Raw genomic sequence first — 72,089 nt, forward strand, 5'->3', positions numbered from 1 at the left:
CAGAAATATCCCAGGCATATCTTGGTTAGTCATATCTAATCTGTGATAGGAAGCGAGTGATGTATCCACAACGTGGTCTGACGACGTTACCCGTGGCCACAATGACTATGCTATACTGTGTGGAGGCTGCATGTGTCCAATAATGATTCTTCATATAATAATAATCATGATAACACATAAGAGCAGGGTTCAGGGCGGAGTCAAGAGAGGGGATCCAAAAACATACGGTTTGTCTGTTTATTATTTAACGTCGCATCGATCAATCCAGTGGTCAGCAGCATGAGCGTCAATCTACGCAATTGGGACACGATGACATGTGTTAACCAAGTCAGCAAGCCTGAGCCCCCGATCACGTTTAGTCGCCTCTGACGCATGGGTTGCTGAAAACCAGTTCTAACCCGGATCTTCACCGGTAGTAATTATCAGACTAATAACACCCACCCCACCATCCACCCCCAAAAAAAAGAAAGAAAGAAAAAGATGCAGGCAAGCAGGGTGATCATGGAAGCGTAGTTCCAACGATCCACCCAGTATCGAGGTATGATTCACAATGACCCATTTTTTTCAATAAGACCTCTGACGTCACTATGTGCGGCAAGTTTTGGCATCAATTAAAGTCACGAGTGTTGTATGTTTTGAATTAAACACAATACGTCGAATGGAACTGGGATCATCAAAACATCGGCGCCTCATTTACCGGTTGCCTCCCTTGGGTGCGCTAGGAAACGATGATGTTTGATTTATATTCTTGATTCGCCCTGATTATGTTTCTAGGTTTGGCAGCACCGAAGTCCATCACGCAAAATACCGGGGTGTCTGTGTGCAAGGGGAATATGACCGCACCCAGTGAGTGAGTGAGTGAGTGAGTGGGTGAGTGAGTGAGTGAGTGAGTGAGTGAGTGAGTGAGTGAGTGAGTGAGTGAGTGAGTGAGTGAGTGAGTGAGTGAGTGAGTGAGTGAGTGAGTGAGTGAGTGAGTGTCTAACGCCACATCATCCGAGCTTATACCGAAATGAGACCCTTTAAAGGCCCAAAATATTGAAAATTTATGTTTAAAACTATGGCTCCTGCTTAGAGTTGTGTCAGTCGTAACGGGATCGAATTGCACGTAATAAAATTGCGAAAGAAATATGAAAGGATGTACCATGGAAAGTATTTTATCGATATGGATGCGGCGACTCCCTCCTACACAGCAGTCGGAGATGTCCCTGTCTGGCATAATCAGCGTGACTCATCATTGCTCCGGATCTAAAGGTCAGTTTCATCTGACATAGTCAGAAATAGAAGACACCTCCGTGAACGGTGTACAGCTACATCACCGGACACCGGACCAGCAACGTGGATAAACAGGATCATCAGTTATGACATTCTCAGCATGGACCGCGAAGCGACATTGACAACGTCGGCCTGCACGTGCTACCCACCTGACATGCCGTGTATCTGACGTCCTTTTGACCCAATGTCTTTGACTGATCTGTTACCAGGCCCGCTTCATCACCTTCGCTAGCAGCAGCAATGGCGTTTTATGACAAGGAGTTTCCGATGTGCAGGATCCTTCAGTGACGATCGATACTGCAATTACATAAGCTGAGTGGGTTATAGCCCAATGGTGACGCGTTCGCTCGTCGCACATGTAATCATTGTTCGATTCCTGGGTTCAGTAGTGTTCATGTCTTCAGAGCGGCTTAAACTCTACTAATTCATTCTACGTCAAAGGGGGAAGATAAATTTCTTGCTGTCTTGCTGACATGATGTGACATTGTACATTGGCAACGTGTGACACGCAACACTTTAACTCACTCATTGTAACGGGACGGTGGGATAGCTTAGTAGTTAAAGCGTTCGCTCGTCACGCCGAAGACCCGGGTTCGATTCCCTACATGGGTACAATGTGTGAGGCTCATTTCTGGTGTCCCCCGCCGTGATATTGCCGGAATATTGCTAAAAAACTGCGTAAAACCAAACTCAATCTAAGTCTAAAACCAAGTCAATACATATTTAGAACAGTGTGCCTAATTTTTCTACTGCGAACACAACATATCATATAACTGTTATTTCTTGTTTGAAAGTTGTTTATCATTGCATTTACCAATATTCCAGCTATGTGACAGCGGTATGTAAATATTCGAGTATGTGAGGTGAGGTGAGGTGAGGTGAGGTGAGGTGAGGTGAGGTGAGGTGAAATTGGGTTTAACGTCGCGCTGGAGAATATTTCGCTCATATGACGACGTGCAATGACATGCATGGGTACAATGACATGCATCAGCCAAGTCAGCAAGGCTGACCACCCGATCCATCTGGACCCACCTGGACCATCGCCTAATGCTGCTTAACTGTTTGGTGGTACTGGTGACTGACTGACAGAACGCTCTGGACCCCCTCAGTCGAGCTCTGTAGGAGTGAGTGAGTAAGAGAGTTTGGTTTTACGCCGCTTTCAGCAATACCAGACACCAGAAATAGGCTTTGCACATAGTACCCATGTTGGGAATCGAACCCGTGGTCTTCGTCGAATGTTTTAACCACTAGGCTACCCCACCGCCCCAGCCCCAATGGGATTCATATTGGGTCTTCTGTGGGAGTTTGCTGGCCTCTTCAGGGAGAGCATGTTCGTCAAGCAACTTTGTTCGGCATTGTTGCCTTAACCATGCAGGGGGGCGGTGGGGGTAGCCTAGTGGCTAAAGCGTTGACTCGTACGCCGAAGACCCGGGTTCGATTTCCCACATGGGTACAATGTGTGAAGCCCTTTTCTGGAGTCCCCCGCCGTGACATTGGTGGGATATTGCTAAAAGCGGCGTACAACTAAACTCACTTACTCACTTAACCATGCAGTGCCTTTGGTACACCCGATCGACGTGTAATTATCAATCTAATGAAGCCGGTTAATGATGACTGTATGCGACCATTCCACGTGCAGGGCCACGTCAAGGTGACCCTATGCATTAAAAAGGTGTGCTTCAATAACAAATTGAAGCCACGTATGAATTCACTTTACAATTTTTTGCGTAGAGCATTCTTCAGGTGACGCGTCAGTAGGGAATGGTAGTATTATAAACTGATGTGCAAAAGAAAGTACACAGGTTGTGTTTCATCCAATAAGATAAAAACAACAAAATCTTTTGATGAAATGGAAAATGTATGTTGAAGCACACTGCAATACACGTGTTTTATCAGCAAAATGACATTGTAACAATAAACAGCGATGTAGTGATGACCACTGCAGACGGTTCCTACAATGCTGGAAGGTCAAGGCCATTCCACGCAGCGGTCGGTAGGCCCATACATACCAGCAGGACGAAGTCGTCTTGTCACTGTGAATCGGCTTACGCGATGACCCAATGATGTGGCTGCTGATGACGTCACCGTCAACATCCAGTTGCGTTGGTGAATAACCCGCAGATAGCGATCCTCTTGGGGTGTTGTGACTCTGGAACGTCCACTTCTGGGTCGATCACATGTCTGGCCTGTCGTACTGAAGCGGTTAAACAGCCGAATTATGGTTTGTCTTGTGCAACCCAATGTCCTTGCAATATCGCTGTTGAAAGCACCCATTTGTGTCATTCCTTTGGCCCATTCTCGTTGCGCCGACGTCAATCTTGGCATTTCCTCGTGAGATTTCTGCCAAGTGATTGTTCAGTCTTCACAACAAATAGGTTTTATACTCTCTGTCAGAAAAGTGCTGGTGCATGGGACAATAATCACAATTTTGCAAAAATTCGAGCAAAACACGTACAACTGTTTTTTGGTTGCATTTTGGCATATGAAACATGATGGTTGCGTTCTATACAATCAATGTTTTTCAATAATTTTATTAGTTAGAACGCATATTTGGGATTGCAACAACAATTACACCTGTGTACTTTCATTTGCTCGTCAGTTTATACTGACTGTCTGACTGAGTTTGGTTTTACGCCGCTTTTAGCAATATTCCAACAACATCACGGCGGGGAACACCAGAAATGGGCTTCACACATTGTACCCATGTGGGGATTCGAACCCGGGTCTTCGACGTGACGAGCTAACGCTTTAACTACTAAGCTACCCCACCGCCCTCGTCAGTTTATAAATTATACACTTCAAGAAGTAGTACTCGAAAATAACAGACGGTTACAATGTGGTATCATGTACTGTATCATAGACTACTGCTTAACCTCTGAATGCATATAACTTTGAACAAACATTTCCACTTGAACAGGAAAGGGGCCCAAGTGAGATGAACCTGGGGGGAATCTAGACTTGCTTTAGCACTGCGGGAGGGAAAATAATTCGGTTCTGGGACTGTGATACAGACTAAGTGTAACAGGACAATCAACAGTCAGATCAATAAAGACGTGACTGTCACGTATCATGTCAGGCCAACCTCCAAAATGTCACGTTGCCTTACGCTGTCGTTCGCTGGGCCCTATCCAGACTCCGAAGTGAGGGATACACATGAACTCATCTCAAAACTATACAGGAGACTATTGGCGATTCCATCGGTCTTCATGTTGTGGCTAGAATTTGTCGGTTGGTTCACAGCGTTCATAGTCTGCCTACAAGAATCCAGATACAATAATATACAGGAATCTAAACACAACACATGTTATATTTGGGATTACACTTTCTCAGTTAAGTACAGATTCTAGTACCTTTGTTGGGCTGAGTTCCATCCGGGATTCGAACCCACACCCTCAGAATCAGGCACCAAATCCCCAGCACAGTTAGTCGCCTAACCCACTCGGCCACCGCGGGTTCCACAGATCCAAGTATAGTCTATAATGACTGGGCAAGACTACATTATCTGATATTGTTTGGGGTCCTTTTGGATCTTAGTATGATTTTGATCTGACATATATTTTAAGATAACTATTTCTGGGACTAATTGTCGGTCAAGACGGTACTAAAGCGGCTCGGAGAGGATTTATTATTTCTAACTTGAACTTTGGTGGTCTGGTGAAAGTACACAGCGATCAGATTGGCTGTTTGGACTTGATTTCTTAAAGCATGGTTTCTGATTAATCGACCACACTTGTGTTGTTGACCTACGACGCCCTGCACGGGGACCATCATAAATATTTTGTGTCTGTTCCAAAGACAGACTTGAGACACGCTGAACATGTGTTGTTCAGTCCAACCATTTAGAAGCAGATCTGCAACCTTGAAACGGTAATAACATTGTAGATGGTGCTTTTCCAATCTGATCCCAAATACTGTATTAAGGCAAGAATAGACAGCTTACGTGTCGTGGCGGAACTGAGAAATCAGCAGCCCTTGCTACACAGCAGTTTGACGATCTTTCACTGAATTGTCAAAAGTCTAAAATGCCCCCCTTACCCTACACTGTTTCACAGTCCCTGAACCACATTATTTATCAATCCACCAACAAAGCGTGAGTCTCCCTTTATCCCCTTTTTCAAAGATAATCTGGTGGGGTAGCCCCGTTGTTAAAGCGTTCGCTCGTCACGCCGAAGGCCCGTGTTCGATTCCCCACATGGGTACAATGTGTGAAGCCCATTGCTGGTGTCCTAGATATTTCTGGAATATTGATTAAATATATATATGACATTTAGTGATGGAAAATCTTAGACCTTCAATAGATGCAAGTAACGCTACCTTAACTAAAGGCACTGAAATGAATCAATATGACTTCGACATTAGGAATACATTTAGCTAATTGGGTAATACATCTTGAAGAGAAAGTAGTTTAGCTTTAGTCTGATATCGAACGAAGTATTGTGACATTATAAGTTTATGTGAATAATAAGGTATTGCCATGGCAACACATGAAATTCCTCTTCTGAGACCTCATTAGACTCGCAAAGCCTGTGAAAGGTCATCAGAAATATGACGACCGAATGTAAATCTAAACTATTTAGATTTTGTGCAAATGATGCCAGCATAATTATTCAGAAAGCGTCTTCCTGTTGCCGGTTAGCTACTATTACCGCTGACGTGCCGACAAAACGGCATTATCTGGAGGGTTGGACAAACAAAGGTATGTTTGTTCGTTGTGTTGCGCCCGTCGTCTGTACACAGCCCATTGTGTGTCACGTTGACACGGTGACATCACTTGGGCCGCTCGGCAAGCCACAAGATGGCTGGACGAAGGGAGGTAACTCTAACTTTTCACATGTATTGCACAATCATGTGTTCCTGTAATAATTATCACTGGTATTTTAGCCGCATTTAAAACTATTCCAATAATAAGGCAGGTGTCGAGCGCTAGAGGTGTGTTTCACACATACGGTCAATGTGGGGACTCAAACTCGGGTCTTCGACCAGTGTAGCAAACACTCTAGACACAAGACTACCCCTGTACAAACCTACTTCCTCTCGTAGTTTTGATATTTTTGGCGCCCCAGCCATTCCTTTAATGCCATTTTCCCAGCCCCTCCCCCATACCTTTTCCCTAAAATCGACAAAAATCTCAATAAGTCTATTTATAACAGCCGTATTACCTTATCTAACAGAACCTGTGAGTTATTATGATACATATCACTGGGAAACGTTTCGTTATCCCAAGTTATTCCTGAATCCTTTAGGCAGATCTGTCTTGGGGCACAGAAGATCAATAGTTATCAATAATTATGTGAACACTTAAATTGATATGACCCTTTACTGAAATACGGGGGTGGGTGGGGGGTGGGGTGGGGCGCTGGCGGAGTAGGCTAATGGTTTAAGCGTCCGTTCGTCACGCTGAAGACCCGCGTTCGATTCCGCACAAGCGTTCAATGTATGAAGCCCATATCTGGTGTCCCCCGCCGTGATATTGTTGGAATATTGCTAAGAGCGACGTAAAACTAAACTCACTCACTCACTCACCACTGAACATACTGCAATCATGAAGTAATCAAACACGGATGTCAGTCGTATTGCTATGATCACAGAGGATGTGTATACTCCTCAGTGTTACTCCTCTACGGAAGATACGTCTTCATTGTTTCACACGAGCGTGATGCAGAAAGAATATGGATGACCATTCTAACCAATCTGCATTTTCTTACAACAATTATTACACTGTAAACAAAACAAAATATATGTTATTAAAACTCCCAATAGGCTCCTCAAGTGTTAGTTTTCGGAATATGAACTGATACCATGATTTAAGTGTATTGGTTGTCAGTGGGTGGGCATAACGCATGAAGACTACTACTACTACTACTACTACTACTACTACAACGACGACGACGATAATGGATATGTGTGTTTTGTTCGTAATTTAAGGCCGCATTCAGCCATATTCCAGCAATATCACCGCGGGGGACACCAGAAATGGGCTTCACACATTGTACCCATGCGGGGAATCGAACCCGGGTCTTCAGCGTGACGAGCGAACGCTTTAACCATTAGTGTTAACCATTATATGGTGGCGGTCAGTAAATTCTGGACCACACAATCCAGTGACCAACAGCATGAGTTGTGACGAGCGCACCTTTAAATGATTTTGTAAAGTTTTATGAGTGAGTGAGTTTAGTTTTACGCCGCATCCAGCAATATTCCATCTATATGCCGGCGGTCTGTAAATAATCGAGTCTGGACAAGACAATCCAGTGATCAACAGCATGAGCATCGATCTAAGCAATTGGGATTCGATGACATGTAGCAACCAAGCCAGCGAGCCTGACCACCCGATCCCGTTAGTCGCTTCTTACGACAAGCATGGGATGCTGAAGATCAATTCTAACCCGGATCTTCACGGGTGAAGATGGATATGATGCTATTTTCTTTCATCAAGTAAAACATCGATTATGTAAGTGCTAGCAGCAAAGATTACAATATAATGTATTCAGGAGGGCCCGTCGTCATGGCAAATGGATATTTCTGTTTGTAGTGTGAACGCGGGTCAAACTATCCCATGTGGATAAAATGACGTAATTATAAAATGGCTCGCCAAATAGACAGTCATGATAACGTGATGCCAAGTGCCGGATGTTTGATAAGTGTGCTTTTCCCTATTAATTGTGTCGTAACTATGCTTGGTTAATATGTAGAACGCGTTGTCTGTTGTTTTTATAAATATTGTTTGCCAATTACTCGACAACGTATTTGCAACCAGCAACATACATCTAAAGAGACTTTTTATTCGATTTCTCGAAGAAAACAAATATATTTTTCACTTTTCTATTTGACTGCGTTTTTGCTGCGGATGAGGAAAATATTGACATGCTGTCCGGGCGCCCGACTTGGTTTTCTATTTTGGTTGCTTAGAAACGGATGACGTTAACACCAGAAACGGTTTCGCGCGACTCTTAGCCACGTGACAAATCGATCCCGCAACGAGAATCAAGTCAGCAGAGGTCTACTCTAATACAAACAATAAATCTACAATTATGAAAGCTTGCTGTCATATATATTCCTGGTCATGGTGTTTCATCAATACACCCCTCAGTATCAGAGCGCCCTATATCGGCCTACTGGGCGAGAACCGCGGGAGCCGTTGCATCGTTACCATTCCGCAAAGAAATATTCATTTGAAGATTGTATGGAGCATATTTTAGACCAGTATTGATTTAATGAAACCGATCATTTATTAACCTGAATTATTAATCTGAAGATAGCATACACGTTGTAAAGCCGAAACAAGGGAAACATGATGTTTTAGTCCACAGGGGCGTGTCACGCTTAGAAACAGCGTTAGAAAGACATATAGGTATATAGACCCTACCCTAGTATTTATATAGTACTAGGGTAGGGTCTATATACATATATGTCTTTCTAACGTTGTTTCTAAGCGTGACACGCCCCTGTGGCTTAGTCAGTATGAAATAGTCGCAGACTATAGGAATCTTTATCAGTAGGACGAACCATTCTCTAGGAGTGCCAGATGTTGTTTGTTTTTGTTTGGTTACTTGTTGCTGACTAAGCAATATTCCCGCTACACTGTAAATCATGACTTAAACACACAGGTTTAGATCAGACGATTCTACTTCTCCGTTACCTTGAACACGAATTCTTAGATTATAAACGCGTAAATCAAAGTCCTTTTAGCTCTCAATACATTTAGGCTGAAGGCGGCGTAAAACTAAACTCACTCACTCACAAACCTTTTAAAATCATTTTAAAGGTGCGCTCGTCACAAACGTATGTCAACGACAATGTGCACTGTTGCTCCCCTTTGTAAACACACGCAATACAATTCAGCTATATGGCGCGCTTTGCTGTTTTGTTTGTATATGGCCGCGCTCTGTAAATAATCGATTCTGAATCAGATAATCCAGTGATCAACAGCATGAGCATCGATCTACGCGCTATTAGGATATGATGACATGTGGCAACCAAGTCAGCGAGCCTGACCACCCGATCCCGGTAGTCGCCTCTTACGAAAAGCGTGGATTGCTGAAGACCAATTTTAACCCGGATCTTCACGGGTATCTTCACAAGTCAAGGGGAGGGGGTAGCCTAATGGTTTAAGCGTCCGCTCGTCACGCTGAAGACCCGGGTTTGATTCCCCACGTGGGTACAATATATGAAGCCCATTTCTTGTGTCCTCACCGCACCAAGCGCGTACCCTTTTGGAAACATTATTATAACGTTTACAAAACACGTCTTCCATTAATGTCATCAGGCATCATGATCAAAAATATTCAAAAGAAACAAATTAAATTATCTTAAAAATATATGTGTACCTACAAAATACGTTTTACATTTTACCCGAAAGAAGCCCAGAACAGTTTCAGCTGGGGCTTAGACAATGTAGACTTGGGCTTTCTTTCTTGATTTATTGTTTTTCTTCTCTGGGATTTGGACGACAGAGTAATAATGCTGTTTAGTACAGGAAGCAGTCGTAGGTGCTGAGAGTGGCCAGCTATAGCCAGATTGATCAATCTTCTGGTCGTAGAAAGGCAAATCAATGGGTGATAATCAAAGTCAATGTAGCCACCATTGTATGCCCCAGTGACGCCAAACTTAGGTTTGTTTACTTGAAGAACCTGAACTTATACGTGTTGAGGACGAGACTGATTCCCTAGCTACCCACAAAGCACAATCGACAGTTGGTTTACGTGCTTCTTCAGCAGAATTTAGCGTTCGTGACCATTTGGGCTCATCTGACTACAGAATGAGTGGTCAGAAATTCATCTGCTTGCACCTTTGTATGTCAAATAAGGCAAGTGCGGGTTTAATGACTTACAGCGGGTCTTTTGCTTAATCAAAATATTATTTTATTCCGTACAGCGATACTAGTATATAGTTCCATGATACTATATTTTTGTGTGTGATTTTTCAGCCTAGTTTCAATCAAAAACGCCAGAGGAAATATTATGAAAGATGACAGAATAAATGTCGCTAGAGACTCATCCAGTTAATAGTTGATATCGTAAGGGTGTTAACAGTTGAAATTGGTAGGGCGTTAGCAGTTGAAATTGTGAGGAGTTAGCATGTTGCAGTTGAAATTGTGAAGGCGTTAGCAGTTGAAATTGTGAGGGCGTTAGCAGTTGAAATTGTGAGAGCGTTAGCAGTTGAAATTGTGAGGGCGTTAGCGGTTGAAATTGTGAGGACGTTAAAAGATGAAATTGTGAGGGGCAACGAAAAGGGACTATATAATATATAAGACGAGTCCATATATATCATCTTGTCAAAACTCTTTATCTGCACAAGATCTTTCGCCGTTCAACGGCTCTTCGGGTGAACAATGAACAGCGTTCCCACATTTTTGTGAAAAACAATTCCATGATTTTTCAAGACAAATATTGCTTGTTCCAGACACAACACTATGTGTTCTAGGACATTTTGATACCTTTAAACAAATAAAACTGTGTCTGAAATAAAACAATATCTTAAATACGCCCTTATATTGCCCATTCCCACCTCTTTATGATAAGATGACATAATAAACACGAAACATCAAGTCTAGCAATGTTTCTTTTCTTCTTTAACTATCTGTACTGCCACATAACCAATATGTTGATGGCTGTCATGTCCATTGTAGCACTGTTAAGATATACAGTTTTGTTAGATAAAAACACCAAGATTATTCCATGATTTCATCCACTTATTTTAAATTCCATGATGTTTCCAAAACTAGGAAATGGGGTGTGAAATTTCCAGTTTTCCAGGTCTTGAAGGAACTCTAATGAAAACTAAGCGTAGTCACAGGCGACGCATAACGGTATATATATTAGTGATTAGGCGTAACGGTATATATATTAGTAATTTATACCCGTGAAGGTCCGGGTTAGAATGAACCTTCAGTAACCCATGCTTGTCGTAAGAAGCGACTAACGGGATCGGATGGTCAGGCTCGCTGACTTGGTTGACACATGTCATCGGTTCCCAATTGCGCATATCGATGCTCATGCTGTTGATCACTGGATTGTCTGGTCCAGACTCGATTGTATACAGACCGCCGCCATATAACTGGAATATTGCTGAGTGCGGCGTAAAACTAAACTCACTCACTCATATTAAGGCATACGTATGACCCTCCTGTCCTCGTATCCTGGTATCCCCTTTCACGCCCAAATGTAGTACCGCTGGCCTCGCTACAGGAAGCAAGCTTCTTAAAATTATTTCCTTATTTCCGGTTTCTTTCGTGAACAAGCTGAAGCGTCAGTGCATCAGTTTCTGAAAAGCTGCTCTCGGCTTCTAGCCAGTCTGCAGATCTCACTATACTCTTACAAAGATTATCTAAATTAATGCATATTTCCCAAAGTTTCAAGCTTCGTTTGTATCCTACAATGACAACTAATTGAGCTGTCAGAAAAACATTAGTTGGCATTTAGACTGAAGTTCTCAAAACCTCAAAGGTTAGTGATTGCACCACACACACTGTGTGCAGAATATGTATGACTGAAATGATACTGATGTCATAAGTTTGAAATGTGTTCATAGAAGTTAATCAATTCGAAGACTTAGTAACAATAATCTGGAACGTAACGTTAAGCACCCTAGTTCATCTCACCTCATGTTTCTGTTCTTCGTTGACAACTTGTTACAATTCCTGAAATAGTTGTGGAAAATATATGACAGACTGGGTTTGAGAAAGGTTTGCGTTTCGTCGCCTTTTTAAACGTTGATTTTGAATCTGCACGCTTGCAATACTCATTCAACACAAGGCAGATTAATTAATATTAAATACATTGTGTTTGTATTCGTTTAACAATTTGAAACAAATCCACATATTGGCGTGGTAATACAGTCGGAAGCAGAATAAGCCCCTTTAGCAGAAGACTAGCCTTGCTCCAAAGCTAGAATGAATTCTGAACCCATGGATGTACAGTAATTCTATCCTTCGAAGAGGCAAGTCTAGATAGGCTGACAGTACAAAGGACCACAGTCTGTTACATATTACTATTTAGAAATTATCATTTAAACTACTAAGTTTTACCTTATTGGCATTTGCAAATCTAACAGAAGACTTGCCTAAGTATTTAAGGCAATATTTACCAGCTCAATTCATCTTTCCCTGATGAAAAAATGTAATAAGAACAGGTTATTCCAGAAAAGACTGGCTTCCTTAGATGCACTGTCCGCATTTCTATACTTGCATATTATACCTTTTTAGATATAATTACTACACATCAATAGACTTAGAGCTTAAAGCAATGCTAGTGCAAAAAACACATTACGAGGTAATGTTGTAGGGACGTCCCGCTTCGCAAAATTATTATCTGTCCCGTTCTGTATATTACAGTGTACTAATTGTATAGCCTATCTGGGTAAACTGCATGGAGTCTGCCCTCTTTGCAATTCCCCTTGGTGAGGCTAAGTGGAAAAGCCAGACCACTCATCTCAGCATCTCGTTTGAGTAAACGACACACCATGCTTCCCTGCACGTATGCAAGGCGAACGGAGGTCAGTATAAGGGAGGCTACTCTCCCATGAACATGTACGCGAGTCGTTAATAAAATACCTCACAAACGTTCCGGTGATCGTTCATTGATTTAAAGTCTTTTATAGACGTTTAGAAACTTTTGCAACATTAAACGGTAATATTTTATGGAATTATTTTTTTATTGTGTATAACGACGTTTACCCGATGAAAGTGTAACAAGTGAAACGGTGGCCCATAAAATAGATCAATAAAAAAGTTCTCATCCATAAAACTACGTCCTCATAAATATATTCATAACTTGGCGAATGAAAGGTTGAAACAAAACTGTACATATAATAAAGTGAAATATTTGTCCCCTTTTGACGTTCCACAGCTGGGCTAAAACCATGAAAATACAATATACATATCAATGAATTTGCATTTTAAGTGCAGTAAAGAGGATTCCATGCGTTATTTGGTAACAAGTATCATAATTGTATACTGTGTCATCTCTTGGAATCGATACCCATACTGTTGAGCACTGGATTGTCTGGTCCAGGCTCGATTATTTACAGACCGCCGCCATATATCTAGAATATTGCTGAGTGCGGCGTTAAACAACCAACCAACCATCTCTTGGATTGTTGAAAAAGTTCACTTACTCTTGTGTGGTAAGACACGGACACAGCAAGTATGGCTATCAGCCTATGACTATCTTAGACAAACGCTCACACCCTGAATATATATGATATTGATAGTAACAAATAAACCATTTAAATTGAAAAGGAGCCCCAGTGAGTTGGGAGATTCCCTGAACCTGGGGAAAATCTAGACTTGCTAAGGGTTTAACATTGCAGGGAGGCTAGGTAGTAGGGAAAATAATGTGGTTCAGGGACTATGAGGCAAACTATGACCATCTTTGCGTGATATACATTTCGTCAAGTCACACAAGTTCGATCGTCATGTAACTTCGATCGCCCATTGTGAATGGTAATTGTCGCAATACGTAGCGATAACTTACGATATCTGCAGCTTTGATCTTCTGGTGACACCACTTTCATTCGTTTGGACCGGAAAATGTTTCGTGTCAAGTTACCAAATGTAAGTTATAGCTCATTTTCAGCAAACAACTACTTTTTAACCCTAGATCAATAATGTAACTTTATCAGCTCAAATTTCACACGTTGTAAATTGACAGCACCCCTGTCTTCTGTTTGTTTACGATGCTGGTCTAATTGTTACATGTCCAGACACGTGATATCCTTGTCAAAATTTAAAACTTTGGAAACAAGTAAGGGCCATTTCTTATAGAAAACTTAATGCTTTTTGAGAATTTCCGTGAATTTGTACCTGATGAAGTTCGAGCTATTGCCTCATTGATAAATACAACCTTGGCACAATGTACCCACCCTACATGTCAGCACAGAACACATTTACGTTTCTGTAAGCCAGTTCGTGGTGTTTGTGTACATTCTGAGGTTTGATGCCCGTCAAGACGAGCCTGAAGAATAATTCCCTGCATAATACTTGTATATAAGCTGAATATTTGTGACTTTTCATCGTTTTTAGAAACATTGAAACATAAAATGAACGTTTCATGGACATAAATACCATAAAATTACTTGGGACTGCTCTAGCTCTGAATTTGACACAAGACATCGTCCATACAAGTCATCCTGTTTACGCGACAAGCCAGCCAATCATATGATCGAACTTATGTGACGTAGCTTTCTGGGTCACTTGTGTTGACAGTGAGAGGGCGGCCATGCCGCGATTGTGAAAAGCAGTAAAAATACCTGGATTTTGGAAATGTTTGACATAAATAAACAAGTTTAGAGGTAGGAGATTTGAAAATAAGATTATATGAATATAACTTTGAAAATTCAGCGACAGTTCTTAAGTCATCGAACTTACATGACACAAGGATATATCACATATGTAACATTATCTGATATCATTATTAAATAACCACTATGTGTTTTGCAACCATGGGCCTTTTAGATAAAAAGAAGAAGAATACTGTATATATGTTATGAAGGAAGTTATTTACTTGAATTAGCCCTTTGAAGGCTTCAAGAATAAACATAGCATATAAGGTATACATATATGGACTACGTGGAACAAGAAGATGATGCGGTTTGGAAATATACTCGAATCCTAACCAATCGCCCTCAACAGTCATTCGAGAACAAAAAATTAACTCCAATCATTCTGGCGACAGGGCGACTGGTGAGAGAAATGTCGTTCAATCGCTCTCCGGCTTGTCCCGGAATAACGAGCTGGTGACGAATGGAATAATCCGGGACATGACTGTCGTTTACCGGAAGAGGATCAAAGCTCCACTTCACCACATGCAACCGTACAGCGTAAAGCCAAGTTATCTGTTGTGGATATTATCCCTGCATGGAGCTTAAGACAATGGCTTCGCAATCTGCTTGCAACGAAATAACAAGAGCTGTAGATATGCTGAATAATTGACTTTCTTTGTGTAAATTGTTATTGTATTATTTGATAATACAATTCGAGTGATACGTACGCACAATCAGTCAAATTACTATATTCAAATATATAAATTTCCCCGAATACCATCAGATCCTCGGTAGTATAGTGGTCAGTATCCCCGCCTGTCACGCGGGAGACCCGGGTTCAATTCCCGGCCGGGGAGAATATTTTTTTTTAATTTTTTTTTCTATCTTGTTTTCTACATTTTTTAGTTGAGTTGCTTTTTGCGTCACATCGGCATTATTCCAGCCTTATAGTGACGAGAACAAGTTTGCATTAATAAACATTGTAAGTACATACTCGGAATGAGTTTTATTTCAAAAACATATATTCATTACATTGTCATTTAAAAGCAGAAAAAGTCATAGCACCAAATTTAAAGGCAGACAATTTGTTAGTCACATTTCACAGTTACAATTTATGATACAATTCAACTTCCCTCAGGTAGTTCACTATCAGATGAGCGCTCACGCGGGAGAACAGATCTTTCAGGTTTCTTGCATCATAATGTGAGTCCCTTGCAGACGATAAGTCCACGCATTCGAGCAGAATATGCTTGATGGTGAAAACCTCATCGCAAGAGACACACATGGGGGGTCCATCCCCATCCTGTGGCCAATACGACATCGTCGTAAAATTACCTCATCACGTCTTTACTGACAACCCAAGTAGGTATAACCAATTGTTGGTTTCAATTCATACAGTCTATTTCTTCCTACTGGAGTGTCCCATCGTTTTTGCATGAGGTCGTCGAGTATAGCTTTTGTTCTACATTTTTTAACGGAATATGATACATATAATTGTTCGTGTTTATATATTTGTTTATTGATCTCTGGGCTATTCGACCTCTATAGCTACGTTAGTTAGTTGCTGATTACGAAAGAAAACTCTTATTTTTAGAAGCGTCTTTTGTTAATAAATATTTAAACAATTCACTGACCCAAACTGCTTTTCTCAAGATATGTAGAATAAGACGATGCAAGCATAAAATAACATCTTGGGTCACCGGCGTGCTCAAAGTTAGATTCTTTCTTGAAATTAAAAGAATGTATATTCTTGCATTGTTTTACAAAGTCATGTAGAGTCTCGATTTTTGTTTTTACGCTAGATCGATCTCTAATAAATATGTGCAATGGACAAATCCACTAAAGATGGCGAAATTATTTAATTCAAGAAGAACTAATACATTGCGCAACCTCGCAAAATATATTGATATTATATCAAAACGATTAAAATGTAATTCTGTTTAAAATGTTACCCCCAATTTTTTATGTAATATCTATATTTCTTCATATATTTTCCAGGTGATTGTGTGCTGACTTTATGAATCAATGTAAATTCCCCTATCTCGGTATTTCAGCATATTTATTGATGTAAGTTTGATATTGTCTCATGTACCACCGCTGGTGGTTTCGAGAATAAACTATGTTTATGTCTGTGTTTGAACTGTGTCTGTGGCTGAACTCTGTTTGAACCAGCCAAAATTCCTGCTGGTGCAAGTATAAGAAAAGACTAACAACTAGTCTCTGAAATGAACATATTTTACTGAAAAAAAGTTCATCAGAAGCTGAGGAAGTAAAAAAAAATATAATGAAAAGGAAGTCAAACCCTGAGACTTTCTTCATTTTCAGAAGCTGAGGAAATCTAGACTTGCCACATTTTTCTAGGCTTTCTTGGATATATTTGCTTCAGGGTCTTTGCTTCAGACTAGTATAAGAAGGAATAAGTTAGATGTGAACTATTTGAGTATGTCGGATACTTTACATAATATATGTTCAAAGTTTTCTCTTCTCTGTAAATTTGACATTTACATGGGGTCCAAAAGGTCCCTTGCTCTACCCCGTCCTTTGCACAGCATCATATTATAAAGAATACAAGACACTTGATATGGATGTGCAACTTCTTTATTATTTACACAGGACGTTTCTGGTCTAATACTTGCCCCATTCACCTGTGTAAATAATAAAGAAGCTGCACATCCATATCAAGTGTCTTGTATTCTCTACCAACTTCTAAATGCCTACCAAACCACCTGATCATATATAGAGATCAAAGTACACATTATAGTTCAAACAGGTTACACACACTAGTGGTGTTGGATTAATTGAAATAATCGAAGATTGATCGCAGTGACCAAACGACCAAGCAATCGATCACATTTTCTCATAATCGAACATAAACGATTTTGGAACTACTGTTTTAGTCTTTGAAATACTTGACAATGGAACATATCTTAGACGTTGTCAGGGCATGAAAACGTGTTTACTAACTGAAAAGCCATGACTGAATATTTCTTGAAGACTCCAGGAAGTTTATGTTCATGATATATTAGTCATCACTTTAAAGTAGCAAGTTGCATCATGTTATAAATATCTGCAATAACAACCTGGATAGGAAAATCTGAAAAATACGCTAACAATTTTTTTCGATGATTGCTCGTTGGTAATGAAACAATCATCAATTGTGAGATTTCAACCAATTCCCAACACTTACACACACTAATGTCATCTAACATGTTGGAAGCATTGTTATCTTGAGTCATCTTTGTTATGGCTGAAGATGACTCACTTAAAAAACCCAATATCCCCTCTTGACATAACCTAGACTGTGTGGTGAAGAAATATATACATGTTTGATACTTCTATGCTTGAACAACAGCGTCGTTCAGCCGTTACTACAGAATTAGAACGAGCGAATTTTAGAGTTCAGTAACCAGTGTTTGGGGCCTGTGGAACGATATTAAATACGTCACACGTGGTAAGCAGTAGGTGGTAAAACAGTGGGTCTGGTTCAAAAGGTGGGGTGTCGCTATTTAGCGATTCCGGCTTTTACTCTTACCGCGGCTAGAGAAATTCGTTTGTTTTATTATCTATTTGAGTAAATTAATTTCCACCAAAATTACCACGCGCGTGTAGGTACGCTTTAAACATGACTCCCTCTCAGGTAAATGAAGAATTAGATGTGATCGTTAACAATAACAAGTTCTACTTTTGCCTTCCGCCCCATTAACGTGTTGTCCCAGGTGAGACAGATCCCCCAATCACGGCCCCTCCACATCTGTCCCCACAGCTGACTGTCAATCACAGCTCGTCACAGTGAAGTGAGCGCGTGGACTCCCTACGTCGACAGTCAGGCCAAACAATGCACGAAGGCAGCAGGAGTTATGTCCCTTTAGTCACACATCTGTCCACTGAAAGCGAGTGGAGGTTTGTTATCGATAGGTCGTCTCCTGTGAGAGTGTCATTGCCCGGGGCACGGCTATCGGAGACTTGACTGATCAGTGAAGGTGATAGCCAGCAGTGATTAAACCACAACTATGTCTGGTAAAATCAGGCAACCGGCTGGAAACGTAATGTTTGGGTTTGATGATCTGTGGACGCAGGCTTGTGTCGGCTGCACGGACTCATCAACACTGCACGTGGTTTACAATACAAAACCCCAAACATTTCGTGCTCTGACCGTTTTAGAAAGATTTTTTTACAACTCATGGGAACAACGTACATCTTTACACAATAAATTATGCTGGCAATAAGTTACATTAATATTTGCTGTAGGATGATCCATTGAAATTAGGGACCGTTCATAATTTATGTCTAGGGGTGGGGGGGGGTGGTTTGATGATTTTGGGGTGTCACCCATTTTGTTCTGTGGAGCTAGTGGGGGTCAGCAATTTTGTACACACGTACTAGGGGGTCAGCAATTTTGTACATAAAAATGTGTTTAAAATTATGGTTAGAAATTATGGGGAAGGGGATTTGATTTGATTTTGTACATGACATGCAGGGGTCACTTATTTTGTACATACATTTAGGGGGGGGGGTGTCATTCCATTGTACATGCTTCTCCACAAAAATCATCATCACCCCCCCTAGCCATAAATTATTAACAGTCCCTTAGAATATTTTTCCCACGGTAGTTTGAGAGGGTTTTCCTTATTTTGAATCAAAGCGATTACAAGATGAAGTGTTTAAGTTCATTGCACTACAAAACGCATAAAAGGAATTGTTTCCATCAAATTGTATATGTATATATATTCAGACACTAAGCTTTAGACTATTAGATACCATGCCATTGTTAAACATTTATAAACACCCCCCCGGACCGGTGTGACAGGATGAAAGGAGGATAAGAGATCTAGAGATACCTGATCCTTGAACTGATACATTCTTGAGTGAAATTATTCTGGGATGAAAGCACTCCCCTCTCAGGATCAAAACACTCCTATAGGGATAAAATCCCGTACACCCCTCACCCCCAACCCCCACACACCTTAGGATCAAATCAGTCCCCTGGAACAAATGCAAAATATATCAAAAGAAAAGGAATATGTTTTTGAAATAGTATAACTCAGCTCCAAAGTGGTATATAATGCCACAGAAAATATCTGCTGGGGGTTACTATTGATTTGTGTGTGAGTGATATGGATGTGAGTGATGTTCACATATTGACGAATGATATTTTGTCTCATATTAAATGCGTTGTATTTAATTTTATAAGTTTATATCTCCAGAGACACCGCGGATAATTGGCATAGTGCCCAATAGGAAATATATATTCAAGTCCAATTTTAGGTGCCCTGAAGGAAGAATGGGGTGGAATAAAGTTGACATTGCACCCTTGATATGGAGCATGCCATCGACGAATCCGGGATTGTCTTGAGTATAAGGCCGATTCACGCGATATTTATGAGTTTGACTTTTCAGGGTAAATAACGTGATGAACAGGGACAAATTACTACAAAGTAAATACAATGGCAATACACTTTATAGTGCCAGTGGAAAACCTTATGGCAGTACTAAATGCTAAAACTGTGGTAAACGCAAGTCATTGTTAATAATATTCTCCTGGAAGCAACAGTGACCTAAGGTATGCAGTCCTGGACAATGACGATCATCTCAGACAGCATCAGTGAACTAAGCTATGCAGTCCCGGGCAATAACGATCATCTCAGACAGCAACAGTGATCTGAGGTATGCAGCATTGGGCAATAACCATCATCTCAGACAGCAACAGCGATCTAAGGTATGCAACATTGGGCAATAACCATCATCTCAGACAGCAACAGGGATCTAAGTTATGCAGTCCTGGACAATAACGATCATCTCAGACAGCAACAGTGACTTAAGCTATGCAGTCCTGGGCAATAACGATCATCTCAGACAGCAACAGTGATCTAAACTATGCAGTCCTGGGCAATAACAATCATCTCAGACAGCAGTACTAAATGCTCAAACTGTGGTAAACGCAAGTCATTGATAATAATATTCTCCTGGAAGCAATAGTGACCTTAGGTATGCAGTCCTGGGCAATGACGATCATCTCAGACAGCAACAGTGATCTAAGCTATGCAGCATTGGGTAATAACCATCATCTCAGACAGCAGCAGTGATCTAAGGTATGCAGCATTGGGCAATAACCATCATCTCAGACAGCAACAGCGATCTAAGGTATGCAGTCCTGGACAATAACGATCATCTCAGACAGCAACAGTGACCTAAGCTATGCAGTCCTGGGCAATAACGATCATCTCAGACAGCAACAGTGATCTAAGCTATGCAGTCCTGGGCAATAACGATCATCTCAGACAGCAACAGTGATCTAAACTATGCAGTCCTGGGCAATAACGATCATCTCAGACAGCAACAGTGATCTAAACTATGCAGCATTGGGCTGATCATCTCCTGGGGGAGTGATCTAAACTATGCAGCATGGGCAATAACGATCATCTCAGACAGCAACAGTGATCTAAACTATGCAGCCCTGGGCAATAACGATCATCTCAGACAGCAACAGTGATCTAAAATGCAGCTATGCAATAACGATCATCTCAGACAGCAACAGTGATCCCAGCCTGGGCAATAACGATCATCTCAGACAGCAACAGTGATCTAAACTATGCAACCCGGGGCAATAACGATCATCTCAGACAGCAACAGTGATCTAAACTATGCAACCCGGGGCAATAACGATCATCTTAGACAGCAACAGTGATCTAAACTATGCAGCATTGGGCAATTACCATCATCTCCTGATGCGATGAAATGTAAGAATACAGAGGCACGCGTCTGCCCCATAGATACCACTGCCCTCGGAATGTAAACACAAACAGTAACACAATCGAAACACGGCTTTACATTATAACACAATAATAACATTGAAAACTGAAAGTAGAGGAGATATCGACAAAACGCATTACGATACGTCATGCAGGTAGTATTAGGGTAGTGCTTCTGTCTGGCGTGTGCTTTCATCCTGCAAAGGGAGTGTTATAATCCTGAGTGGAGTGTTAAGTCCTGAGGAGAGTGATTTGGTCCGAGGGTAAACCAATCACTTGTATGATGTGGTCACAGTGAGTGACCGGATCCTGCTACATCGACAAGAGTTTTTTCTCTCTTCAGGCTGATCGACAGACAGGGTAATAACAAGTACCACATTTTAACGTATTTTGTAAGCTGACTCAGGGGATCAAACTACCAACTCTCGCTCTCCTGCCTGCCTGCCTGACTGAGTGAGTGTGGTTTTACGCCGCTTTTAGCAATATTCCAGCAACATCACGGCGGGGGACACCAGAAATGGGCTTCACACATTGTGCCCATGTTGGGATTCGAACCCGGGTCTTCGGCGTGACGAGCCAACGCTTTAACCATTAGGCTACCCCACCACCCCCTGCCTGGCGCTCCTTCCACAAGATCAGTGGAATAGTTTCTGTGTGTTTCAGATGAAACAAATTACCATTTACGTTTATTGTTGTGGAAGAACAATGACAGGAGAATAACTCATGTTAGGTAGAGACCCAAAGAGGGTTAGATTTGTCATTAGGATAGCTTATATATAATTATTTAGAAGGGGACACCAAAAGAGCGGAATCCTCGCAACAGGAAACACTCGTAAAATCTGAAACATCCTCATTATCTGTTGATCGACTTGAAATGTAATGTCAGAATCTGCCGATCAGATGGCGTGTGTTTGAGAGAGCGACACGGACTCGTTTCAGAAGTACAAGTGAGTCACCCGGTTGAGAGTAACGAACTATTACTGTTTAAAGATTTTGTAGAAACCTCCTGAATATGTAAAGTTTTCAATATACTGATAATATCTTTGCTATTTGCGTATTTTAAACCTCTAACATGTAACTGTTTTATAAAATGTTACGAAGTTGAAGATACATGTTTAGAATAAGCAAGTAAAGTGAAAGAGTTGCTACAGCACAAAACATTTAAATATTGCCTGAGGTTCAAATGAATTGCATTTACTCTGTATGTTTGATTTAGTTGGAGAGTTGGGTATGATCTGTTATGGACCCTGGTATGAACCCTGGCATGAACTCTTGTATGAACTCTTGTATGGACCTTAGTGTGAACTCATATATTAATTCTGGTATGGACCCTAGCATGGACTCTGGTATAATCTCTGGTATGGACCCTAGCATGGACTCTGGTATAATCTCTGGTATGGACCCTAGCATGGACTCTGGTATAATCTCTGGTATGGACCCTAGCATGGACTCTGGTATAATCTCTGGTATGGACCCTAGCATGGACCCTGGTATAACTCTGGTATGGACCCTAGCATGGACTCTGGTATGGAATCTCTGGTATGGAGAGTTGACCCTAGCATGGACTCTAGAACTCTTGTATGAACTCTTAATCTCTGGTATGGACCCTAGTATGGACCCTGGTATGACTCTGGTATGGACCCTAGCATGGACTCTGGTATAATCTCTGGTATGGACCCTAGCATGGACTCTGGTATAATCTCTGGTATGGATCCTAGCATGGACTCTGGTATAATCTCTCTGGTATGGACCCTAGCATGGACTCTGGTATAATCTCTGGTATGGACCCTAGCATGGACTCTGGTATAATCTCTGGTATGGACCCTAGCATGGACTCTGGTATGGACTCTGGTATGGACCCTAGCATGGACTCTGGTATAATCTCTGGTATGGACCCTAGCATGGACTCTGGTATAATCTCTGGTATGGACCCTAGCATGGACTCTGGTATAATCTCTGGTATGGACCCTAGTATGGACCTTAGTGTGAACTGGACTCTGGTATGGACCCTAGCATGGACTCTGGTATGGATCCCCTGGTATGGATATGAACTCATATATTAATTCTGGTATGGACTCATGGTATAATCTCTGGTATGGACCCTAGCATGGACTCTAGTATGAACTCATATATTAATTCTGGTATGGACCCTAGCATGGACTCTGGTATAATCTCTGGTATGGACCCTAGCATGGACTCTGGTATAATCTCTGGTATGGACCCTAGCATGGACTCTGGTATAATCTCTGGTATGGACCCTAGCATGGACTCTGGTATAATCTCTGGTATGGACCCTAGCATGGACTCTGGTATATAATCTCTGGTATGGACCCTAGCATGGACTCTGGTATAATCTCTGGTATGGACCCTAGCATGGACTCTGGTATAATCTCTGGTATGGACCCTAGCATGGACTCTGGTATAATCTCTGGTATGGACCCTAGCATGGACTCTGGTATAATCTCTGGTATGGACCCTAGCATGGACTCTGGTATAATCTCTGGTATGGACCCCTAGCATGGACTCTGGTATAATCTCTGGTATGGACCCTAGCATGGACTCTGGTATAATCTCTGGTATGGACCCTCATGGACTCTGGTATAATCTCTGGTATGGACCCTAGCATGGACTCCTCTGGTATGGACCCTAGCATGGACTCTGGTATAATCTCTGGTATGGACCCTAGCATGGACTCTGGTATAATCTCTGGTATGGATCCTAGCATGGACTCTGGAGTATAATAATCTCTGGTATGGATCCTGGCATGAACTCTTGTATAACTCTGGTATGGACCCTAGTATGGACTCATATATAATCTCTGGTATGGACCCTAGCATGGACTCTGGTATAATCTCTGGTATGGACCCTAGCATGGACTCTGGTATAATCTCTGGTATGGACCCTAGCATGGACTCTGGTATAATCTCTAGCATGGACTCTGGTACGAACACTGATATGGACCCTCGTGTGATTGGAATCACTTCATCGATCATTATCACCCAACTACTGCATGATGTGGATTCCTTCTATAGGATTGTATATATAACTATGACAGCAGTCATATGTCATTATTGTCAATATGTAGAGTGAGGATGGGTTTATTTTGCTTTGAACAACATTCTAGTATTTCAGCATACTGTTAGCGTGTCAGTTAAATATACCAGTAAAGTCCGAATGTCGATCTTGGGCTTTTACTACTTTGGTGAAACCCACGAATGCTGGTATGGTGATGACCATTCTAGGAACATAATAAGGTGAACTAAGCTTCAAGCCGAGGCTCCTAGCTCACCCAAGGGCGCTACTCTACACAGCGAACTGCGGCACTTAGACGACTCTTCCACCCGTTGTTCCTGCCGGTAAGTAGTGGATAAAATATCCACCAATCTCTGCAGTAGAAATTTAAAGCAACGCTTTCCATGGAAACCAATACTCACTTTTAGTTGTATACATTCATGAAAGACTTGCCGAAATTCTGTATTGTAAAATTTCATTCGTTTGGATCCCAATAGTCGGGAATCACTTTTCCTAAAGAGGTAACTGTAAGGAAGGTAACCTGATTTACAAAAGTGGGTATATGCAAATAACTTGAGTGTGTGAGTTTAGTTTTACGCCGCACCCAGCAATATTCCAGCTATATGGCGGCGGTCTGTAAATAATCGAATCTGGACCAGACAATCCAATGATCAAAAGCATGAGCATCGATCTACGCAATTGGGATACGATGACATGTGTCAACCAAGTCAGCGAGCCTGACCACCCGATCCCACTAGTCGCCTCTTACGACAAGCATAGGTTGCTGAAGATCAATTCTAACCCGTATCTTCACGGGTTGCAGATAACTTGAAAGATATGACCGATAAAAAGTTCATTTCACTATTTTATTGATATACATTGTCAGACAGTAATGACAAAAAATTACACACAGTCTCATAGAGTATGCACAGGAGACAGGTAGCACCATAAACAAGCGATACTAGCAGAACCGCTGCTTTGTTAGAAGTATGTACACTGCATACTGATTGTCACTGAAATATTGTCCTCGGGTCTCCTCTTGGTTGTCAGAAATTAGTGTTTGGATTTCCTCAATTTCGCTCGAGCATTTTGAAACCAGACTTTTGTCACCTTCTTCGACAGTCCTGCGTCCATGGCAACCTGATCAAGGTGAAGGCTATTTGGGTTGGGGTCGATCTCGAAGTGGCGTTGTAGAGTGGCGACCTGGTCCTCAGTGAAGGCTGTTCGGAATCTCTTGGACATTGGTCGGCAGGTGACGTTCTCGTCGTCGGGGTTGAGGACGTGGACTCGACAAAGAATGCGGCCGTCGTGGATGGCAAAGTCTTCTCCTGTGGACAATTGTCTTTGGCACGTGCTGCACGAGAAACAGGCAAGGTGGTACATGTTCTCACCGGCCGATCTCACCCAGTCTCCAGACTCGATGGGTCGTAAACAGGAACTACACTTTGTCTGGTAAACTTTGGCGAAGACTCTCTGACAGAATATGTTTTCGTCCCTGACGAAGCATGTTGAATGTCCACCAAGTGTCACCTGACACACACAGCAACTCAGACAGTTCTCGTGCCACACGTGATTCCCAGCACGTAGATAGTATTGGTCGGTGATGACGTCACAGCACGTGAAACAGATCGGCATGTCAGGGTCCGGGCTGAGACTAGTGAGATATGATTGTATCTCATCCTCGAGATCCGACGCTGAAGAGGACATATACGACGAGTGAGACATGATGGAGCAAGTGCCGTTACAGATGTAGATGCAGCTCAGTCGAAGAAGGGAATGCGGATGATTGACGGTGCGTCCATGACGTTATATACTTCTACGGACATCACGCTGAGTGAACGACTTCGGGAGTGACGGCACTGTCAGCGTCGGTATGATTGGCACCATCGATATTCAATCATTGGCTGATTGAGGCATGAGATATATTTACACCTTGTGCATATTGTTTCAGCTATGAGTGAACGACGCATTTGTTAGTCAGGTTGACACGCACCATCACGTATAATCTCGCGTTGCTTTGATTGACACGCTTAACATTCAATCATTGACTGATAGGGGCATGGGATGTAGTTACGCGTCGTGTTGCTGTTACAAGTATGAGTGAACCACTTCGGGCGTGACGCCCTTGTTAGCCAGCTTGACATGCACCGTCACGCAAATCTCCGGGCGCTCTGATTGACTCCGTCAACAGTCAATCATTGACTGATAGGAACATGAGTTGTATTTACGCGTCGTGTATACAGTTACTGTCCAATTGATTGACCAATCAATACAGCACCCCGAGCCCTACATCTACTGTTAATTCACCGAAACAACCACACACACGTTTTTAAACTCCCACTCTTAATATTGCATACAATGAATAACATCTTTGCTATACATCTAAGACCAATCGGTTAACGATTTAAGAGAAAAAATTACATTTTGAAATGCATGGTACATATGTACATGCGTTTCCATGAATGATTGCGCATGTTTTCTAACATACCTAAACATCTTCCGACAACATTAAGAGTGAGTGAGTGAGTTTAGTTTTACGCCGCTTTTAGCAATATTCCAGCGTAAAACGGCGGGAGACACAAGGAATGGTCTTCACACATTGTACCCAGACAACATTAAGACCAAACCCGGGGTTGATAACATTTATTCAACATTATTCAACAAGTGAAAACTCGACGATTTGAAACAATGAATAACACAATTCACCAGACTTTCTCCGAGTCCATTTATAATGGACATTACAGCAACGTATGTACTTCATTGTTTGAAACATCTTCACATTTAATCGGAACCAAAGATTAGCCGGTACATTCTCCTATTTGCCAAAGGGTCTCACCATGAAGGGGCGGTGGGGTAGCCTAGTGGTTAAAGCGTTGGCTCGTCACGCCGAAGACCCGGTTCGAATCCCCACATGGGTACAATGTGTGAAGACCATTTCTGGTGTCCCCGCATGATGTTGCTGGAATATTGCTAATAGTGGCGTAAAACCAAAACTCAGTCAGACAGTCTCACCATGAAGACGCGTTACTCTGGATATGCACATGAGTGTTACTAAACAACATAATATCTGAGATTTGTTTCTCACCATCAATATTTCAGAGTGAACCACGGGGTGTTTGACCTGTGATCACCTCATGGCGCTTTTAAATATCATCATGGAAGTCGTGAACAACAATAAAAATAAGATTAGCTATGAATTTGGAAATATCACCACAGACCGAGACACATAAAGCTCAATAATTCTGTATAGAGATATATGAACGTTAAATATTTAATTACACCGTATTTCAACAATTGTTTTATCCCATTTCATCCAACAATTTGCTTTTTTTACTGCTTGGATGAGATGTATAACGCGAATTTGTCGCGCGATTAACCCGTGTGTGCATTAATACAATTGTTCTGTATTGACAAAGCGTAGGCCACACAAAGAAATCTATTGTTTCCTTCTTATGATAGTTTTATCACAATATAAATGCTTGACTCGTAAGTTTGCAAATGGCAAATATTTTGCATCCATTATATGAAATATGAACTGTTGTTAGTTTTTCTTTTGATTTATGAGATTTGTTTTAATAACATAACGTATTTGTGAACTGTGTGTTATGTCAAGCATCATCAACCTGCATGATGAGCGAGCTCATCGATGACAAGGAAACAGTGCAATGTTCAGTATCAATGATTACTGAGTGGACTCGTCGCGGCTGATCACTCTGATGTCATTGCTTGTCCAAACACTGATCTCGCGTCATCATGGCACTCCAGTTCACTCTAAGATGCCAAGCCAACATTTAAATAGACTTGATGTGTGCTGGAGTCATCATTCCATCTGTCATCAGATCTCCACAACAAGTCCTCCTCCAGATCCTTCTGAGCTATTCCAAAATGTCGGATATGTCATATGACTATCTATCCTCCGACTTGGAAGAATCGGCAGACTTCATCGCTCTCAGTTTCAACGTGGCTGACCCCTTGTGTTTCACGTGCTGTGACGTCATCACCGACCAGTACTATCTACGTGCTGGGGATCACGTGTGGCACGAGCACTGTCTGCGTTGCTGTGTGTGTCAGGTGACGCTCGGTGGACATTCTACTTGCTTCGTCAGAGACGGAAACATATTCTGTCAGAGAGACTTCGCCCAGGTTTATAAGACCAAATGTAGTTCCTGTTTACGACCCATCGAGTCTGGAGATTGGGTGAGATCGGCTGGTGAGAACATGTACCACCTTGCATGTTTTTCGTGCAGCACGTGCCAAAGACAATTGTCCACAGGAGAAGACTTCGCCATACACGACGGACGAGTACTTTGCAGAGTCCACGCCCTCAACCCCGACGACGAGAACGTTAACTGCAGATCAAAATCCAAGAGATTCCGAACAGTCTTCAACGAGGACCAGGTAGCAGTTTTACAGAAGTACTTCGACCTTGACACTAACCCAGCCGGAAGTGACCTCGGGATGATCGCCGAAGAAGCGGGTCTTCCCAGACGAGTGGCCCAAGTGTGGTTCCAAAATGCACGTGCTAAGCTCAAGAGGGCCATGCATTGAACATGACAACGTTTTGTATTGACAACTCTGGAACTTATTGTATTGTAGATAATTATGTATTTATAAATTGTCCTTGTTGTTGATATCGTCAACTAATCACTGCAGCTCGAAGTGCTCTATCTCAGCTAAGGCACTTAATTGTGTATATACTTTATTTATTTTACCACTTGTTATTATTTATGCCATCAGTGACTGTTCTGTACCTAGCCAATATTTAACATGTAATTTATTTTATGTCCATACTTTGACCATTAATAAAGGATTCGACGCACATTTTATTTTGTTGTGTAAACAAGTGTAATGTAAAAGGTGCATAATAATATTTTGTTTACACTAGTGCTTCTCGAAGGGGAAGAGTGCACTTAATTTCCCTTCAGCAATATCACGGCGAAGGACACCAGAAATGGGCTTCACACATTGTACCCATGTCGGGAATCGAACCCGGGTCTTCGTCCATGACGTTATATGTTTCTACGTATACGGACATTACATTGAATGAACGACTTCGGGCTTGACAGCACAGCCAGCCACGTCAACGGGGTAGTCCCGTAAGTTCGACCTTTAGGTCGAGGTAAAATTCCTTTGATGTTGAATGTTTTGAAAACGGATTAAGACACTGGTTTTCTACAAAATGTGAAATGTGTCCACTAAGGCAGCGAAATATGACATTTGTACCAGCTGGATGACATGTGAACCAGCGGCTTAAGTGAGTGAGTTTAGTTCTCTCAATTCATTAGTAGTAAGTTATTCAATTTCTTACATAAACTTGCATGCTATAAGAATGTTGGAACTGACAGTTTTCATCATCATTTCCACAACTTCAGTTATGGCAAATGCACAATTGGTTATATCCTAGTTCTCGTGGTGGAAGATATAAATAAATGGTTATATTTATATGCATCGTGGAGATGCATTCAGAAAGACTGCATATCAGTCTCAACAGTGAACGACATAATTTCCCAAATACCTGGAGACCACAACCACAGACCTGTACACAACGAAGTCAAGGTGAATCTTTTCGACTGTACCATTTCATCAATTCATGCAATAACAGAAACTTAATACATTGGTCTATATAATTATCTAAATTAAAAGTTGATGGTTATACTCTCGGAACCATGAGATAGTAGCAATTCTTCTAAATCGTTTATAAAAATTGAAAACAGTAGCGGTGACAAGTTTTCTCCTTGTCTTACTCCAGAGTGACTGAAGAATTAGTCCGAGTAGGATTTACTAATGTTAACACATGATTTGATATTATTATACATGTTCTGTATGAGTAACATGTAGAAATTTTCCATTTATATTACACCTGAACATTTTTTGCCATAGCCCAATTATCAAAAATACTGACGGTCCCCGCACAAACAACAACCTCGGGGGTTGGCATTGCCGTCTCACGAAGGTTGTGGGGATAACATCCCAACCTTTTCTCGAGTTGCCCAAGTTCTTGGCAGATGAAAAGTACTGAACGAGACAAAGATGCTTCAGTACAATGCTGGCCAAAGACTGCCTCCCCAAAAAAAAATAAATAAAAAAATAAATAAATACAAAAAATAAATAAAAAAATATATATATTTTTTTAAATAAAAAAATAAAGAAAAAGAAAAAGAAAAGAAAAGAAGAAGTACAGAGATTTAGAGGAACGACTAGATATCTCGAAGTTCAGGTGTGCAAATAACGACCTGACATTGACGGAGTACCTGGAAAATGTCTCCTATTATTGTGTTAAGTTGTTGAGCTCGTGCTTCTTGGTTCTGGACCGTATATCTGTGTTGCCTGTATATTTTGCTTTCACCATATATGATTTGTGCTATTTAATTTAATTCATAAGGAAATGGTCATTTGTAGTGCTATTGTATGTTGTGTTATTTAAAGTTGCGTATTTTGGTGCTATAAACTTTTTTATGTATATATTATGTTATATGAATTTGTATTATATATTATGTAGACAATAGTAATTACCGTCACATTGAATGTTTAATTAAAAATGATATTTTACAGCGTGAATCTTGTCCACTTATTTAGCGGTGAACATATTAACATTAACCCTACAGTTGTAAAAACATTGACTGCCAATTGTCTAGAACCAGTGGACCTTAAAGATACACCCCTGCAACCCGACCAGTTTGTTTTTACACCCATGCAAAGGTCGGACTGACGGGACCTTACCACGTTAACGCCGTCACATACAATCTCGCGGGGCTTTGATTGACTCAACCAATAGTCAATCATTGGTTGATGGAGGCATGAGATGTATTTACGTGTCGTGCTTACGGTTACAGCCACCTAACTGAGTGAACGACTTCGGGCGTGACGCCTTGCTAGCCGGGTTGACACGCACCGTCACGTGCAATCTAACGCTTTGATTGACTCCTTCACGGTCAATCATTGATTGATAGGGGCATGGGTTGTGTCTACGTGTCGCAAATACAGTTAAGGTCGAACTGCTCGATATGTCAATGCTGTACCCCGAGCCCATCACCGTTCATTCACTGAAACAGACACGCAGAAGAATTCCATTCTAAATATTGCATACAATTAATAAAATCTTCACTATACAACTAAGACCAATCGGATAGCGATTTAAGAGAGACTATATTTTGTACTGTATGGTACACATCTATATACGTTTACGAAAGGCATTGCGTATGTGGTCCAACATACTTAAGATGCTTACAGCAACACAAATGGTCAAATCTGGGGTTGATAATCATAAACCTCGACATTGTAAAAATAAATAACAAATTCATCAGACTTTCCCTCATTCCAATTAAAATTGAGTTTGCAGCAAAACATTTACTTCATTTTCTAACACATCTTTGTATTTAAACAGAACAAAAGATGAGATGGTGCGTTATATGTGGCCAAGGGTCTCACCATTATGCAAAACATGTTATAATTACTCTGCAAATACACGTGATTATATGTATATTAGCATAAAATCTGCCGATTTGTTCCTGACCTTCAGCATTAGATTTCCGCGTGAACCGTGGGATGTTTAACCTATGATCAACTGATGGCCCTTTCAGATATGAGCATGTAAGTTGTCTACAACAATAAACATGTTAAAAACATATTTGGAACATTTTTTCGGACTGAAAATATGAAGACAGACCAGGACATACTAAGCTCAGGAATTCTATATAGCGGTATAGAAACGTTGGATATGTACTAACATCGTATTCAAATATTTGGTTTATCCCATTCCATCCAACAATTTTATTTACTTGACAGTTTGGATGAGACTTTAATTTGTAGCGCGCTAAACCCGTGTGTGCAATAATACAATGGTTCTGCACTGACAAAACATACTCCAAACACTAGACATCAATTGTTTCCTTGTAGTATATTTTTATCGTAATATAAGTATACATGCTATGTATTTCAGTTGGCAAATGGCAAACATTTTGTATCTATAAAATATTGTATGAAATATGAACAACTGTTTCTTTTGATCCGTGAGATTTGTTTTGATAACATAATATATTTGTGAACTGTGTGTTATGTCAAGCATCCAATGACAAGGAAACAATGCATCGATCAGTCTCAATGATTAATGGGTGAGCTCATCGCGGCAGATAACTCTGATGTCGTTGCTTGTCCAAACACTGATCTCGCGTCATCATGGCACTCCAGTTCACTCTAAGATGCCAAGCCAACATTTAAATAGACTTGATGTGTGCTGGAGTCGTCATTCCATCTGTCATCAGATCTCCACAACAAGTCCTCCTCCAGATCCTTCTGAGCTATTCCAAAATGTCGGACATGTCATATGACTATCTATCCTCCGACTTGGAAGAATCGGCAGACTTCATCGCTCTCAGTTTCAACGTGGCTGACCCCTTGTGTTTCACGTGCTGTGACGTCATCACCGACCAGTACTATCTACGTGCTGGGGATCACGTGTGGCACGAGCACTGTCTGCGTTGCTGTGTGTGTCAGGTGACGCTTAGTGGACATTCTACTTGCTTCGTCAGAGACGGAAATATATTCTGTCAGAGAGACTTCGCTCAAGTTTATAAGACCAAATGTAGTTCCTGTTTAAGACCCATCGAGTCTGGAGATTGGGTGAGATCGGCCGGTGAGAACATGTACCACCTTGCATGTTTCTCGTGCAGCACGTGCCAAAAACAGTTGTCCACAGGAGAAGACTTCGCCATCCACGACGGCCGAGTACTTTGCCGAGTCCACGCCCTCAACCTCGATGAAGAGAACGTCAACTGCAGACAAAAATCCAAGAGATTCCGAACAGCCTTCAACGAGGACCAGGTAGCAGTTTTACAGAAGTACTTCGACCTTGACACCAACCCTACCGGAAGTGACCTCGGGAGGATCGCCGAAGAAGCGGGTCTTCCCAGACGAGTGGCCCAAGTATGGTTCCAAAATGCACGTGCTAAGCTCAAGAGGGCCATGCATTGAACATTACAACGTATTGTATTGAACCATCTGGAACTTACTAGTATTGTATTGTAGATAATTATGTATTTATATATTGTCCTTCTTGTTGATAATCGCCAACTAACCACTGCAGCTTCAAGTGCTCTATCTCAGCTAAGGCATTTAATTATATATATTATATTCCTTTTACCACTTGTTATTATTTATGTCATCAGTGACTATTTTGTACATAGTCAATGTGTAACGTGTAATTTATTTGATGTCCATTCTTTGACCATTAATAAAGGATTCGACGCACATTTTATTTTGTTGTGTAAACAAGTGTAATGTAAAAGGTGCATAATAATATTTTGTTTACACTAGTGCTTCTCGCAGGGGGAAGAGTGCACTTAATTTCCCTTCAGCAATATCACGGCGAAGGACACCAGGGTGGGCTTCACACATTGTACCCATGTCGGGGATCGAACCCGGGTCTTCGTCCATGACGTTATATGTTTCTACGTATACGGACATTACATTGAATGAACGACTTCGGGCGTGACAGCACAGCCAGCCACGTCAACGGGGTAGTCCCGTAAGTTCGACCTTAAGGTCGAGGTAAAATTCCTTTGATGTTGAATGTTTTGAAAACGGATTAAGACACTGGTTTTCTACAAAATGTGAAATGTGTCCACTAAGGCAGCGAAATATGACATTTGTACCAGCTGGATGACATGTGAACCAGCGGCTTAAGTGAGTGAGTTTAGTTCTCTCAATTCATTAGTAGTAAGTTATTCAATTTCTTACATAAACTTGCATGCTATAAGAATGTTGGAACTGACAGTTTTCATCATCATTTCCACAACTTCAGTTATGGCAAATGCACAATTGGTTATATCCTAGTTCTCGTGGTGGAAGATATAAATAAATGGTTATATTTATATGCATCGTGGAGATGCATTCAGAAAGACTGCATATCAGTCTCAACAGTGAACGACATAATTTCCCAAATACCTGGAGACCACAACCACAGACCTGTACACAACGAAGTCAAGGTGAATCTTTTCGACTGTACCATTTCATCAATTCATGCAATAACAGAAACTTAATACATTGGTCTATATAATTATCTAAATTAAAAGTTGATGGTTATACTCTCGGAACCATGAGATAGTAGCAATTCTTCTAAATCGTTTATAAAAATTGAAAACAGTAGCGGTGACAAGTTTTCTCCTTGTCTTACTCCAGAGTGACTGAAGAATTAGTCCGAGTAGGATTTACTAATGTTAACACATGATTTGATATTATTATACATGTTCTGTATGAGTAACATGTAGAAATTTTCCATTTATATTACACCTGAACATTTTTTGCCATAGCCCAATTATCAAAAATACTGACGGTCCCCGCACAAACAACAACCTCGGGAGTTGGCATTGCCGTCTCACGAAGGTTGTGGGAAAATAACATCCCAACCTTTTCTCGAGTTGCCCAAGTTCTTGGCAGATGAAAAAGTACTGAACGAGACAAAGATGCTTCAGTACAATGCTGGCCAAAGACTGCCCCTCCCCAAAAAAAATAAATAAATAAAAATAAATAAATAAAAACAAATATATATATTTTTTTTAAATAAAAAAATAAAGAAAAAGAAAAAGAAAAGAAAAGAAGAAGTACAGAGATTTAGAGGAACGACTAGATATCTCGAAGTTCAGGTGTGCAAATAACGACCTGACATTGACGGAGTACCTGGAAAATGTCTCCTATTATTGTGTTAAGTTGTTGAGCTCGTGCTTCTTGGTTCTGGACCGTATATCTGTGTTGCCTGTATATTTTGCTTTCACCATATATGATTTGTGCTATTTAATTTAATTCATAAGGAAATGGTCATTTGTAGTGCTACTGTATGTTGTGTTATTTAAAGTTGCTTATTTTAGTGCTATAAACTTGTTATGTATATATTATGTAGTATGAATTTGTATTATATATTATGTAGACAATAGTAATTACCGTCACATTGAATGTTTAATTAAAAATGATATTTTACAGCGTGAAACTTGTCCACTTATTTTCCGGTGAACATATTAACATTAACCCTACAGTTGTAAAAACATTGACTGCCAATTGTCTAGAACCAGTGGACCTTAAAGATACACCCCTGCAACCCGACCAGTTTGTTTTTACACACATGCAAAAGTCGGACTAACGGGACTTACCACGTTAACGCCGTCACATACAATCTCGCGGGGCTTTGATTGACTCAACCAATAGTCAATCATTGGTTGATGGAGGCATGAGATGTATTTACGTGTCGTGCTTACGGTTACAGCCACCTAACTGAGTGAACGACTTCGGCAGTGACGCCTTGTTAGCCGCGTTGACACGCACCGTCACGTGCAATCTAACGCTTTGATTGACTCCTTCACGGTCAATCATTGATTGATAGGGGCATGCGTTGTGTCTACGTGTCGCAAATACAGTTAAGGTCAAACTGCTCGATATGTCAATGCTGTACCCCGAGCCCATCACCGTTCATTCACTGAAACAGACACGCAGAAGAATTCCATTCTAAATATTGCATACAATTAATAAAATCTTCACTATACAACTAAGACCAATCGGATAGCGATTTAAGAGAGACTATATTTTGTACTGTATGGTACACATCTATATACGTTTACGAAAGGCATTGCGTATGTGGTCCAACTTACTCAAGATGCTTACAGCAACACAAATGGTCAAATCTGGGGTTGATAATCATAAACTCGACATTGTAAAAATAAATAACACAATTCATCAGACTTTCCCTCATTCCAATTATAATTGAGGTTGCAGCAAAACATTTACTTCATTTTCTAACACATCTTTGTATTTAAACAGAACAAAAGATGAGATGGGGCGTTATATGTGGCCAAGGGTCTCACCATTATGCAAAACATGTTACTCTGCAAATACACGTGATTATATGTATATTAACATAAAATCTGCCGATTTGTTTCTGACCTTCAGTATTAGATTTCCGCGTGAACCGTGGGATGTTTAACCTATGATCAACTGATGGCGCTTTCAGATATGAGCATGTAAGTCGTCTACAACAATAAACATGTTCAAAAAATATGTGGAACATTTTTTCGGACTGAAAATATCAAGACAGACCAGGACATACTAAGCTCAGGAATTCTATATAGCGGTATAGAAACGTTGGATATTTACTAACATCGTATTCAAATATTTGGTTTATCCCATTCCATCCAACAATTTTATTTACTTGACTGTTTGGATGAGACTTTAATTTGTAGCGCGCTAAACCCGTGTGTTCAGTAATACAATGGTTCTGCACTGACAAAACATACTCCAAACACTAGACATCATTTGTTTTTTTGTAGTATATTTTTATCGTAATATAAGTATACATGCTAGGCTCGTATTTTAGTTGGCAAATGGCAAACATTTCGTATCTATAAAATATTGTATGAAATATGAACAACTGTTTCTTTTGATCCGTGAGATTTGTTTTGATAACATAATATATTTGTGAACTGTGTGTTATGTCAAGCATCCAATGACAAGGAAACAATGCATCGATCAGTCTCAATGATTAATGGGTGAGCTCATCGCGGCAGATAACTCTGATGTCGTTGCTTGTCCAAACACTGATCTCGCGTCATCATGGCACTCCAGTTCACTCTAAGATGCCAAGCCAACATTTAAATAGACTTGATGTGTGCTGGAGTCGTCATTCCATCTGTCATCAGATCTCCACAACAAGTCCTCCTCCAGATCCTTCTGAGCTATTCCAAAATGTCGGACATGTCATATGACTATCTATCCTCCGACTTGGAAGAATCGGCAGACTTCATCGCTCTCAGTTTCAACGTGGCTGACCCCTTGTGTTTCACGTGCTGTGACGTCATCACTGACCAGTACTATCTACGTGCTGGGGATCACGTGTGGCACGAGCACTGTCTGCGTTGCTGTGTGTGTCAGGTGACGCTCGGTGGACATTCTACTTGCTTCGTCAGGGACGGAAACATATTCTGTCAGAGAGACTTCGCCCAGGTTTATAAGACCAAATGTAGTTCCTGTTTAAGACCCATCGAGTCTGGAGATTGGGTGAGATCGGCCGGTGAGAACATGTACCACCTTGCCTGTTTTTCGTGCAGCACGTGCCAAAGACAGTTGTCCACAGGAGAAGACTTCGCCATCCACGACGGACGAGTACTTTGCAGAGTCCACGTCCTCAACCCCGACGACGAGAACGTTAACTGCAGACAAAAATCCAAGAGATTCCGAACAACCTTCAACGAGGACCAGGTAGCAGTTTTACAGAAGTACTTCGACCTTGACACCAACCCTACAGGAAGTGACCTCGGAAGGATCGCCGAAGAAGCGGGTCTTCCCAGAAGAGTGGCCCAAGTGTGGTTCCAAAATGCACGTGCTAAGCTCAAGAGAGCCATGCATTGAACATGACAACGTTTTGTATTGAACCATCTGGAACTTATTGTATTGTAGATAATTATATTTTTATAAATTGCTTTTGTTGTTGATATCGTCAACAAACCACTGCAGCTCGAAGTGCTTTATCTCAGCTAAGGCATTTAATTGTGTATATGTATACTTTATTTATTGTACCACTTGTTATTATTTATGCCATCAGTGACTATTTTGTACATAGCCAATATTTAACGTGTAATTTATTTTATGTCCATACTTTGACGCACAGTTATTTCAAATATTTGTTTTTGGTAGTAGTTAACGTTGAAATAACAGTTCATTGAGTGCCCCAACTGAAATGTAAGACCCAAATATAACGAGAGGAATCTACTCTATCTCTTAAGGCGGTGCTAGGAGATATAACGGGAGTGAAGGAAAACTTGCTTTCTGTATTTTATGGAATAAATGATTTTTGTGACAAAATTCCCAAGAGGATGCTGAATTTTATGTAGTAATAATATGAATAACATGGCCACTGAACTCCCCGCCACATGGATATGCCCTAAGCACACACAACTAAAATGTTAAACAACTAAATTGTCGACAATTAAGAAACAAATGGGTCTTCAGGCAGAAGAAAGGACGAGCCACTAAAGGCCGTATAAACGCGTTTTGTACATATCAGGGACCCTTGTCACAAAGACATTTTGAAGGCACGATATCACACCACACTTCTCTAAAAATAAATAATGCATTTCTCTCAATAATATTAACTATCAGCCCTCAGGGAAGTTACCATATAATTTATTAAGTGAGTGAGTTCAGTTTTACGCCATTTCAGCTATATGGCGGCGGTCTGTAAATAATCGAGTCTGGACCAGACAATCCAGTGATCAACAGCATGAGCATCGATCTGCGAAACTGGGAACCGATGACATGTGTCAACCAAGTTAGCGAGCCTGACCACCTGATCCCGTTAGTCACCTCTTACGACAAGCATGGGTTACTGAAGATCAATATTCTAACCCTGTATAATAAATAAATACATACATGCATGCATACGTGTTGAATGATAATATGAAACCTGGATTCATACATACACACACACACACACGCACGCACGCACGCACGCACGCACGCACGCACGCACGCACGCACGCACGCACGCACGCACGCACGCACGCACGCACGCACGCACACACACACACACACACACACACACACACACACACACACACACACACATACATACATACATACATACATACATACATACATACATCTGTTAAAGTTTTTCAGTTGTGGTCATCTTAATACTTGGATCGCTTTGTGGATCTGATCCCAGACATACAGCCGATGCACGATAAAACAAAATTCTAATTGCTTTACATTTCGTTCAAATAACAACAGAACAAAAAAAAATATTAAATGCTACAATACTATCAAGCATGTAGATGCATTTCATTTACAAATGGTAGTCAGCTTAAATTCTGTGCTTTTCACACATTGTTTGCTGATGTACAAATATAAAATGCTTAAGCTATTATAATACATGTAATGAGAGTAAAAAGAATACCTTCCAAGCTCTTGTTTGATCTATGAACTGACTAGTAAATGTATGTACGTTTTATATGAGCATGTGTGACATAATGTATTTGAACATCTGGAAAATAAAAGGTAACCCCACCCCCACCCCCCACACACACACCCCAAAAAATAAAAAATACAAAAATTACAAAAATCCCGAAACAACAGAACTTCCAGCGACTTTTAGGACTTAGTTACATGGGGAGTTACACATGATTCCGGATAACAAGGGTATCAACACGAAGATGAAGCGAACGCTCAAGAAATCGTCTTCTGCCCCATTTTCATGTGTCCCCACCTTTTTGCATCATTGTAAACGTCACTGATGTAAATATTAAATGGTGTTAGGACCCCGTGGTCAAATATGGCCTTTTCTTTCACAGCAGTTCATGCAGAAATTTGGGAAATTTGATTTTAACCTGATATTATTATTATCATTTTTTTATTTATACTTTTCTATTATTTCTTTTCCTCGTGTAGTTTAAAATAATATTTTCTTTACTGAGAAAGTGTAACTCCGAACATAGCAGGTTACATGAGACCACTTTCTGAAAAACACTGTATTGATTGATTCCATCCAGTTTCTGTCCCTGCAGTGGTGTTATGTGACTCGATGTTTCAGGACTTTTATTGTAAATTATAGCAGCTGTATTATGGTGAAGATGTACAAAGATGTTTCTGTCCAGCTATGAATGAATACCTGTGGAAAAAAAAAGATTTTAACCTGATCAGATTCGATTGATAAAGTTGAATTTGACAATGTTGAATTTGATAATGTTGAATTTGATAATGTTGAATTGTGTCTTGTAACCCTTCACATAAAAGTGGACGACTGCGATGCATGCATGGGGAGGAGACATCTACTGCTTGAGTACACTGCGTGCATATACATATCATATGATTGCCCTCGTGGTCAAGTGGATATTGTGTTTGTTCGTAGAGCAGAAAGGTAGCGGTTCGAACTCTGGTCTCGTCAGAACAAAAGCTATTGAAAGATAATCTTATACAACATGATAAAATGTGCATTGAATAATTTATTAACAGTTTAATATATACACACGAAATATACCACAATCAAACATTGGCTATGTACAATGTAGTCACTGATGGCATGAATAATAAGGGGGCACAATAAATAATAACATTCATCCCTATTCATGAAGAGCACTTCAGACTGTACCGGTTGTTTTATATCAGCAGTAAGTCATGTCACATAATTATTACTGCCTGAATGTGTGAAATATCACATTCACTGCATGGCTCTCTTGAGCTTAGCTCGGGCATTCTGGAACCACACTTGGGCCACTCTTCTGGGAAGACCCGCTTCTTCGGCGATCCTCCCGAGGTCACTTCCTGTAGGGTTGGTGTCAAGGTCGAAGTACTTCTGTAAAACAGCTACCTGGTCCTCGTTGAAGGCTGTTCGGAATCGCTTGGACTTTGGTCTGCAGTTGACGTTCTCGTCGTCGGGGTTGAGGACGTGAACGCGGCAAAGGACTCGACCGTCGTGGATGGCGAAGTCTTCTCCTGTGGACAACTGTCTCTTGCACATGCTGCACGAGAAACATGCAAGGTGGTACATGTTCTCACCGGCCGATCTCACCCAATCTCCGGACTCGATGGGTCTTAAACAGGAACTACACCTTGTCTTATAAACGTAGGCGAAGTCTCTCTGACAGAATATGTTTCCGTCTCTGACGAAGCAAGTAGAATGTCCACCGAGCGTCACCTGACACACACAGCAACGCAGACAGTGTTCGTGCCACACGTGATCCCCAGCACGTAGATAGTACTGGTCAGTGATGACGTCACAGCACGTGAAACACAAGGGGTCAGCCACGTTGAAACTGAGAGCGATGAAGTCTGCCGATTCTTCCAAGTCGGAGGAGAGGAGTTCATATGACATATCCGACATTTTTAGGGTGCAAAGGAGGTCTTACTGATGCCTTGATGAAGACGATGGAGAATGGAATGACGACAGCGGCGAACAAGAAGTGATTTATATGTTGGTTTGACAACTTGAGTGAACAAGCGTGTCATGATGATAAGTGTTTTAACACGTCATGGCGACCTATCGATTAGCTGATTGGCGATCTGATCGATGCATTGTGATTGGCAACGTGATTGCATCTCACAACTGAGCAGATGATGTTAAACCTTAATTGGTAATGATTAATGATTTAAATTTAATGCTATTTATGTCCCGTGTCAGCCTGTTACTTTGTGCCGTTTTTGTAATTAATTAGTTTAAGGATCCCCCAACAGTGAAAGTAAAGAAAATAGAAATAATATAAAAAAAACTGAGAGTTTCTTTTTATTGTCGCCTACTCTGCAAAACCCATTAATTCAGAGTAATGATCAGAGTAGTCTCCAGCAGCATTATTGTAATTTCACATGACGAGGCCAAGACTGACTGAATAATATAATGAGAAAGTGTAATCCCAAATATAACATGTGTTACGTACATGATCTTGTTCACCTTATAACAAACACAAAGGATTTGTTTATATCTGTCGACCATTGTTGAGAAGTTAAGGTGAAAAATGTGGCGTTTGTATAATGCATATTCATACACTTTGATCATATTTACAAGTGTACCTTTTGATGCGTATCATAAGTTGAATGACCAAAACCTGTCGATGTTGTTGACAAAGCGAGGAATGTCTGATACTATTTTTTTATTTTCCATTTTGAAAAGATAACCAAATATACCACCGCTCCTCTCCACAACTTCTCATGACAAAGTCATTTTTTTACCGTTAAAGATGTTACTGTGGAAACGTGGATTGTGTGTGACCACAAGAAGGAACTACATTATTTATTGAGAAGCAAAGACGAAAATTATCTGTCTTTAAATTATTTGGAATTCCAAAATTATCATTATGAATAGTTTAATTATCCAGCTGTTTTTATTATTGAATTTAAAACATCAATTAGCCCGCTTATTTTCTTTTCAGTTCTATCATGTTGAGGAAAGTTCAGGTTGAATATGAAATGATGAATTGAAAGGGAACTCCCCAAAAATAGAATATTTGCAACAACCTGCAAACAATAGATATTTTCAAAGATTTATGGAATGTGGGCATAAGATTTTTTACGTGGCCTTGTGTAAACATAAATCTACTGTTGGAATGTCCGTGTTACGTTATGCCAGAAATATTCTGTTGCCGCACTATCAAAATATGACAATATTGTTAGAATCACAAACATATGGCTTTTTCAGGTTCTCAACAATGTAGTCACGTTTATCTAAACAAACAAAGACATAAAAACACCATGAATTCTCTATGATTTCTTGTTGGAGATTTATCAGAGCTCTTCCGGTGAAGTCTGTGTCACGCCCGAGACAAACATCATCGAGGCGTAAAAGTAACGTTTAGCGTGACTTAACTAGTTGTCAAGTATACTAGTATTTCCGGACGGAGGGGTCAATCTTCGTGGGGTCAGCGGCTTGATTGCCTGGGCAGTAACGTTCACTTAGTTGTAAAAACATATTGACTGATTGACCGGTGTGAAATAATTAAGAAAACAAGTTCATAACGGCACTGCTCATCACAGATTAATCACTGCACTGACCAGCACTGACCACGGACCGGTCACAGTGTGACACGATACTCGTCATGTGTCAGCACATCCAAGCTGACAAAGTCCCGAGTATAAAGGTAACAGAATCAGGTCTACAGGCACTTCTCCCCTCACCTTCTCCTGGAAATCTACGCAATGTCGGACACATCATATGACCTCATGTCCTCCGACTTGGAAGAATCAGCAGACGTCATCGCTCTCAGTTTCAACATGGCTGACCCCTTGTGTTTCACTTGCTGTGACGTCATCACCGACCAGTTCTATCTACGTGCGGGGGATCACGTGTATCACGAACACTGTCTGCGTTGCTGTGTGTGTCAGGTGACGCTTGGTGGACATTCTACTTGCTTCGTCAGAGACGGGGACATATTCTGTCAGAGAGACTTCGCCTACGTTTATAAGACAAGGTGTAGTTCCTGTTTAAGACCCATCGAGTCTGGAGATTGGGTGAGATCGGCCGGTGAGAACATGTACCACCTTGCATGTTTCTCGTGCAGCATGTGCAAGAGACAATTGTCCACAGGAGAAGACTTCGCCATCCACGACGGTCGGGTACTTTGCCGAGTCCACGCCCTCAACCCCGACGAAGAGAACGTTAACTGCAGACACAATTCCAAGCGATGCCGAACAGCCTTCAACAAGGACCAGGTAGCAGTTTTACAGAGGTACTTCGACCTTGACACCAAACCTACCGGAAGTGATCTCGGGAGGATTGCCGAAGAAGCGGGCCTTCCAAGACGAGTGGCCCAAGTGTGGTTCCAAAATTCACGTGCTAAACTCAAGAAGAGAGCCATGCAGTGAACTTTTGATCTTGCGTGTCAGGTAGTGCTCTATTTATGTGCTGTGTTAGTCACGGGTATCTGAAGACACCCGCATCTATTTATCCGGCCTCCATCGATTCATGGGTCAAGTGCTATGAAACTTATTACCCTGTGCAGCAAATCCCGGTAAAATGAACCACAAAGGAACGTTTTACATGATTAGACAGGCCGAGGTTTTCGGGGGTGGCTAGAATTGCCTGTTTCTTTTAAATTCCCACTGTTCTTTATAAGATACAATTGTCATGCTTTGCCCTTTAAATCATTTTTTTCTGCATATGTTTATGTGACCAACATGTCATTGCATCGCACCTGTGATCAATAATTGCTTCATGTTATTAAAATGTCTATTATTGCCTCTGAAGTAATAGCATGGCATTTGACATTCTTCTACATGTGAATAATAAACAAAGAATGCATACATTTGTTTCTTGTATAGTTGTGTACAATCTCTCAGATTCCCTTGAGATAAGAAGGCTGGGATCGAAGCGATCGTTTCAACCACATACATGTCTATATACAGAATATATACAAACATCTTTACATACATACTATATGCACTATGTGAGATTAGAGCTGTTGCTTGCAGGGAATCCTGGTATTCTGATATGTTTAGTTTAGCAGTCTGATTAGGGCTGTGAATGGAATGGAATATTTGCTTTTATTGGCAGCTCATGTGACCATGACGTAAGATTCAGATATATGTAAGGTGTGTAACAGCCAATTCTTTTTCACGTATTTACACACTGAACTAACGAAACCATGTGATCTGATTTTTCTGTGAATATAAAGATTCAGCATTACAAACAAACCAAATAACAAATACAAACTTCCCCCAAACAACTAAAACAAATATCCATTAGTTTGCATGACACGAGGGATGTCGTAAACTTTATGTCTGAACACCCGGTATCAAGACTTTCATAGTGGTTTATAAACACATGCTCTGTCATCGTATCACATGGTGACAATCACTGGATTGTCTGCTCCGGACTCGATTTGTTTACAAACATCATCGTACAGCTGTGATACTGCTGAAACAAATATATACTCATGATATAGTCACAATTGTACAACCGGCTCTGCTTTCAGAAGAGATTTCTTGTGGATGTGGACATGGTTTTGTCGCTTCAGTTTGCAGGTACAACACTCTCATTCAACTCAAATATTGTTTGCTCAGAACTTTAGGTCTCAAAAGAAGTTATACCGTAGACACGTAGAAGACATTTCCAAAATTTGACTCATCGGTCTCTCCAGTGCAATTCTCATTAGTTTCAGGTGGCAAATGACTTGCCTTTGTATGTGTTTGTGAATGGTTCCCCGGAGGAGCCGGATATCACATGGTTATCGCTGTTTGACAGGGATTTCTAAACACACATGTTGTGATACAGTTGACATTTACAAAGACAACGTGTTAAGGCAGAAAATATTTTTTGCATTTTCAAAGAACTGATAACATCTTTAAATGAGAGTTATAGATCCGTATGGTGAACAAATGAGATGCTTTCTTTGGATAAACAACTTCTTTCCCACAGTAAGCTATCACTTATCTCAGTGTTAATATCTACACTGCAGTCACTGTAAAATATATCACGATATCCATGTAGTTATTTCCCCCTTTCTCCAAACAACGTATTTATGCTGCCATTCATCACCACTCGCCCCTTTCCGTAACCTTCAGGAAGACTCGTCCACTATCAATGAATAGTATGTGAGGAAATACGACATGCCAGTCAGAATACTTACGTTACTTCCGGTCCATCGATCAAAAAATCTTTCAGGATTGTCTATCAATTTCAAATACATCTTGTATCTCAAAATATATCAAAGATACAATTAATTGTGTCCAACTTAAGTTTTAACTGTGTCAACATAAAGCCTACTTAATTCGATGTGCTTTAAAAAACATCATATATTATATAAACATGTAAAATATAAGTGAATTAGAAGGCCCCAGTTGACAACTGTTTCGTACGTACGCGCTTAGATGGAACCAGTATGATCACAAGACGTGACGAGTCTCTTTTCTGCTTGTTAAGTTAATTCGTTGGGTTTCTTTGAAACCACACTTTGGACACTCTTCACATCTCCTTTGTGATCACCCCAAGGTCAGGCAGACAGACTTACAGACATTGATTCATTTCATCTTTCATTTATTTCTATATGCGTTGATTAAATAGATGTGGTTGATTTCTACAATACATACATATACCAGGATTCACCACAGTACATAAACAGTTTACATAAAGCACTAGCTGACACGCGAACTCGAATGTTCAGTGCATGGCTCTCTTGAGCTTAGCTCGGGCATTCTGGAACCATACTTGGGCCACTCTTCTGGGAAGACCCGCTTCTTCGGCGATCATCCCGAGGTCACTTCCTGTAGGGTTGGTGTCAAGGTCGAAGCACTTCTGTAAAACAGCTACCTGGTCCTCGTTGAAGGCTGTTCGGAATCTCTTGGACTTTGGTCTGCAGTTGAAGTTCTCGTCGTCGGGGTTGAGGACGTGAACGCGGCAAAGTACTCGACCGTCGTGGATGGCGAAGTCTTCTCCTGTGGACAACTGTCTTTGGCACGTGCTGCATGAGAAACATGCAAGGTGGTACATGTTCTCACCGGCCGATCTCACCCAATCTCCAGACTCGATCGGCCTTAAACAGGAACTACATTTGGTCTTATAAACCTGGGCGAAGTCTCTCTGACAGAATATGTTTCCGTTCCTGACGAAGCAAGTAGAATGTCCACCGAGCGTCACCTGACACACACAGCAACGCAGACAGTGCTCGTGCCACACGTGATCCCCAGCACGTAGATAGAACTGGTCAGTGATGACGTCACAGCACGTGAAACACAAGGGGTCAGCCATGTTGAAACTGAGAGCGATGAAGTCTGCTGACTCCTCCAAGTCAGAGGAAAGATAGTCATATGATATGTCCGACATTTTGGAGGAACCCATGGTGAACTATAGCAATACACCTATGTTTTCAGGAGGAGAAACGTACAACTCGGAGCACACTTACACCATTTATAGGTTGAAGTTGGCACATTAGAGTGAACGACAGTGTCATGACACTGACTGTTGTGACACGCACAGTGGTCACCGATCGTCGTAATCAGTTGATGTCCAATCAAGGATTAATCACCCAGTCGTGTGACCATATCTCATAGTAACATTAAAAAAACACCCAATCATTAGGCCCCCTCGCACGGGTCATCTCAGTACGATAACAGCTTTATTATACGCTGATTGCTATGAATACACAAGGCGTTCAATAAAAACATGATGTGTTTGATGCAAAAATATATCCTAGTCTTTTATATAGCGCAGAAATGTGGAGAATAAATACATTTGGAAAATTAGAAAAGGTAAATCTGTATGCTTGTAAAAGGTTTTTGGGTGTTAAACAAAACACTCCAAATATCATGATCTGTGGAGAATGCGACAGGTTTCCTTTATATATACATGTATATGCTCATATTTGAAAGTAATCCGGTATTGCATAAAGGTATTACACACGCCAACATATCGCTTACCAAAGAAATGCTATAATATGATGCTTTTATTTGATGGAAATGTGGATAAAAACTGGGTTACTGATGTAACAAATGTTATATTTGGGATTGCACTTTCTTAGTAAATTACAGATTCTAGTACGTTTCTTAGGTTGAGCCCCATCCGGGATTCGAACCCACACCCTCAATTATAGCATAAAAACACACAAAAGATGACCCTTTTTTCCAAGTATGAAACTATGGATATATAGAAAATGATTTTTGGGTCGGGTGTCGGGCTGAATACAAATGATGGGTTTCTGCACTATATTGCAGATGCTCTTATATCACTGTAGTTAATTTGTAATACAGTGAACGATCAACGTTTCTCATATGCAACAATCGGGTCTTCTTTTAAGTAAAATGTACATCTAAGTGTATCAGATTCACATATTGTGCGTCTAAATGTATGATGTTGTATTTTATATATTAAATCGAACTTTATCGTTGCTGATCCGAATATATGATACGACTAATCAGGTCAAAATATCTATATTCAGATACATGTAATACTTTCACAGAAAAAATATTCCTAAAAATAAAAATGTCATATTTTTCTGATGCGGCTGACTGAAGCTTCGCCGTCTTGAAATTTAAACTGGTTAATTAGGTGATCAAGTGATCAGTTAATCATTACAGAAAACACCTGATTACTAATCAATCAGCAATTGCTGCTGTGACACGCGCTGGTGACGTCACAGCGTGTCATAACGGTCTTCACTCCTCGTCATGGCATATGCGTTCACTCGGAACTGCCACCGATGCATATATTAACTGCTGTGCACAACATTTTCAGCATCACTTATCACGTTATCTTCATCTTGCTCTATTTCCCCCGGTGCTTCTTCACAATGTCGGACATGTCATATGATCTCCTCTCCTCCGACTTGGAAGAGTCAGTAGACTTCATCGCTCTCAGTTTCAACATGGCTAACCCCTTGTGTTTCTCTTGCTGTGACGTCATCACTGACCAGTACTATCTACGTGCTGGGGATCGCGTGTGGCACGAGCACTGTCTGCGTTGCTGTGTGTGTCAGGTGACGCTTGATGGACATTCTACTTGCTTCGTCAGAGACGGGAACATATTCTGCCAGAGAGACTTCGCCTACGTTTACCAGACAAAGTGTAGTTCCTGTTTACGACCCATCGAGTCTGGAGATTGGGTGAGATCGGCCGGTGAGAACATGTACCACCTTGCATGTTTCTCGTGCAGCATGTGCAAGAGACAGTTGTCCACAGGAGAAGACTTTGCCATCCACGACGGTCGAGTACTTTGCCGCGTTCACGTCCTCAACCCCGACGACGAGAGCTTCAACTGCAGACCAAAGTCCAAGCGATTCCGAACAGCCTTCAACGAGGACCAGGTAGCTGTTTTACAGAGGTACTTCGACCATCACACTAATCCTACCGGAAGTGACCTCGGAAGGATCGCCGAAGAAGCGGGTCTTCCCAGAAGAGTGGCCCAAGTATGGTTCCAGAATGCCCGAGCTAAGCTCAAGAGAGCCATGCAATGAACTGACTTTCTGTCTGGTATTTAAGTGCTAATGTAATGCTAATTTAGTCTGTCTCAATATATGCACACGTATTTATATCGTTGTATCTGCTTGAAGGGGACATACCTCCCCCAAACCTTTCTGTACGTGCTTATAAGTTCTTAAGTCAACGTCTCAGTGCTGAGCTTCGTAATAGTGAAGAGAAATAGAATGAGACATTATGTGTGAACACTGCATTCGTACGTGTATGCGTAAAATATGTAGGTACGTATACCTCAATTGTGAATAAATTCAACATGAATCATCAACTTACTTCATTTGTCTGACATCGATCGCGATGGTTGCACTTTTGACGTCCAGTGTAAGACCTCCCTGCTGCAATCCTTTGGGGAGGCGTGAAGATCCAGGATGGAATTTGTCTTCAGTAACCCATGATTGTCGTAAGAATCGAGTATCTGTATCGTTGGTCAGGTTCGCTGACTTGGTTGATGCTTGTCATCGTATACGAATAGCGTAGATAGGTGTCATGATATCAATCACTGGATTGATTGGTCCAGGTTCGATAATGTACAGACCGCTGTGATTGCTGGAATATTACCGAGAGCGGATTTCAAACAACAAATCAAGTCATTTAATCCTTTATGCTACCACTGTGGTACACGAGTATATACTGTACCGTATTTTTACCACTTGTACCGTATATGTTCCGTCCGTGATAACGCTGGATATGTAACAGGAAATATGTATAATTACTAGTACCTAAAAATTTAGTAATTATGTATAGTGTCTGTGTCACTCAGGAATTATGTATATTTACTGAAATATTCAGTAATTATACATATTTACTGATTATACATATTTCCTGTAACATATACACGCAGATATATGTTACTTGTATGGTATACGATATCTTGGCTGACAGTAGTGTGAATAATCGAAATAATTTCAGAAAGTGTCTTTCGCGCTTTATGTCTTGTAGGGCAATAAAACTTTTATATTTAGATGAGCTTGGATAACAAAGATCTTTTTCTTGTCAATGCATACATCGATATGCACTAAAATAAGGACATGTAAGTAGATAATCTGATGAGATATCGATGAAGCACCAGTTTCAACCCGATCATGATTTTGTATAGTGAGTTGATAATACTTGGTCATCGTTAAGTCAAAGGTTAGTATGCAGTACCTTCCCCCCATGAAGTTGGGTGGGTGACTTCAGCAGTTTCAGCAGTCTCATACCTCTGTTCTGCCCAGCGTTGATTCACATCTTCCCGAAACAAGAGGCTTTGTTCTAAATGTGTCTCTATTCACCCAGTAGTAAATGGGTTCCTTGTAGGATACAATAGTAGTTTGGGTTGTTAACCTAGTGACTCACAGTCAGCTTGGGTTGCATACTCCCCAGAGAGCTGAGAAAGAAAACCTCATGCACACAGATCCTAGATAATGTACGCTCTGGGTTTACCCTGGTCCTTGGATTCAGCGCGGTAGATATGCTTAATAATATACCCTTGACGATCCGTGTTAGAATTGGTCTTCAGCAACCCATGCTCATCGTATGAGGCAGCAAACGGGACCGGGTGGTCAGGCTCGCTGACTTGGTTGACACATGTCATCGTATCCCAACTGCGTAGATCGACGCTCATGTTGTTGATCATTGGATTGTCTGGTCCAGACTCGATTATTTACAGACCGCCGCCATATAGCTGGAATATTGCTGAGTGCGGCGTTAAACACCAACCAACCAACCAATCAAAGCCGTTAAGTATTTATAGTGAGATAGTTGTGTAAGCATTCTGGTTGGCAGCACCTTGTACATAAAATGGTCCCGATTATTATTTAACAAGCTAGACATTGGAATTTTACTGCAGTTATAAGACGAGACTGTGCGCATATGTACATGAAATGGCAATTCACATACATTCAGAGAGCTGTATGTTCCTTCAAAGGTTGCTGCAGGTTGTCAAAGCCGAGAATTTGATCCACATTTTATATTTTACAAGTGACGAAACCCTTCACATGTTCACAAGAATCTCCACTAAAAGCTGAATTTATTGTTCGATTTCGCCTAGGTCATGACCATGTGTTTATGAATCACTATTAAATTGTGATCACACAAGGTCTTTCAGAGACGATGAACGTACTCTACCCAACTGGCAGCACCCGCCATACACACATGCACGTCAGTTGTTCACCTGCAAATCATACAAACAAATCACACACCAACATTACCCACTTGTAATAGGCCACAGTAGCACTCAAAGAAACAAGCAATGATTACACGATGGTAATGTATTCTATGATTAAAGTCCCAATATATAGTTATTTTATCATTTTTGTCACAGATGCGTCAACTTTTACATGACATCTACTTTTTGAAACCTTTACTGAGGCCATGGGTTTCGTAACTTTACTCAGATAACATTCCAGCGAATGTCGTATGCCGCTTTTTGCTCGATTTTACCTTAAATGTGGTGAAATGCTAACACCAAAGGTTAGAGTTGCGGGGATATTGCGAGAATAAAGCGCCAGTACTCTCTTTGAAAGTTGAAGCAATCCCTCTTGGCCATTCAGTTTTGGGGACAGAGTTTTGGCATTCTGAATGTGTTTCGCATAACAGTCCAATAAAAGATCATCTGTATATCTAAAGTCTACACATGTTCAACTTCTTATCCATATTGCCTTGTTTTGAATTTGCCAATCAGAACAAACATTTTAGTTTGACGTGCATAATGAAACATATTATCTGGAGGGTATGTGTGTGTGCGTACGTGCGTGCGTGTGTGTGTGTGTGTGTGTGTGTGTGTGTGGTGCAAAACTGGGGCCCATCGGGATGACTACATCTTGCTTAATTGTCTTTTTCCTTAAGTCACATTTCATTTATCGTTTTGTAAGTAAACTTAAAAAATGCATTTATGGTACATTTTAACGTAAACATGCCTCTTAATGCTATGTATAGTGCGCACAGCAATTGTTAAGTCGTCAGCTGTGAGTGGAAGGTTTTGAAGCACGACTTAGACATATACTCACAAGATATTGATGATTGGAGCCATTGATCATTTGAATGAAAATAACATGCTTGTTCATATTCATAACGCATATGGCTTGCCTTCGATTAACTTGTATTTCCATGGAGCTTGAGCGTGTGCGCATATTAAGTGCGTGCGCGGGACCATAGCATGTGTGCATGTTCATGGTGTTGTTTGTGTTTGTTCGTATATGTGTGCATGTGCATGTGTGTGGGAGCGTTTGCGCGTGTGCCTGTGTATGTGTATGTATGGGCGTTGGCTCATAGTGCGTGAACAAAATTAACCGAGGAGCGAAATTAATCATATCCTCAAATCATTTTAACGTGTATTTCAACAGTATTTTATACTAAATTCCCAAACAAACCGCATATGTTACAAATGTTTTGAATTTACATGAAATAAAACAAATCAAGATGAAGTGGTATGTGTTGGATGCTCATATAGTCTTTCTCATCAGTTGCGTGTTCTGGTGATACCGATGTGGCTCCTAATCGAGGTCATACTCAATACTGAAATGTCATTCCCATGACTTGACTGACTGAGTTTAGTTTTACGCCGCTTTTAGCAATATTCCAGCAATATCACGGCGGCCCATGACTTGAAGTGACATTACCAAATGGCGCAATCTAACAACGTCTTAATATTAACACGTCTGGTTATGAATGAAGATAATTTTTGTGTTCACTCTGACGAGTCATTTATTTTTGTAACTATGTTTTTATAAGCCTATATCAATTTCTGTATTCACCATTGTTTTACAGTTTTACGAGATTTTCGTTTCTTTACGAGTATGTCGTAAGTTAGTGACATCCTGTCCCTGACCTTTAACAGTAGTGGCACTTAGTCAGCATCCGGATAATATTCTATATACATTTATTGATTAAAATGTAATTTGATTCATACTTCTAGCAATGATTTCTGTTTGCTTAAAACGTAACTTATGATGGGTTTCTTTGAATTGTTATCTTTGAAAAAACCAATTAATTGCTTTTGTGGACAACTATTTACATTTTAAATTTCTTCGAAAACAAACTCGTTGTTTTCGCGTTTGTTGTACATGGAATTGCTACTTACCTGGTTACCAAGTCACCTATCTGGAATCAACGCCACGACACCGCAACTACAACAAATATCTTGATAGCTGGCAGAATTAGCCAAAACACTTGTTACAACATTGTTTACAATGAATGTTGATTTAAACATATTTAATTCACAAATGTGAAAGGGATTGGAGACAAGTTATCCAACTTAAAATAGCCGCTCCCTAATATTTACATACATACAATTTCAATTATATACATCTTAAGAAAGAATACAGAGAAGAGATAGGAAAGTAAAAGAGAGAAGAGAGGAAGGGACACGACTTGTGTGCTTACTCAAAACGTTTTGATTGATGAATAAAGGTTTGCACAAATTTGAAAAAGTATTCATTCTGTTGAATAGTCAGGTCAGGACTTCCAAGTAACATTAATGACAATGTGAGGTGAGGTGAAATAGGGTTTAACGTCGTACTTGAGAATATTTCGCTCATATGACGACGTGCATGCGTGTGTATGTGTATGTGCGGCTGCTTATACTAGTACTCACTCCTTCAAATTTAGCTGAGGCATATTCATTCATAATTAAACAAACTGACGTATTTGTAATATCTTTTCATAAGTATTGTTGAATTAGGTGAGGTGAGGTGAAATTGGGTTTAACGTCGTGCTCGAGAATATTTCGCTCATATGACGACATGCATGCGTGTGTATGTGTATGTGCGGCTGCTTCTACTAGCCCATACTTAAGCTGGTTTTATAGTGCTAGGCCACTGAGATACCATGCCGCAGTGAAGCATGAATACCACACTCAGACACATTATGCTGACTCCGAGCCGACCAGTCCTTGTTGTACCCATTAATGCCGAGCGCCAGGCAGGGACCAACAAGTACCATATTTTAACATCTTTTGGTATGACGCGGTCGGGGATCGAACCCGCGACCTTCCGCTCTCCGGGCGGACGCTCTAACCACTACACCACGGAGGCGGTCTTAATGACAATGTGATTGAAGGGTCACGTATTACAATATTTTTTAAAATTTAACATTAATATCTCTCTTTGAATGATGTACATTCTAATAGGAAGTGATGTACACGTTCACAAGCATTGCCACAGTAACATGAAGCAGAATCTTTCATGTTGAAACGATACAGATTATAATTTAGCTGACTAGCTACAACGAATGTTCTTCAGATAATCCCGATGAGTATTTGTTCATGGATCCTGTCCGTGCCGACTGAATTATTTAAATTGCATAATACAGACACTGAAACAGTAGTAACTGAAGCTAATGACACGTTCGCTTCAGCATGTCACTCGGTGCACTTCGCGTTTCACGAAGATGAGTAAAAGGGGAACGGTTTTACAAATCGGATTAAGCGTCATGTGCCAAGATTTATCAATAACACCCCGCGGTGAACATGAACTCTCCCGCCATATCGTCTGCAGAACACGTGCAAGCAGACGATAACTATCGACGGCGCAGACGACAGCTTTAGACGACTGCTAATCTTTACGCCAAGTGTGACATACGTTCGGCCGACTTATATCAGAGGCGCGGCCATCTTTTGTGTGTATGTCTGTAGCTTGGACCGGGCTGGTTGTCTCTGTTCCCACAAGGGAAGATGGGTGACACAAGCCGTGTCAAGAACGCTTACGTCAACGTCAACAACGACCCATTCTCCTCATCTTCTGTAATGACCGCCGCAAATTACCTGTCTTAAGTCACAAACGTCCTCTCAGTCTGTCCATCGGTAGATCCTCTGTAAGAAAGACCGTGAACATGTGGATGTAAGATATTAATCTAAGTAAACATTCGGTGACCAGTTGGTTGAGGCGCGATACCATCGCCACCTCATTACAGAGTAAATTAAGTTCTGATCCAAAGGTGTGAGAACCACCGTGACCGTGACCCTGACGCATGACCCAAGGGCAGAAGTCAAGGCTAAGTGGTTCCGAGGCAGCTGAGGCGTCAAAAAACTAATGCCCGTGAAAGTGAAACTCGTTACTAGAGGTATCGATTAAACATGCACTATAATTACGAGAATCATTTTGATGACATGTTGCGGCTCTCCTACTGAGGCAGACAAACAGATGTAAACTGGCCAATCTCGCGAGCAGGTAATTACTGTGCCTGGCGTGGATCTGTCGACGTGCGTGCGCCGTATGTCCTGGATATGTTTGTCTCGCAGCACCACCTGGGGATGGGGTTAATACAGGTACTCCACATGCCGTAACCTAACAATTGACTTAATTCCCTCGGAACTAAACAGGAAACTACTGCAATACAACCTATCATTTGTCAACAAGTAATTAAGGTAAATCTACCGGTATTAAGGGACAAATGTGTGTCGCATTTAACCTACCTTTCAGAAGGTCACAGTAATTGCCTGACCGATGGAATGTTCTATTCTGATTCATTTGTAAAGTAATTTTCTTCCAAATGAACACTTTTTCCCAGTGGTGTTTCATTAATGTCATGTAAATGTCAAAGTGAAAATGGATAAACTAGAAATAGGATAAACTATTAAGAACAATTTTATGACAAGCATGAAGTCCCTGAAACTAAATAGTTACAAACAGGCAACAGTCAGCAATATGTCATGCACGCCTGTCAGGAAATAAAGATCGGAGTAAGATATGATGGTGATGATGAGGAGGAGGATGGTGATGATGACGGCGATGATGACGGCGATGATGATGATGATGGTGGTGATGGCAATGATGATGATGATGATGATTGGTGGTGATGATGATGATGCCGATGATGATGATGATGGTAGTGATGACTATGAGAAGGATGACGGCGATGACGACGGCGATGATGATGATGATGATGGCAATGATGATGATGGTGGTAATGACGACGATGATGATGAGTTTGAAGTAAACTGACCGAGTAACGAAAGTACATACCAATATTTGATGATGCCTAAAAAAATAACAAGCAACAAATGCAATATTGACAAACTTTATGAATAACAACTTCTTTTATTTCGTTTCGATACAGACTCTTGTACCGATGTCTAGCGGGAACTTAACAACGTACAAGAATCTGCATCGAAACGTCGCACTCACAAAATAAAAGAAGTCGGTATCCATAAAGTTTGTCAATGTTGTACTTCCCAACTTCTAAAAGGCAACTCAAAGAAAACAAGAAATGGTTATTCGATGGTGATGTATCTCATACGGGTGCCACTGTTTTCAGCCTATTAACGTTTTGATACCGTTTGTAACATGTTGTTCAAATCCAATTTTCAAAAGCATACTTATATTTTCCCTTCACTTTAAAGTTTAAAAGTAATGAAATAACTTTCAGGAAGATTTGATATAAGGACAATGACAGACCAAACCGGTACATGTTTGACTACTTTCAGTAAAGATTAACATAAAGATTGATAACAGCAAAAACCCGTATAGCTATATGGAATATAAAAGTTGTGGCTTTGGAAGCTTAAAAGGACTTACATAAGTTACACGAAGTACAGTTGCTTCGAAAAAAACATAAATTAAACGACCGTTCACTAGCGGGTTAGATACTAACTGAGTTAAAAAAGTGATCATCTGTCTCAAAACAGACTTAAGAAAGTCAAGAGATTTCGTTTTGTTTTGTCATTCGAGTCCGGGATTTGATATTTTCTCTGTCATAGAATATCTCATCTAAATGTCCCTTTCTTTTTGTTGCACTTTATTACACGACAATAAGACACATACTTATCTACATAAGAATATGTATTTCAAGAAATAAATTGAATACTATTTTCCTTTCCAATTAATTCTTGTCAACTTAAAAATGTTGACTTGTGCATTGCTGTGTGTGACATTGCTGATTAATGTGAAATAATCAACCTCTTTACGTAATTAATTTTTTGTGAAAGGCGAGCAAAATGGTAATCGTGTGTTTTATTAATAACAATGCTTTGTTATTTCAGATTTTTCTATTATTATCATCTAATAAGCTCTCGGGCAAAGGAAAATCCATGTTTGGTGGTTGCTAAAAATGTGTGAGTAAGTGAGTTTGGTTTTACACCGCTTTTAGCAGTATTCCAGCAATATCACGGCGGGGGACACCAGAAATTGGCTTCACACATTGTACCCATGTGCTAACAATAAAACATACAAGATATGGTTGTTTTATGAAGCTGTACTTGATACGGACATCACAGCTGCGTTTTTTACCTACTGCATGATTTAAAGCCATCAACAAGATCTAAATCATCACCTTACTCCTTACATTCACAATCACTGTTCGCTGGTGGAATAAACAAAACTCATACTGAATTTTAATTTAATGTTGAGTTTTGATGCATTTGTTAATATGGTGACTATTGATGAATTGACAATTTACGTCATATGTTTAGATCGGGGTGAGATGAAATGAACTGAATTATTGTACTTACATAGCGTGGTGTGTGTGTGTGTGTGTGTGCGCGCGCGCGAGCGAGCGCAAGGCAGTGTAACAAAAAGTGAGCTGAATGTAAAGTTCAAAGTCTGCAAGTGCATCAACACATCATCCTATTGGCGGCTGAATTTCTGCAAGGAAAGCTACTATTTCAGCTGACCAGTTTGGAACACAGCTATTTCTATTTATGATAACAGTCATAGAATATTTACAAGTCACGCGAGTGTTTCAGTGAGAGGAACCACAAAGCGTTTTACGTGATACTTCAGCAAAGTTGCTATTTTGTTTTATTTACCACTTCTGAATAAATATTTCACAGCAAACATACACAGAAATGTGAAACTAATTACTAAAAAAGCAACAAAAAAAACAACAAAAAAAACAACAATCATTAAAGAACAAAACTAAATTACATTTCTAACCATTGGCGTCAACTGATTATAGAAGTTGCTAAAACAATTAACGTTTAATTTATTTCATCCTGCTTTAAAACAATACAACTAATCACACGCTGACATATATAACATCAGGAGATATAGATCAGTGATCTCTGATAGAGCCTGGGGGGTACACTACCATCTGTCCGTACCCTTCTGTCTCTTGATGCTTACAGCTATGTCCCCGAAACTGATTTGTTGGCACAGATAGCACCCCTGGCAACTTTACAGGCCGTTGTTGAATGTTGCAAAAATAAAACTAATTAGCGAATATATAATACTGAATGGAGGTATGTTATCAGTATTTGTAGACGGAAATTAGAATGTATTGTAAACTTACGCTTTTGATTTAAGATAATGTGTTCACCTGATGGAAGCTTCTTTTTCTTTGCTGACAATGAGTGTTTAGCAAGCAATTCCTATCTTGTTCTTGCCAGGTGAGCTAAGATGATGACAAAGACAGTTTCTGCTTTATTCCTGCTTCTCCTTCTTGTCCTTCTGTATTTTTCCTTTTGTCTTTACTTTCGTCAAATGCCTGCTTTAAATTATCCCTTGTCTTGAACACTTTGCGGATCACAGCCCTGTCCACCTGACACCCCCTCCCCCGACCCCACCTGCTTCCCTCCATCACCCCCATAGCCACTTTGAACACTCATGTACCTCACCCTGTTTTAAAACTAACAACATAAATACTTGAATTTATAACTCCAAATAAGTCACTGACATACGTTTCATACATGTAAATAAAATAAATGTGAAACATTTCTAATTTCCTAATCACTCTCCTGCATCCAAATATTCACTGTCTTTGCCAGGTGAGCTAAATGGTCGTTATACGAGTTTACGTACATGACCAACTCATGCATTTAAAACTTCATAGTAAACGTCAAGTTATTACAGCTCCACATATGCGCTGTAAAACAATACTAAAGAACTGACCGTATTAAAAAATACTTTGTATAATATTGCATGACTTTGATATAATGCAATCAAACCTGTGGCTCCATCACTTTCGGCACACAGTGAATGAACATAATTCTGTCAGCATGAACGCTAGTTCAGAATGTGATTTTATAAATAGGCACGGGTAGTCTCATCAATCGACAATTCCTTTTTTCAAAATACTTGTCCTGTGTCCATCGCTGAGGTCAGAAAATGAAAAAAGTCCCATCAACGCATGTGAGTACGGTTGTTGGAGAGTACAGTTTGCACTATTTCAGTAATATCAGGGCTGACCAAAGGGAACTTATGTCATATCCATGATTGTTTAACTCGACAACCCTTCTTTTAACAGATAATTGAACAAAAGTAAATGCTTTCATTTATTTTGCCATTTTGACCACTTTCGCTATGGTTTTGAAAAGAATACGCATAAAAACTAAACTTTCAGTAATAACGGTTTATATTTATCACAAGTTCATAAGTTCACATATTAAAAATCTGTCACTCACAACTTTTTATCTAAAAAGACAATATTAATATTTGAGTCCATAAAAAGTGTAAAAACACCATCCCAAAAAGTAATGAAATTGATTGCCTCGGGAGCTGTTCTACAAATCCCGCCAAGTTTCTCACTATGTGCTGTTAATCGCACTGTTCTCAAGTTGTCAGACAGTTTTGTGGTATGGATTTCTAAAGCTCATTTATGACTTGCTCTAAAGCTAGTCGTTATTTTTCTCTCTTGTTCCGATACAAATAATTCGATATTAACCGTCTACTGATTGATATTTAGATCTGACGTGGGACATTTTTGACGCTCGGCCACCCAGGCTCAAATTTGCCTGACTATGAATATTGGTTATAATTAATGCCAATTTTCGAATGATATGTACAGACTTTATCAATATTGTCTAGTTATTCCGTGGCAGAAGTATCGCTGTTCTCACGGGGGAGGTGTTCTAGGATCATGTTGCCTCCCAGAAGGCACCGGGGAGCGCCCATTGTGCAGGTTTGTTTGCAGCCTCGGGGAGAAGCAATTATCTGCGATTGACAGGTATTATGATACGAGTTTTAAAAGGAGCGTTGGCGCATCAGATCAAGAGACCGTGAAGAAGTCAGAATTGAGAGGTGCATCACGGGATACTATTGTTCCGGTCATTAGGAGGCTTCGTATGAGAAGATAAGAGCAGTCTCAGACTGATTCCCCCTCAGAACACTGCTAGAGGTCCCACAGAACACATCTTGATCATGTCTTCTGCTAAGGTTGTTGCTCAGTCGGTCGACAGGTTCGAATCCAGTGAGGATAGATCTGGTGATCTCTCTGACTCGATAGACGTGGAGTTTGATGATACAGATATGAAACCGGAAAAGACTGACAGATCGGTGTACGATCAGAATATTACTTTGGAGATGTTGGAAGCGAGGGCGGAGGATTTGACGTCAAGGATGTCGAATAGTGTAAACAGTTCGAAGTCACGTGTTCCTGAGGAACTCCGTCTCCGTATCAACAGCCGGGAACGTGAGCGGATGCACGACCTCAACTCCGCTTTAGACAGTCTGCGTCAAGTGATGCCTTACTCACATGGCCCCACGGTGAAGAAGTTGTCGAAGATGTCGACGTTGTTGCTTGCGAGGAACTACATCGTGATGCTGACGCGTTCACTGGAAGAGATGAGAAAACTCGTTCAAGACCTGTCTCTGCAGAGAAGTACCCCAGCCCTCGGGATTCCACCTCACTTCACCCCCACGGTGGACCCTGCCCGGCACGTGTTACCATCGCCCTACCACCACCCACACCTCACCCTGCCTACAGCAGCCTTCCAGGCCACGGGAGCCCCAGGATTCCCCTGTGCGTGTCCCGAGTGTCAAGTGAAGCCTCACCCCCATCAACAGCCCCATCGTCAGACCAAGGAGGGCTGGAAGTCGTGAGACTGGAGTACGTTCATTTGACAATATTTCAATCTGACTCAGATGTCCTAAAGTGATGACGTTAACAGCCCCAATGGACGTTATTTACGACCTGTGCAGGAGCACCTCTCGCGTCGTTCAGAGTACCTTGTGCTGTTCGATGAGCCACTTATGTCGTAGACGCCGACGTTCACGTCACGTAATGAACACTATAAACTGTATAAGTTTCAAACTAGTGTCCAGATCGACCACCTCTTCATGACGTTAAAGAGGAAATGTATTCCATGATGTTCTGCCCTTTGTGAATGTATATATTGGTATGTATTTTGTGCCTGATTGTTAAATTTTATTGTTATTTGATACTGTCCTGAATAAACAGTATGTTTGTTAAATCCGTACTTTTTATATTTCTTCTTTATCGATCATAGTGGAAATGTTATTCCAATTCCATGACTATCGACTCCGTGTTGATCGTCATCATTCGGACGAATACAGGACTTGCACGAGAGACAACAAATATGTTCATTTATGTGGAAACGTGGTTATTCTGATTGAAAGGATATTTGTGTGACCTAGTGGTGGTCCGATTAATTGAAATAATCGAAGATTGGTCGCAGTATCTAAACGACCAAGCAATCATGTTTTCTCATAATCGAACACAAACAATTCTGGAACACTTGTTTTCATAAACAATATTTTTCACAAGGTCGGTTTGTCTGTTACATTTCATAAGCACTACAAGCTCGTTTCAAGTCATGATTGAATTTATCTTAAAGACTCCAAGAAATTTATGTTCCTGACATACTAGTAATCCTTTAAAGATGTGAAATTTTGCCCAAAAACCCAAAAGAACTACATGTTTTTCCCCTGATTTTTGTGTGCATTAACAAATTTCATTAATGACGCTAACCATTTTTTTTCGATGATTGATCGGTTGTAATAAACCAATCATCAATTATGAGATTTTAACCAATTCCCAACACTAGTGTGACCAAACTTGCTGATCCAGCCGAGTGTAGGATTCTTGAGAGGCATATAGAAGTTGGTGAATGTGTAAGACGAGTATATGGATGGCAACTTATTGCGTAACACGACGTGTCTGGGCTACTTCTTCGGGTGATTAAAGACAGGTGTAGAAAACATATTATATATACCAGTTTACAGGAAGCCAGAGATGTACATCTAAATACAATCAATCAATTATAAAAACAATGATAACTGGGATATGGTAAAGCCAGTTGACACAATCAATTAGGATCGTGTAAATCTGGTATATATAATATGTTTTCTGCACCTGTCACCTGTCACCTGAAGGAGGGACAAGATGTAGCCCAGAAACGTCGTGTTATACAGTAAAGAAGGTGCAGTTCTCCATATACTCGTCTGATCCAGTCGAGTGTACTTTCCCTTTTAGCTTTAAAGTTGATAAGTTTTGTTGAATGCACCACACGGATTAAAAGAACAATTTTTATTTCGCAAGGCATTGAAACACACTTGACTTGTTATTTATAAATGTCGTTAATATTTTTTTGACATTTTCCATAACCCTGTCGACTCACAATTAATATCATTTATGAAATTGTGACCTTTCAAGAAGAAGGCCATTCAAGCAGCGCATTACTCTTCTTAATTCATTTCAGTATAAACAATACTTATTCTAAAGATAGATAGATAATGAATTTGTTTTCAATTTTGTTTTTATTTAGACTCTGATCTTATGTCTTTATCATACTAATAAATTACATAAATCTGTGGGATTCCCTTTTAGTTGTGTTGCAGCTCCCACGCGCGAAACAATACAACAATAACGTACTTGACATACGTACGAACGCGTCATGAACATTTGGGACAGATGATACAGTGTCCCTCTGGGTCCTAGTTGTTTGGGCTTGTACGATAAGGTAGTTGTCTTACCTGGGTTCTCCACGGGGAAAGAAACGACTAGGAAAATGACTGAACCAGTGTACATGCAATAAATGAGACACAATAATATGCTAAAACGATAACATATAACACAAAATGTTTTGGTGGAACATTTAACGAAAATAAGATGTCGGGAGAAAGAAAGTTTACACTTTAAGATACAAATTATATTAAGAACTTATGAAAAACGTCTCTAGAAATAAATCAGTCGTCAAAACTGTTGTAGCCGTCTTCAAATACGGCTGTGTTTTGCCCGGCAAAAGATTTGATGGGTGGTGCAAGGGAAACTGCCAAATCTGCCTGAACTTGTATGTGAAAGTCAATGTCAATTCTGATCAAACACCATTACACAAATATGTGAGACGATCACACTCCATTCATTTTATTGATATCATATATATTCTTTAATTTTGTGATAACAACGTTCATGTGAATGGAAAAGGTATACGTTTTCGCTAGAAACTGTGTCAGTATCATCCATTGCCTCATACCCAGTCCGAAATTTATTCAATTTTTTAGAATTATTATTAGTGAGTGTAAGAGTTGAGTTTTACGCCGCTTATAGAAATATTCAAGTAATATCACGACGGGGGACACCAGAAATGGGCTTCTCACATTGTACCCATGTAGGGAATCGAACCTGGGTCTTCGGCGTGACGAGCGAATGCTTCAACCACTAGGCTACCCCACCACCGGTACAATTATTAATTAAGAACGTTTTACTGCAGACAGTGATGCTAAAGAAAGGTCAAAACCCGGAAACACTGACGACAAAAATGAAAATCAAACTCGATATACAATGTACAATTTACAATGATCAATTTAGGGTTATATATTGCAGACTTACACTGTCTAAACAGCTCCAACAACAGCTAAAACAACCGCTACAGTATGAGTACGAATGGTAACCATTCTTATGGTGTTTGCTTGTTGTGAAAATTACAAACAATTATCGTGGTTTTCTACATAACCAGTGATGGAGACACACACACACACACACACACACACACACACACACACACACCAACATTGATAATCAGCACTTGATGGCGTAATCTCAGATGCTGTCTGGACAGACATTCACGCGTATTCTCACAATCACTCTCCCCTCTCTCTCACACACATACATACACAGACACACAGACAGACAGATGAACAGTAAATATCAGACGTGCATACAGTTTTTGTATACAGTTTAAATTAATGTTGAACTTAATGGATTGTCAGTAGATCCTTAATTATCCTTAAGTCCATCATGCAAAATACACATAAACAAACACCTTTCTGTTATGAGGGTCAGGGATATATTTATGGTAACATACGGAATGCGAAATTGATTATCAGCTGAGGTGGTCTGTTAATGTCCCATGGCAGTCGATACGTACCTGATCATCTGCATTAAACTGAACAGCATCACGTAATATGATTTGGTACTTGCGACAATCTGGAGGAACATATAGACTGTGTTCCTGTCCAAACTTTCAGGTTTCTTAAATAATACTCAAAAGGAGACCACTTTCGAGTGTAAACATTTGCAAAATTTACAAATTTTGCAAATCTACATACCTTATTCACTGGAACCGACTTAATGCTGCCGTAATACTCAACCCTTTGTTCTCTATGACAGAAAGGACGTATGTATAAACAAACAACAACTTGTAATGATGATGCGATAAAAAGACGTCTTCAAACGGTACATTGACACAGTAAAGTATTTTGAAGTGTTTTTGCAAAGAGTTTCAACGACAAAGTTATCAATTTCAGTTTTGTCTTTTCTTCCTGTGAATATGACACATGTTTATGTTTTTGCCTTCAAACGAATTCCTCGCATGAATTACAAGTAATTGCAAAACGATTTTATCAAACCAAATAGCATTAAATAAAAGACAAGTATTCAGATTTCTTGTAACATTAATGGCCATAGCTTAAGGCTGAAGCGCCATCTGTCGGGAGAGATGAAGACACGAAACATGGCCGGCAGATACTATCTCTGTCAGAACACACAGAGGACATTAATCCGAGGACTTCACTCTTGTCCTCGCTGCGCCGGGAGGGGTGCTCCAATTCTAGATACACATGTCTAACGCTAGTGGATGTTAATTTAACAGTGCTAACAAAAGGCAGAAGCGCATGTTCATTAAAAATGACAAAGGGAGTAACAATAGCCCGAGATGTAGACTTGTAGGGATGACTTGTTAGTACAATAGACACAGATGAAGATCTGCTGCTGGATATATTAACCCCATCCCTGCTGAAGGCGAGATGCAACGACAACAGTCATGATTACGTATTACTATACTCTCGTTACGTCAGCTATGCACTGGTTGAATTGGCGGTCTTTAGAAAATCAGGTTTCGATTATAATAAAAGGGATTCTTTCTCTGAAAATGCAATTTCACGCTAGGTATGGTAAACGTTATCACTGTAGATTTGCATCCCCTGACAATCAGCTGTAGTTTGATCATAACAGCATGGTTATATTTCTGTAAACCTGGAAAATGCTACATACAACGTCTTTCCATTTTCACTTTCATCGCTTCATTTAAGAGACATTTCTGCATATAACATTGACCTCATTTCATACCTCAAATACTGCTGAATGAACAGCGACTGAATATTTTGCGTTCACTATGGTTACAACTACTGATGCTGAATGCTGATGCAAGGAAGATGAAGCAGCTGAGTAAGTTAATATAGTTTTACGCCGTTTTCAGCAATATTTCAGGAATATTAATAGTACGGGGGGGACACCAGGAATGTGCTTCACACATTGTACCCAAATAGGGAATCGACCCTAGATAGTAGGCATGATTAGTGCTTTAATCACTAGGCTATCCCTCCATCCCTGAAGCCACTGAGGAATTGCCAATGTCTACACTCCTGGAACATTTACAAACTAAATACATTCTTATGGATATCGAGGTTATGTTTCAGAAGATGTGTCTTACTTTGCTCAGTGTGCTTAAAGAAAACGCTAATAGCTGACCTTTCATACTTGCTCATTTTTAGCTAATAAACTTTTCAAGCCATGTAAACGTATGGAATGATTTGTTTGCAGTCTACATTATTTTTTGTGTGTTGGTTGGTTGACGCCGCACTCGGTAATATTCCAGGTAAATGCGGGTGTGTGTAAATAATCGAGTCTGGATCAGACAATCCAGTGATCAACAGCATGAGCATCGATCTACGCAACTGGGATACGATTACATGTGTCAACCAAGCCAGCGAGCCTGACCACCCAATCCCGTTAGTCGACAAGCATGGGTTACTGAAAACTAATATATATTAATCCTAACCCGGATCTTCACTGCTCGCAGTCTCCATAAAAAACCCTCACCTGTGAGTCAATAGGAATTTCTCATACTGCCAAAGGTAATGTAAAATAGAGTCTAATGTTTCAGCACAAATGCAGATTTTTAAAACCAAAATGACTGTTGAGTGATGTTTCTGAAGCAATTAATACAAATATAGTGATATTTGTGAAAAGAATTATGCTGCCAGTATATTTCGTGCAGTAAAATATTTTCAGCCAGAAATTCTGCAGAAATGCATTTTCTGACCCCATCTGTGGTCAAGTGGTTATGTATACATACTGGGATATAAGTCAAACCAAATCATCTCATCAAGTGCTTTCCAATGACAAAAAAGAGTCTTCATGTAGCTTGACCCCTTCCTTCTGTGTGTTGAAAGTTAGGACTGCTGGCCACTCCTAAGTTGCCCCGCCCGGCCTGTGTATACACGGTTTCAAATACATTTCCACGTATTATGCCATGTTTAAAAAACAAAACCAGTTGTATTGAGCGAGATAAATAAGACTGAGTATGAATTTTAAAATTGCTATTTCATCTGGAAATAAAGATTTTCCTGAGTTTATGTGTTAGAAAACAACATATTATGCCTTGACTTGTGTAATCAAGTATATTGTTATGCACAGAACACTGAAATCAATAATGGATATCTAAGATTGGATAGGTGAATATGTGTAATCAAGTATATTATCATACACAGAACACTGAAATCAATAATGGATATCGAAGACTGGATAAGTGAATTGTGTGATCAAGGATATTATTATGCACAGAATACGGAAATCAATAATGGATATCGAAGATTGGATAAGTGAATATGATCAAGGATATTATTATGCACAGAATACGGAAATCAATAATGGATATCGAAGATTGGATAAGTGATTGGATATGGTAGATTATAATTCATAGAAAGCATCGATTGGATATGGTAGATTAAAAATAATAGAAAGCTAGTATGAAGAATTGCCAGATCCTCCTCGCGGTTCAAGGACGAAAATGGGGTGTGGCCAGGAGAGGTAAAATAGGGGTTGAGTCGTAGGTTTGTACTGCCAGATACAGCGTGGAAGGGGTGCGTTGGGTTTGGGTGAGGCGCATGGCGTGTGTGTGTGTGTGTGTGTGTGTGTGCGTGCTTGCGTGCGTGCGTGCGTGCGTGCGTGTGCTTATGTGTATGAAATATGCTATTAATATAAATAGCAGCAACATGTACGCTTTAGATAATAAATAGTCTGCATTGAAGGATATTTTATGTGGGCCATGGGATTTTTCCAGTAATTGGGGGAAATTCTTCGCAACTCGGTGCACAATGCACACCATCCACTGCTATTTCGGCTGTCAGGATATAGTGCAAGGTTATAGTTACACGAAAGGCTGGTAATATTACAATACAGTCCTTTTGGCTTTTCATAAAAATCGTTCCAGTGAATAGTGACTAATCACGAAACTTCTATTGAGAAGCAAAGTTATCAATTTCAGTACTGTTCTTTCTTCGTGAAAATGGCACGTGTTTATATTATAGCCTTCAAACGAATTCCTCGCATGACTTACAAGTAACTGCAAAACGGGTATAGTGATACATGATATAGTGCAATGGTGCAGTTACAGGCTGGTAATAATGCAAACAAGGAATCGTTTTAGCTTTTTAAAAAACTCGTTCCAGTGAATAGTGATTAATCACAAAGGTTCTTGTGACTATTGACTTAATCGCTAATACATGTATATCAAATACCAACAATAAGGATACTTTCCGTCGCGAGTACTGGCCATGTTTCTTAAAAAATGTACTTCTGCTGACATGCAGATGGAACTACAATTGTAAGTCATTGCCCAAGGCTTTTTCTGAATAGATACATCTGTCAAAGAATTTTAAGCGTTATAAAACGAAATATAACTTTCTGTCAGTTTTCAAATTTAATTAAAACGCCGCATCAGCAACACCCAACACGTTATGTACATGTGTGTAGACACTGTGTCAATTAAAATACAGCGGCAAAAGGTTCAAAACATATCTATAACATACGTTTTCGTATAATTTCTAGTTCAAAAGCGGACCGATGAATAAACATATTCTACTCACACTTTGCTAAGGATCACAAAAATTCACAACTTTACTTAAACGTAGATTCATAATTTGAAATTTTATCCATTTAAAACTGGAAGAATAATAAGATGGTAACTCCTTATAAGGCAAATAGTCACTGTAATACTATCATTAAGATATTTACACAGTTCACTATTTGTTACGAGGGAGGAGTGCAAAGAAAGGGACGGCCAGGTGTGCGAGGAAGGATGGAGATGGCACAGCACAGGTAAATGAATAACTTTGTCGGCACTTGTGCACGTGCTTCACGCACACCTGGTTGTTCCTCTCTTTGCACTCTTCCCTCGTAACAAATAGTGATATGTGTCAAAATTTTAATGATAGTTTGTTACTCTAACTTTTTATTTTAGGACATAAATTCTACAAAATGGCACAGAGTTGGTCTGATGTTTTGATTATGATCAGCGTTTCATTGAGTATTATATGTTTATTAGTTAGTTTGCGATTCATCGGTCCGTTTTGAGCCAAACGGACTATAGTTTTTATTTTGTAATCATCAAAAATGGGCGTAAACATTCTTTCGTCAGTCAGGTTATTTGTCGATTTAAATCAAATGTCACGCAAAACGTTATTTATAAATATTAGAACGTGTTAAGTCGGTCTTTTCATACAGCCGAAAAATAGCAAATCCGTTTTTTGTAATGGCTGCTTCGCTAATCTTTCTTCACCTTCACAATAAATATATCTCCTTGGGCTTTACAAGTGTCAGTGGAAGCCTTGATCGGCCAATATTTACCTGACTTACCTACAGAATTACCTCCGTAAATAGGAAGTGGGCGGGATTGGAATCAGGATTGAATGTGGGGCACATCATCACTTTTGTGTTGGAACAAATCACACGTAGCCTCAAGTACTAATTGTGGAAGAGAAACAAATGTAAATACATTAGTTGGATTGTCACCTCCCTGAGATGTTAACAAGAAGCTGAGAACTGCCCGGGGTGGGAGGAGGAGGAACAACCAGCACTTACACTTGGGAGGGACAGTCAGTTACGCGGACGACAGTATCAACAACACCGCCCCGGCGAGCGACGCTGGATCAAGATTGTATCTGTTTATGTTGTTCCCCTTAATGCGATCAGCACATCATCGCCCTCTTGTCGCCGTATTCAACGCTGCCTGACCACAACGATTGTCTTCAGTGTGTCTTCAGGCGACACGTAGACAATGAAACCGTCAGGCCATTTTCTGCATCAGTTCACACTCAAGGGGAGATAACTCGTTCTACTGTTATCCAGCAATGTCACGTCCCGTATTACGCGTGCATTGAGGGTGGTGACACTTGTTACACGAAGATTAAAGTCTGCAATAATTACGGGGCCAGTGAGATAATGAGTGGTACTTGGAATTGGGTAATTTGTGTGTTACTCGGAGATGATACCGAGATGAGGATATCGTCTGCTGGAGTGTCAGCCATCATGTTGGTCGTCTGCTGTCTCCTGCAGCGATACAGACAGTCTGTCAGTGTATTAGATTCAGTGACACACAGACACATTGAGCAGGGCCGTAACGTGAAACGTAACACACGTCAGCTGGCGTAACAGCTACATGGACTGGGCTGTAATGTTAAATATTCGACACTTCTCAGACGGGTATCTGCAGGGGGATCTGACTGATTTGAAGGGCAGAAACTGGTTTTGCAAAACTCATTTCGTAAACGTTTTCATCCTTACTTACAAACACAGAATCTTTGCACTTGTACAATACAGACTTAAATTATTAAACTGACGTATATATTCTTAATAAAAAAATTATAGTGCAACTGGATTCACTGGACAATCACTTGATCTTGTTCCTTCACAGGTCGCCGTCGCATTATTTCACTGCTGTGCAATAAACAAACGCTTACTTTTTTATGCAAATTACATTCTGCGTAGTGAAGGATATGAGTACTCTGCTCGCTAAGACCCGAAGTCATAATTGATTTGACTTTTATGTTCAACGGAAAATGTTTCGGGGGATCATCGGGAGTGACTATTCTTTGGCGTTTGTGATTTATATTTAATAGCATTTTACCAGCATTTATTAATCATATTAGCACTATTTGGTTTACACCACAGTTGTTAGAATTGTTTTACGTTTTTGATTTGAAAAATAGTTCATATTATTTCTCGTAATTATTACCTGAACGATGTATTACTTTCTTTATTTCGGCGATTATGTATTCAAAACAAGCAATGCTAAAACACCTCACTCTCACATTACACTAAACTGTTAAGCCCACTCACACCTTTTACCTCAACACCCTTTTACCTCTAAAAGCTAACATATGCACCTATCCATTACCACTACACACACCCACAACTACACCCCCCCACACTACATCCCCATCCCAACACCACACCACCCTTCACCACCCACACACTACACCAGCCTTCACCACCCCTACACTACCCTTCACCACCCACACACTACACCACCCTTCATCACCCTACACATACACCACCCCTACACTGCACCACCCTTCACCACCCACACACCACACCACCCTTCACCACCCACATACTACCACCCACGCACACATACTCTTACATATTTCCCCATGTAAATAGTATCACAGTCACGTGCATACGCTGATAGCATTTCAAGAATTCACCATGCATTATTCAATCATCGATTCATGCAAATAGATGTATGCATATAAAATATGTTACAAAACCATCAAATAATTAACATTATGCATGCACACAAGATATTTTCAAAAACAATTAAAATAAAATACAATTAAAATAGTAGATAACAGATTTATTTACAAGATTACGTCTTCTGGAAAACATAGCAAATAGGGCATCTCCTTACTTTTTGGAGCTTCACACATTTGCATGAAGTAGATAAGTTTTTCGGGTTAAGTGAGGTTTGTAAAATATGGCATTACGGAATTATCTTTGAAAGGTTCATATCTGATATCGTCGTAAGTGGGGCAGTCTATCAGAAAATGTGTTTTGTCCTCAAAACGAACAGAACGGACAGAAGCGCTCGTCCAGTGTGGTTACAGGTCTGCTATAGCGTCCAGTTTCTATGGCGAGGTAGAATCCCAGTTTTCTTTTATATCTTGGAACTGAACAACAAAGATATGACTCTGGTACTCCATCTTACTTAAATTTGCGATATGTATTTACCATTTGTAAGATTTTTATGAGTCCACAGTTCTTTAAACCACATTTCATCACCAATTTTGGCTAATTGCTGCTTAATTATTTTGTTGGAATCATTCACACTATTCCCACTGATCAAGTCCAGGTTGAATGGGACTTTATGAACAAGGGAGATAACCCAAGACTTTCTTCTACGACGAGACCAGGACAGAACACAATTTAGTAGATTTCTATTCTGTTGAGTAAATCTTGAATAAAATTTGAATACTTCAATTCTTTGCTAATAAAGCCAGTTCTTCTATCCCATTTCATGATCACCTCTCAGGGCACATCCAGATGTAGATTTAGGTGCACCAAGTAAGAAAGCTCAGGCTAGGTTTTGTAAGAAAGCTCAGGCTAGATTTTGTGAGAAAGCTCAGGTTAGTTAATGCAGCTACGCTCTGTGAGTCCCCAGGTGGCTGCTCCCTATAGAAGAACAGGTTGTACAACAGCATCATACAGTCTTGCAAATGTACTGTGGGTCATTCCACCAGCCTCCATACACTTAGACTGAATGTATCAGTCCCCAGGTGGCTGCTCCCTATAGAAGAACAGGTTGTACAACAGCTTCATACAGTCTTGTAATGTACTGTGGGTCATTCCACAAGCCTCCATACTGAATGCATGACAAGGCCCTGCTAGCTGACTTGGAAAGTACTTTGCATGTAACCAAAGCCCCAAATATTTGTATTTATCTGTTACATGAATGTTACATGTGCGTGCGTTTGTGCGCGCGAGTACATGTCCTGACGAATCGGGCATATACAGAGTGCCATGTGAGCCCACAGTTAAACGGGGATATCCCACTCTGACACAACACAAAACATCGATGCAATACCAAATATGAGAATAGGTAGGTGCTAATTTCCATTAATACATAGTTCAATCAATCAAGTTTATATCGTAACAAGGCCTTAGGCCCGCGTACAATACAAATAAGCATGTGTAATTATAAGATAGTGGCATTTGACAATCAGGTTTATGTGTATAAAGAACGCAATGACAATGCTTCCTTAATGTAAGAAGAACAATTTGTTAGTGTTGAAAACTTTGTACAGGATAATGTGTTTAGAAAGTATTGCTGATCTATGTAATTTGGTAACGCTTTAAAATACTTATAGCGCAAATCATGATAAATTTTACATTCAAATAGGAAATGAAATTCATTTTCTACAAAATTATACATAGTTT

The 72,089-nt window shown here is 40.3% G+C and overlaps 9 protein-coding genes and 1 non-coding gene across 10 annotated transcripts; 7 read left to right on the plus strand and 3 right to left on the minus strand.

Moving 5' to 3' along the window:
- Positions 1 to 15,317: 15,317 nt before the first annotated feature.
- On the plus strand, positions 15,318 to 15,389 carry Trnad-guc. The gene has a single exon. It is a non-coding gene; the product is annotated as a tRNA-Asp (tRNA).
- Positions 15,390 to 25,346: 9,957 nt separating this feature from the next.
- LOC124263709 (LIM/homeobox protein Awh-like) lies at positions 25,347 to 26,018 on the minus strand. Its single transcript, XM_046698374.1, has one exon. The coding sequence runs from the start codon at positions 26,016 to 26,018 to the stop codon at positions 25,347 to 25,349; it is 672 nt and encodes a 223-aa protein (XP_046554330.1).
- Positions 26,019 to 28,178: 2,160 nt separating this feature from the next.
- LOC124263710 (LIM/homeobox protein Awh-like) lies at positions 28,179 to 28,841 on the plus strand. Its single transcript, XM_046698375.1, has one exon. It carries the CDS (start codon positions 28,179 to 28,181, stop codon positions 28,839 to 28,841), a length of 663 nt encoding a protein of 220 aa, XP_046554331.1.
- Positions 28,842 to 32,600: 3,759 nt separating this feature from the next.
- LOC124263711 (LIM/homeobox protein Awh-like) lies at positions 32,601 to 33,263 on the plus strand. Its single transcript, XM_046698376.1, has one exon. It carries the CDS (start codon positions 32,601 to 32,603, stop codon positions 33,261 to 33,263), a length of 663 nt encoding a protein of 220 aa, XP_046554332.1.
- Positions 33,264 to 37,019: 3,756 nt separating this feature from the next.
- LOC124263713 (LIM/homeobox protein Awh-like) lies at positions 37,020 to 37,682 on the plus strand. The gene has a single exon (XM_046698377.1). The coding sequence runs from the start codon at positions 37,020 to 37,022 to the stop codon at positions 37,680 to 37,682; it is 663 nt and encodes a 220-aa protein (XP_046554333.1).
- Positions 37,683 to 40,488: 2,806 nt separating this feature from the next.
- On the minus strand, positions 40,489 to 41,151 carry LOC124263714 (LIM/homeobox protein Awh-like). The gene has a single exon (XM_046698378.1). It carries the CDS (start codon positions 41,149 to 41,151, stop codon positions 40,489 to 40,491), a length of 663 nt encoding a protein of 220 aa, XP_046554334.1.
- A 1,805-nt stretch (positions 41,152 to 42,956) lies between these two features.
- LOC124263715 (LIM/homeobox protein Awh-like) lies at positions 42,957 to 43,622 on the plus strand. The gene has a single exon (XM_046698379.1). The coding sequence runs from the start codon at positions 42,957 to 42,959 to the stop codon at positions 43,620 to 43,622; it is 666 nt and encodes a 221-aa protein (XP_046554335.1).
- Positions 43,623 to 45,915: 2,293 nt separating this feature from the next.
- Positions 45,916 to 46,578, minus strand: LOC124263716 (LIM/homeobox protein Awh-like). Its single transcript, XM_046698381.1, has one exon. It carries the CDS (start codon positions 46,576 to 46,578, stop codon positions 45,916 to 45,918), a length of 663 nt encoding a protein of 220 aa, XP_046554337.1.
- A 1,462-nt stretch (positions 46,579 to 48,040) lies between these two features.
- Positions 48,041 to 48,703, plus strand: LOC124263717 (LIM/homeobox protein Awh-like). The gene has a single exon (XM_046698382.1). The coding sequence runs from the start codon at positions 48,041 to 48,043 to the stop codon at positions 48,701 to 48,703; it is 663 nt and encodes a 220-aa protein (XP_046554338.1).
- An 11,070-nt stretch (positions 48,704 to 59,773) lies between these two features.
- Positions 59,774 to 60,454, plus strand: LOC124263718 (oligodendrocyte transcription factor 2-like). Its single transcript, XM_046698383.1, has one exon. The coding sequence runs from the start codon at positions 59,774 to 59,776 to the stop codon at positions 60,452 to 60,454; it is 681 nt and encodes a 226-aa protein (XP_046554339.1).
- The last annotated feature ends 11,635 nt before the right edge of the window (positions 60,455 to 72,089 follow it).

The sequence above is a fragment of the Haliotis rubra genome, unplaced genomic scaffold (assembly GCF_003918875.1).
Source record: "Haliotis rubra isolate DU_JTF1 unplaced genomic scaffold, ASM391887v1 Scf896, whole genome shotgun sequence".
Lineage (NCBI taxonomy): Eukaryota > Metazoa > Mollusca > Gastropoda > Lepetellida > Haliotidae > Haliotis > Haliotis rubra.

Excerpts from the sequence above, each read along its gene's own strand:
- LOC124263717 (XM_046698382.1), top strand. The coding sequence starts at position 48,041 with ATGTCGGACATGTCATATGATCTCCTCTCCTCCGACTTGGAAGAGTCA.
- LOC124263710 (XM_046698375.1), top strand. The coding sequence starts at position 28,179 with ATGTCGGATATGTCATATGACTATCTATCCTCCGACTTGGAAGAATCG.
- LOC124263711 (XM_046698376.1), top strand. The coding sequence starts at position 32,601 with ATGTCGGACATGTCATATGACTATCTATCCTCCGACTTGGAAGAATCG.
- LOC124263713 (XM_046698377.1), top strand. The coding sequence starts at position 37,020 with ATGTCGGACATGTCATATGACTATCTATCCTCCGACTTGGAAGAATCG.
- LOC124263714 (XM_046698378.1), bottom strand. The coding sequence starts at position 41,151 with ATGTCGGATATGTCATATGAACTCCTCTCCTCCGACTTGGAAGAATCG.
- LOC124263718 (XM_046698383.1), top strand. The coding sequence starts at position 59,774 with ATGTCTTCTGCTAAGGTTGTTGCTCAGTCGGTCGACAGGTTCGAATCC.
- LOC124263709 (XM_046698374.1), bottom strand. The coding sequence starts at position 26,018 with ATGTCTCACTCGTCGTATATGTCCTCTTCAGCGTCGGATCTCGAGGAT.
- LOC124263716 (XM_046698381.1), bottom strand. The coding sequence starts at position 46,578 with ATGTCGGACATATCATATGACTATCTTTCCTCTGACTTGGAGGAGTCA.
- LOC124263715 (XM_046698379.1), top strand. The coding sequence starts at position 42,957 with ATGTCGGACACATCATATGACCTCATGTCCTCCGACTTGGAAGAATCA.